Source organism: Aulonocara stuartgranti (assembly GCF_965226115.1).
Source record: "Aulonocara stuartgranti genome assembly, chromosome: 10".
Lineage (NCBI taxonomy): Eukaryota > Metazoa > Chordata > Actinopteri > Cichliformes > Cichlidae > Aulonocara > Aulonocara stuartgranti.
This window is the reverse complement of record NC_138946.1, coordinates 27640531-27712619: the sequence shown is the minus strand read 5'-3', so window position 1 is coordinate 27712619 and position 72089 is coordinate 27640531. Positions and strand designations below refer to the sequence as shown.

The following is a 72089-nucleotide window of genomic DNA, read 5'->3' as shown; positions in this document are numbered from 1 at the left end:
GAGTTTCCCATTCAAATGCATGTAACAGTGAGAAACGCATTGTCTTGGCGAAATAAAGCGTTTTTGAACAACTTCATATAAATCGCTGTAACTTTTGATAGAAGACTCAGACAAACATGTTTATGGCTTTATCTTATAGAACTCAATATCCCCGTGCTGGGCAAACAGGTTTTGCAGCCGTTTGAGCTAAGATTTTAAAATTATTCACATAATGAAAACCTATACTTTGTTTCAGGCGAGTTTCCCATTCAAATGCATGTAACAGTGAGAAACGCATTGTCTTGGCGAAATAAAGCGTTTTTGAACAACTTCATATAAATCGCTGTAACTTTTGATAGAAGACTCAGACAAACATGTTTATGGCTTTATCTTATAGAACTCAATATCCCCGTGCTGGGCAAACAGGTTTTGCAGCCGTTTGAGCTAAGATTTTAAAATTATTCACATAATGAAAACCTATACTTTGTTTCAGGCGAGTTTCCCATTCAAATGCATGTAACAGTGAGAAACGCATTGTCTTGGCGAAATAAAGCGTTTTTGAACAACTTCATATAAATCGCTGTAACTTTTGATAGAAGACTCAGACAAACATGTTTATGGCTTTATCTTATAGAACTCAATATCCCCGTGCTGGGCAAACAGGTTTTGCAGCCGTTTGAGCTAAGATTTTAAAATTATTCACATAATGAAAACCTATACGTTGTTTCAGGCGAGTTTCCCATTCAAATGCATGTAACAGTGAGAAACACACTGTCTTGGCGAAATAAAGCGTTTTTGAACAACTTCATATAAATCGCTGTAACTTTTGATAGAAGACTCAGACAAACATGTTTATGGCTTTATCTTATAGAACTCAATATCCCCGTGCTGGGCAAACAGGTTTTGCAGCCGTTTGAGCTAAGATTTTAAAATTATTCACATAATGAAAACCTATACTTTGTTTCAGGCGAGTTTCCCATTCAAATGCATGTAACAGTGAGAAACGCATTGTCTTGGCGAAATAAAGCGTTTTTGAACAACTTCATATAAATCGCTGTAACTTTTGATAGAAGACTCAGACAAACATGTTTATGGCTTTATCTTATAGAACTCAATATCCCCGTGCTGGGCAAACAGGTTGTGCAGCCGTTTGAGCTAAGATTTTAAAATTATTCACATAATGAAAACCTATACTTTGTCTCAGGCGAGTTTCCCATTCAAATGCATGTAACAGTGAGAAACGCATTGTCTTGGCGAAATAAAGCGTTTTTGAACAACTTCATATAAATCGCTGTAACTTTTGATAGAAGACTCAGACAAACATGTTTATGGCTTTATCTTATAGAACTCAATATCCCCGTGCTGGGCAAACAGGTTTTGCAGCCGTTTGAGCTAAGATTTTAAAATTATTCACATAATGAAAACCTATACGTTGTTTCAGGCGAGTTTCCCATTCAAATGCATGTAACAGTGAGAAACACACTGTCTTGGCGAAATAAAGCGTTTTTGAACAACTTCATATAAATCGCTGTAACTTTTGATAGAAGACTCAGACAAACATGTTTATGGCTTTATCTTATAGAACTCAATATCCCCGTGCTGGGCAAACAGGTTTTGCAGCCGTTTGAGCTAAGATTTTAAAATTATTCACATAATGAAAACCTATACTTTGTTTCAGGCGATTTTCCCATTCAAATGCATGTAACAGTGAGAAACGCATTGTCTTTGCGAAATAAAGCGTTTTTGAACAACTTCATATAAATCGCTGTAACTTTTGATAGAAGACTCAGACAAACATGTTTATGGCTTTATCTTATAGAACTCAATATCCCCGTGCTGGGCAAACAGGTTTTGCAGCCGTTTGAGCTAAGATTTTAAAATTATTCACATAATGAAAACCTATACTTTGTCTCAGGCGAGTTTCCCATTCAAATGCATGTAACATTGAGAAACGCATTGTCTTGGCGAAATAAAGCGTTTTTGAACAACTTCATATAAATCGCTGTAACTTTTGATAGAAGACTCAGACAAACATGTTTATGGCTTTATCTTATAGAACTCAATATCCCCGTGCTGGGCAAACAGAACAGGTTTTGCAGCCGTTTGAGCTAAGATTTTAAAATTATTCACATAATGAAAACCTATACTTTGTTTCAGGCGAGTTTCCCATTCAAATGCATGTAACAGTGAGAAACGCATTGTCTTGGCGAAATAAAGCGTTTTTGAACAACTTCATATAAATCGCTGTAACTTTTGATAGAAGACTCAGACAAACATGTTTATGGCTTTATCTTATAGAACTCAATATCCCCGTGCTGGGCAAACAGGTTTTGCAGCCGTTTGAGCTAAGACTTTAAAATTATTCACATAATGAAAACCTATACTTTGTTTCAGGCGAGTTTCCCATTCAAATGCATGTAACAGTGAGAAACGCATTGTCTTGGCGAAATAAAGCGTTTTTGAACAACTTCATATAAATCGCTGTAACTTTTGATAGAAGACTCAGACAAACATGTTTATGGCTTTATCTTATAGAACTCAATATCCCCGTGCTGGGCAAACAGGTTTTGCAGCCGTTTGAGCTAAGATTTTAAAATTATTCACATAATGAAAACCTATACTTTGTTTCAGGCGAGTTTCCCATTCAAATGCATGTAACAGTGAGAAACGCATTGTCTTGGCGAAATAAAGCGTTTTTGAACAACTTCATATAAATCGCTGTAACTTTTGATAGAAGACTCAGACAAACATGTTTATGGCTTTATCTTATAGAACTCAATATCCCCGTGCTGGGCAAACAGGTTTTGCAGCCGTTTGAGCTAAGATTTTAAAATTATTCACATAATGAAAACCTATACTTTGTTTCAGGCGAGTTTCCCATTCAAATGCATGTAACAGTGAGAAACACACTGTCTTGGCGAAATAAAGCGTTTTTGAACAACTTCATATAAATCGCTGTAACTTTTGATAGAAGACTCAGACAAACATGTTTATGGCTTTATCTTATAGAACTCAATATCCCCGTGCTGGGCAAACAGGTTTTGCAGCCGTTTGAGCTAAGATTTTAAAATTATTCACATAATGAAAACCTATACTTTGTTTCAGGCGAGTTTCCCATTCAAATGCATGTAACAGTGAGAAACGCATTGTCTTGGCGAAATAAAGCGTTTTTGAACAACTTCATATAAATCGCTGTAACTTTTGATAGAAGACTCAGACAAACATGTTTATGGCTTTATCTTATAGAACTCAATATCCCCGTGCTGGGCAAACAGGTTTTGCAGCCGTTTGAGCTAAGATTTTAAAATTATTCACATAATGAAAACCTATACTTTGTTTCAGGCGAGTTTCCCATTCAAATGCATGTAACAGTGAGAAACACACTGTCTTGGCGAAATAAAGCGTTTTTGAACAACTTCATATAAATCGCTGTAACTTTTGATAGAAGACTCAGACAAACATGTTTATGGCTTTATCTTATAGAACTCAATATCCCCGTGCTGGGCAAACAGGTTTTGCAGCCGTTTGAGCTAAGATTTTAAAATTATTCACATAATGAAAACCTATACTTTGTTTCAGGCGAGTTTCCCATTCAAATGCATGTAACAGTGAGAAACGCATTGTCTTGGCGAAATAAAGCGTTTTTGAACAACTTCATATAAATCGCTGTAACTTTTGATAGAAGACTCAGACAAACATGTTTATGGCTTTATCTTATAGAACTCAATATCCCCGTGCTGGGCAAACAGGTTTTGCAGCCGTTTGAGCTAAGATTTTAAAATTATTCACATAATGAAAACCTATACTTTGTTTCAGGCGAGTTTCCCATTCAAATGCATGTAACAGTGAGAAACGCATTGTCTTGGCGAAATAAAGCGTTTTTGAACAACTTCATATAAATCGCTGTAACTTTTGATAGAAGACTCAGACAAACATGTTTATGGCTTTATCTTATAGAACTCAATATCCCCGTGCTGGGCAAACAGGTTTTGCAGCCGTTTGAGCTAAGATTTTAAAATTATTCACATAATGAAAACCTATACGTTGTTTCAGGCGAGTTTCCCATTCAAATGCATGTAACAGTGAGAAACACACTGTCTTGGCGAAATAAAGCGTTTTTGAACAACTTCATATAAATCGCTGTAACTTTTGATAGAAGACTCAGACAAACATGTTTATGGCTTTATCTTATAGAACTCAATATCCCCGTGCTGGGCAAACAGGTTTTGCAGCCGTTTGAGCTAAGATTTTAAAATTATTCACATAATGAAAACCTATACTTTGTTTCAGGCGAGTTTCCCATTCAAATGCATGTAACAGTGAGAAACGCATTGTCTTGGCGAAATAAAGCGTTTTTGAACAACTTCATATAAATCGCTGTAACTTTTGATAGAAGACTCAGACAAACATGTTTATGGCTTTATCTTATAGAACTCAATATCCCCGTGCTGGGCAAACAGGTTTTGCAGCCGTTTGAGCTAAGATTTTAAAATTATTCACATAATGAAAACCTATACTTTGTTTCAGGCGAGTTTCCCATTCAAATGCATGTAACAGTGAGAAACGCATTGTCTTGGCGAAATAAAGCGTTTTTGAACAACTTCATATAAATCGCTGTAACTTTTGATAGAAGACTCAGACAAACATGTTTATGGCTTTATCTTATAGAACTCAATATCCCCGTGCTGGGCAAACAGGTTTTGCAGCCGTTTGAGCTAAGATTTTAAAATTATTCACATAATGAAAACCTATACGTTGTTTCAGGCGAGTTTCCCATTCAAATGCATGTAACAGTGAGAAACACACTGTCTTGGCGAAATAAAGCGTTTTTGAACAACTTCATATAAATCGCTGTAACTTTTGATAGAAGACTCAGACAAACATGTTTATGGCTTTATCTTATAGAACTCAATATCCCCGTGCTGGGCAAACAGGTTTTGCAGCCGTTTGAGCTAAGATTTTAAAATTATTCACATAATGAAAACCTATACTTTGTTTCAGGCGAGTTTCCCATTCAAATGCATGTAACAGTGAGAAACGCATTGTCTTGGCGAAATAAAGCGTTTTTGAACAACTTCATATAAATCGCTGTAACTTTTGATAGAAGACTCAGACAAACATGTTTATGGCTTTATCTTATAGAACTCAATATCCCCGTGCTGGGCAAACAGGTTTTGCAGCCGTTTGAGCTAAGATTTTAAAATTATTCACATAATGAAAACCTATACTTTGTCTCAGGCGAGTTTCCCATTCAAATGCATGTAACATTGAGAAACGCATTGTCTTGGCGAAATAAAGCGTTTTTGAACAACTTCATATAAATCGCTGTAACTTTTGATAGAAGACTCAGACAAACATGTTTATGGCTTTATCTTATAGAACTCAATATCCCCGTGCTGGGCAAACAGAACAGGTTTTGCAGCCGTTTGAGCTAAGATTTTAAAATTATTCACATAATGAAAACCTATACTTTGTTTCAGGCGAGTTTCCCATTCAAATGCATGTAACAGTGAGAAACGCATTGTCTTGGCGAAATAAAGCGTTTTTGAACAACTTCATATAAATCGCTGTAACTTTTGATAGAAGACTCAGACAAACATGTTTATGGCTTTATCTTATAGAACTCAATATCCCCGTGCTGGGCAAACAGGTTTTGCAGCCGTTTGAGCTAAGACTTTAAAATTATTCACATAATGAAAACCTATACTTTGTTTCAGGCGAGTTTCCCATTCAAATGCATGTAACAGTGAGAAACGCATTGTCTTGGCGAAATAAAGCGTTTTTGAACAACTTCATATAAATCGCTGTAACTTTTGATAGAAGACTCAGACAAACATGTTTATGGCTTTATCTTATAGAACTCAATATCCCCGTGCTGGGCAAACAGAACAGGTTTTGCAGCCGTTTGAGCTAAGATTTTAAAATTATTCACATAATGAAAACCTATACTTTGTTTCAGGCGAGTTTCCCATTCAAATGCATGTAACAGTGAGAAACGCATTGTCTTGGCGAAATAAAGCGTTTTTGAACAACTTCATATAAATCGCTGTAACTTTTGATAGAAGACTCAGACAAACATGTTTATGGCTTTATCTTATAGAACTCAATATCCCCGTGCTGGGCAAACAGGTTTTGCAGCCGTTTGAGCTAAGATTTTAAAATTATTCACATAATGAAAACCTATACGTTGTTTCAGGCGAGTTTCCCATTCAAATGCATGTAACAGTGAGAAACACACTGTCTTGGCGAAATAAAGCGTTTTTGAACAACTTCATATAAATCGCTGTAACTTTTGATAGAAGACTCAGACAAACATGTTTATGGCTTTATCTTATAGAACTCAATATCCCCGTGCTGGGCAAACAGGTTTTGCAGCCGTTTGAGCTAAGATTTTAAAATTATTCACATAATGAAAACCTATACTTTGTTTCAGGCGAGTTTCCCATTCAAATGCATGTAACAGTGAGAAACACACTGTCTTGGCGAAATAAAGCGTTTTTGAACAACTTCATATAAATCGCTGTAACTTTTGATAGAAGACTCAGACAAACATGTTTATGGCTTTATCTTATAGAACTCAATATCCCCGTGCTGGGCAAACAGGTTTTGCAGCCGTTTGAGCTAAGATTTTAAAATTATTCACATAATGAAAACCTATACTTTGTTTCAGGCGAGTTTCCCATTCAAATGCATGTAACAGTGAGAAACGCATTGTCTTGGCGAAATAAAGCGTTTTTGAACAACTTCATATAAATCGCTGTAACTTTTGATAGAAGACTCAGACAAACATGTTTATGGCTTTATCTTATAGAACTCAATATCCCCGTGCTGGGCAAACAGGTTTTGCAGCCGTTTGAGCTAAGATTTTAAAATTATTCACATAATGAAAACCTATACTTTGTTTCAGGCGAGTTTCCCATTCAAATGCATGTAACAGTGAGAAACACACTGTCTTGGCGAAATAAAGCGTTTTTGAACAACTTCATATAAATCGCTGTAACTTTTGATAGAAGACTCAGACAAACATGTTTATGGCTTTATCTTATAGAACTCAATATCCCCGTGCTGGGCAAACAGGTTTTGCAGCCGTTTGAGCTAAGATTTTAAAATTATTCACATAATGAAAACCTATACTTTGTTTCAGGCGAGTTTCCCATTCAAATGCATGTAACAGTGAGAAACGCATTGTCTTGGCGAAATAAAGCGTTTTTGAACAACTTCATATAAATCGCTGTAACTTTTGATAGAAGACTCAGACAAACATGTTTATGGCTTTATCTTATAGAACTCAATATCCCCGTGCTGGGCAAACAGGTTTTGCAGCCGTTTGAGCTAAGATTTTAAAATTATTCACATAATGAAAACCTATACTTTGTTTCAGGCGAGTTTCCCATTCAAATGCATGTAACAGTGAGAAACGCATTGTCTTGGCGAAATAAAGCGTTTTTGAACAACTTCATATAAATCGCTGTAACTTTTGATAGAAGACTCAGACAAACATGTTTATGGCTTTATCTTATAGAACTCAATATCCCCGTGCTGGGCAAACAGGTTTTGCAGCCGTTTGAGCTAAGATTTTAAAATTATTCACATAATGAAAACCTATACGTTGTTTCAGGCGAGTTTCCCATTCAAATGCATGTAACAGTGAGAAACACACTGTCTTGGCGAAATAAAGCGTTTTTGAACAACTTCATATAAATCGCTGTAACTTTTGATAGAAGACTCAGACAAACATGTTTATGGCTTTATCTTATAGAACTCAATATCCCCGTGCTGGGCAAACAGGTTTTGCAGCCGTTTGAGCTAAGATTTTAAAATTATTCACATAATGAAAACCTATACTTTGTTTCAGGCGAGTTTCCCATTCAAATGCATGTAACAGTGAGAAACGCATTGTCTTGGCGAAATAAAGCGTTTTTGAACAACTTCATATAAATCGCTGTAACTTTTGATAGAAGACTCAGACAAACATGTTTATGGCTTTATCTTATAGAACTCAATATCCCCGTGCTGGGCAAACAGGTTTTGCAGCCGTTTGAGCTAAGATTTTAAAATTATTCACATAATGAAAACCTATACTTTGTTTCAGGCGAGTTTCCCATTCAAATGCATGTAACAGTGAGAAACGCATTGTCTTGGCGAAATAAAGCGTTTTTGAACAACTTCATATAAATCGCTGTAACTTTTGATAGAAGACTCAGACAAACATGTTTATGGCTTTATCTTATAGAACTCAATATCCCCGTGCTGGGCAAACAGGTTTTGCAGCCGTTTGAGCTAAGATTTTAAAATTATTCACATAATGAAAACCTATACGTTGTTTCAGGCGAGTTTCCCATTCAAATGCATGTAACAGTGAGAAACACACTGTCTTGGCGAAATAAAGCGTTTTTGAACAACTTCATATAAATCGCTGTAACTTTTGATAGAAGACTCAGACAAACATGTTTATGGCTTTATCTTATAGAACTCAATATCCCCGTGCTGGGCAAACAGGTTTTGCAGCCGTTTGAGCTAAGATTTTAAAATTATTCACATAATGAAAACCTATACTTTGTTTCAGGCGAGTTTCCCATTCAAATGCATGTAACAGTGAGAAACGCATTGTCTTGGCGAAATAAAGCGTTTTTGAACAACTTCATATAAATCGCTGTAACTTTTGATAGAAGACTCAGACAAACATGTTTATGGCTTTATCTTATAGAACTCAATATCCCCGTGCTGGGCAAACAGGTTTTGCAGCCGTTTGAGCTAAGATTTTAAAATTATTCACATAATGAAAACCTATACTTTGTCTCAGGCGAGTTTCCCATTCAAATGCATGTAACATTGAGAAACGCATTGTCTTGGCGAAATAAAGCGTTTTTGAACAACTTCATATAAATCGCTGTAACTTTTGATAGAAGACTCAGACAAACATGTTTATGGCTTTATCTTATAGAACTCAATATCCCCGTGCTGGGCAAACAGAACAGGTTTTGCAGCCGTTTGAGCTAAGATTTTAAAATTATTCACATAATGAAAACCTATACTTTGTTTCAGGCGAGTTTCCCATTCAAATGCATGTAACAGTGAGAAACGCATTGTCTTGGCGAAATAAAGCGTTTTTGAACAACTTCATATAAATCGCTGTAACTTTTGATAGAAGACTCAGACAAACATGTTTATGGCTTTATCTTATAGAACTCAATATCCCCGTGCTGGGCAAACAGGTTTTGCAGCCGTTTGAGCTAAGATTTTAAAATTATTCACATAATGAAAACCTATACGTTGTTTCAGGCGAGTTTCCCATTCAAATGCATGTAACAGTGAGAAACACACTGTCTTGGCGAAATAAAGCGTTTTTGAACAACTTCATATAAATCGCTGTAACTTTTGATAGAAGACTCAGACAAACATGTTTATGGCTTTATCTTATAGAACTCAATATCCCCGTGCTGGGCAAACAGGTTTTGCAGCCGTTTGAGCTAAGATTTTAAAATTATTCACATAATGAAAACCTATACTTTGTTTCAGGCGAGTTTCCCATTCAAATGCATGTAACAGTGAGAAACGCATTGTCTTGGCGAAATAAAGCGTTTTTGAACAACTTCATATAAATCGCTGTAACTTTTGATAGAAGACTCAGACAAACATGTTTATGGCTTTATCTTATAGAACTCAATATCCCCGTGCTGGGCAAACAGGTTTTGCAGCCGTTTGAGCTAAGATTTTAAAATTATTCACATAATGAAAACCTATACTTTGTTTCAGGCGAGTTTCCCATTCAAATGCATGTAACAGTGAGAAACGCATTGTCTTGGCGAAATAAAGCGTTTTTGAACAACTTCATATAAATCGCTGTAACTTTTGATAGAAGACTCAGACAAACATGTTTATGGCTTTATCTTATAGAACTCAATATCCCCGTGCTGGGCAAACAGGTTTTGCAGCCGTTTGAGCTAAGATTTTAAAATTATTCACATAATGAAAACCTATACGTTGTTTCAGGCGAGTTTCCCATTCAAATGCATGTAACAGTGAGAAACACACTGTCTTGGCGAAATAAAGCGTTTTTGAACAACTTCATATAAATCGCTGTAACTTTTGATAGAAGACTCAGACAAACATGTTTATGGCTTTATCTTATAGAACTCAATATCCCCGTGCTGGGCAAACAGGTTTTGCAGCCGTTTGAGCTAAGATTTTAAAATTATTCACATAATGAAAACCTATACTTTGTTTCAGGCGAGTTTCCCATTCAAATGCATGTAACAGTGAGAAACGCATTGTCTTGGCGAAATAAAGCGTTTTTGAACAACTTCATATAAATCGCTGTAACTTTTGATAGAAGACTCAGACAAACATGTTTATGGCTTTATCTTATAGAACTCAATATCCCCGTGCTGGGCAAACAGGTTTTGCAGCCGTTTGAGCTAAGATTTTAAAATTATTCACATAATGAAAACCTATACTTTGTTTCAGGCGAGTTTCCCATTCAAATGCATGTAACAGTGAGAAACGCATTGTCTTGGCGAAATAAAGCGTTTTTGAACAACTTCATATAAATCGCTGTAACTTTTGATAGAAGACTCAGACAAACATGTTTATGGCTTTATCTTATAGAACTCAATATCCCCGTGCTGGGCAAACAGGTTTTGCAGCCGTTTGAGCTAAGATTTTAAAATTATTCACATAATGAAAACCTATACGTTGTTTCAGGCGAGTTTCCCATTCAAATGCATGTAACAGTGAGAAACACACTGTCTTGGCGAAATAAAGCGTTTTTGAACAACTTCATATAAATCGCTGTAACTTTTGATAGAAGACTCAGACAAACATGTTTATGGCTTTATCTTATAGAACTCAATATCCCCGTGCTGGGCAAACAGGTTTTGCAGCCGTTTGAGCTAAGATTTTAAAATTATTCACATAATGAAAACCTATACTTTGTTTCAGGCGATTTTCCCATTCAAATGCATGTAACAGTGAGAAACGCATTGTCTTTGCGAAATAAAGCGTTTTTGAACAACTTCATATAAATCGCTGTAACTTTTGATAGAAGACTCAGACAAACATGTTTATGGCTTTATCTTATAGAACTCAATATCCCCGTGCTGGGCAAACAGGTTTTGCAGCCGTTTGAGCTAAGATTTTAAAATTATTCACATAATGAAAACCTATACTTTGTCTCAGGCGAGTTTCCCATTCAAATGCATGTAACATTGAGAAACGCATTGTCTTGGCGAAATAAAGCGTTTTTGAACAACTTCATATAAATCGCTGTAACTTTTGATAGAAGACTCAGACAAACATGTTTATGGCTTTATCTTATAGAACTCAATATCCCCGTGCTGGGCAAACAGAACAGGTTTTGCAGCCGTTTGAGCTAAGATTTTAAAATTATTCACATAATGAAAACCTATACTTTGTTTCAGGCGAGTTTCCCATTCAAATGCATGTAACAGTGAGAAACGCATTGTCTTGGCGAAATAAAGCGTTTTTGAACAACTTCATATAAATCGCTGTAACTTTTGATAGAAGACTCAGACAAACATGTTTATGGCTTTATCTTATAGAACTCAATATCCCCGTGCTGGGCAAACAGGTTTTGCAGCCGTTTGAGCTAAGACTTTAAAATTATTCACATAATGAAAACCTATACTTTGTTTCAGGCGAGTTTCCCATTCAAATGCATGTAACAGTGAGAAACGCATTGTCTTGGCGAAATAAAGCGTTTTTGAACAACTTCATATAAATCGCTGTAACTTTTGATAGAAGACTCAGACAAACATGTTTATGGCTTTATCTTATAGAACTCAATATCCCCGTGCTGGGCAAACAGAACAGGTTTTGCAGCCGTTTGAGCTAAGATTTTAAAATTATTCACATAATGAAAACCTATACTTTGTTTCAGGCGAGTTTCCCATTCAAATGCATGTAACAGTGAGAAACACACTGTCTTGGCAAAATAAAGCGTTTTTCAACCACTTCATATAAATCGCTGTAACTTTTGATAGAAGACTCAGACAAACATGTTTATGGCTTTATCTTATAGAACTCAATATCCCCGTGCTGGGCAAACAGGTTTTGCAGCCGTTTGAGCTAAGATTTTAAAATTATTCACATAATGAAAACCTATACTTTGTTTCAGGCGAGTTTCCCATTCAAATGCATGTAACAGTGAGAAACACACTGTCTTGGCGAAATAAAGCGTTTTTGAACAACTTCATATAAATCGCTGTAACTTTTGATAGAAGACTCAGACAAACATGTTTATGGCTTTATCTTATAGAACTCAATATCCCCGTGCTGGGCAAACAGGTTTTGCAGCCGTTTGAGCTAAGATTTTAAAATTATTCACATAATGAAAACCTATACTTTGTTTCAGGCGAGTTTCCCATTCAAATGCATGTAACAGTGAGAAACGCATTGTCTTGGCGAAATAAAGCGTTTTTGAACAACTTCATATAAATCGCTGTAACTTTTGATAGAAGACTCAGACAAACATGTTTATGGCTTTATCTTATAGAACTCAATATCCCCGTGCTGGGCAAACAGGTTTTGCAGCCGTTTGAGCTAAGATTTTAAAATTATTCACATAATGAAAACCTATACTTTGTTTCAGGCGAGTTTCCCATTCAAATGCATGTAACAGTGAGAAACGCATTGTCTTGGCGAAATAAAGCGTTTTTGAACAACTTCATATAAATCGCTGTAACTTTTGATAGAAGACTCAGACAAACATGTTTATGGCTTTATCTTATAGAACTCAATATCCCCGTGCTGGGCAAACAGGTTTTGCAGCCGTTTGAGCTAAGATTTTAAAATTATTCACATAATGAAAACCTATACGTTGTTTCAGGCGAGTTTCCCATTCAAATGCATGTAACAGTGAGAAACACACTGTCTTGGCGAAATAAAGCGTTTTTGAACAACTTCATATAAATCGCTGTAACTTTTGATAGAAGACTCAGACAAACATGTTTATGGCTTTATCTTATAGAACTCAATATCCCCGTGCTGGGCAAACAGGTTTTGCAGCCGTTTGAGCTAAGATTTTAAAATTATTCACATAATGAAAACCTATACTTTGTTTCAGGCGAGTTTCCCATTCAAATGCATGTAACAGTGAGAAACGCATTGTCTTGGCGAAATAAAGCGTTTTTGAACAACTTCATATAAATCGCTGTAACTTTTGATAGAAGACTCAGACAAACATGTTTATGGCTTTATCTTATAGAACTCAATATCCCCGTGCTGGGCAAACAGGTTTTGCAGCCGTTTGAGCTAAGATTTTAAAATTATTCACATAATGAAAACCTATACTTTGTTTCAGGCGAGTTTCCCATTCAAATGCATGTAACAGTGAGAAACGCATTGTCTTGGCGAAATAAAGCGTTTTTGAACAACTTCATATAAATCGCTGTAACTTTTGATAGAAGACTCAGACAAACATGTTTATGGCTTTATCTTATAGAACTCAATATCCCCGTGCTGGGCAAACAGGTTTTGCAGCCGTTTGAGCTAAGATTTTAAAATTATTCACATAATGAAAACCTATACGTTGTTTCAGGCGAGTTTCCCATTCAAATGCATGTAACAGTGAGAAACACACTGTCTTGGCGAAATAAAGCGTTTTTGAACAACTTCATATAAATCGCTGTAACTTTTGATAGAAGACTCAGACAAACATGTTTATGGCTTTATCTTATAGAACTCAATATCCCCGTGCTGGGCAAACAGGTTTTGCAGCCGTTTGAGCTAAGATTTTAAAATTATTCACATAATGAAAACCTATACTTTGTTTCAGGCGAGTTTCCCATTCAAATGCATGTAACAGTGAGAAACGCATTGTCTTGGCGAAATAAAGCGTTTTTGAACAACTTCATATAAATCGCTGTAACTTTTGATAGAAGACTCAGACAAACATGTTTATGGCTTTATCTTATAGAACTCAATATCCCCGTGCTGGGCAAACAGGTTTTGCAGCCGTTTGAGCTAAGATTTTAAAATTATTCACATAATGAAAACCTATACTTTGTTTCAGGCGAGTTTCCCATTCAAATGCATGTAACAGTGAGAAACGCATTGTCTTGGCGAAATAAAGCGTTTTTGAACAACTTCATATAAATCGCTGTAACTTTTGATAGAAGACTCAGACAAACATGTTTATGGCTTTATCTTATAGAACTCAATATCCCCGTGCTGGGCAAACAGGTTTTGCAGCCGTTTGAGCTAAGATTTTAAAATTATTCACATAATGAAAACCTATACGTTGTTTCAGGCGAGTTTCCCATTCAAATGCATGTAACAGTGAGAAACACACTGTCTTGGCGAAATAAAGCGTTTTTGAACAACTTCATATAAATCGCTGTAACTTTTGATAGAAGACTCAGACAAACATGTTTATGGCTTTATCTTATAGAACTCAATATCCCCGTGCTGGGCAAACAGGTTTTGCAGCCGTTTGAGCTAAGATTTTAAAATTATTCACATAATGAAAACCTATACTTTGTTTCAGGCGATTTTCCCATTCAAATGCATGTAACAGTGAGAAACGCATTGTCTTTGCGAAATAAAGCGTTTTTGAACAACTTCATATAAATCGCTGTAACTTTTGATAGAAGACTCAGACAAACATGTTTATGGCTTTATCTTATAGAACTCAATATCCCCGTGCTGGGCAAACAGGTTTTGCAGCCGTTTGAGCTAAGATTTTAAAATTATTCACATAATGAAAACCTATACTTTGTCTCAGGCGAGTTTCCCATTCAAATGCATGTAACATTGAGAAACGCATTGTCTTGGCGAAATAAAGCGTTTTTGAACAACTTCATATAAATCGCTGTAACTTTTGATAGAAGACTCAGACAAACATGTTTATGGCTTTATCTTATAGAACTCAATATCCCCGTGCTGGGCAAACAGGTTTTGCAGCCGTTTGAGCTAAGATTTTAAAATTATTCACATAATGAAAACCTATACTTTGTTTCAGGCGAGTTTCCCATTCAAATGCATGTAACAGTGAGAAACGCATTGTCTTGGCGAAATAAAGCGTTTTTGAACAACTTCATATAAATCGCTGTAACTTTTGATAGAAGACTCAGACAAACATGTTTATGGCTTTATCTTATAGAACTCAATATCCCCGTGCTGGGCAAACAGGTTTTGCAGCCGTTTGAGCTAAGATTTTAAAATTATTCACATAATGAAAACCTATACGTTGTTTCAGGCGAGTTTCCCATTCAAATGCATGTAACAGTGAGAAACACACTGTCTTGGCGAAATAAAGCGTTTTTGAACAACTTCATATAAATCGCTGTAACTTTTGATAGAAGACTCAGACAAACATGTTTATGGCTTTATCTTATAGAACTCAATATCCCCGTGCTGGGCAAACAGGTTTTGCAGCCGTTTGAGCTAAGATTTTAAAATTATTCACATAATGAAAACCTATACTTTGTTTCAGGCGAGTTTCCCATTCAAATGCATGTAACAGTGAGAAACGCATTGTCTTGGCGAAATAAAGCGTTTTTGAACAACTTCATATAAATCGCTGTAACTTTTGATAGAAGACTCAGACAAACATGTTTATGGCTTTATCTTATAGAACTCAATATCCCCGTGCTGGGCAAACAGGTTTTGCAGCCGTTTGAGCTAAGATTTTAAAATTATTCACATAATGAAAACCTATACTTTGTTTCAGGCGAGTTTCCCATTCAAATGCATGTAACAGTGAGAAACGCATTGTCTTGGCGAAATAAAGCGTTTTTGAACAACTTCATATAAATCGCTGTAACTTTTGATAGAAGACTCAGACAAACATGTTTATGGCTTTATCTTATAGAACTCAATATCCCCGTGCTGGGCAAACAGGTTTTGCAGCCGTTTGAGCTAAGATTTTAAAATTATTCACATAATGAAAACCTATACGTTGTTTCAGGCGAGTTTCCCATTCAAATGCATGTAACAGTGAGAAACACACTGTCTTGGCGAAATAAAGCGTTTTTGAACAACTTCATATAAATCGCTGTAACTTTTGATAGAAGACTCAGACAAACATGTTTATGGCTTTATCTTATAGAACTCAATATCCCCGTGCTGGGCAAACAGGTTTTGCAGCCGTTTGAGCTAAGATTTTAAAATTATTCACATAATGAAAACCTATACTTTGTTTCAGGCGATTTTCCCATTCAAATGCATGTAACAGTGAGAAACGCATTGTCTTTGCGAAATAAAGCGTTTTTGAACAACTTCATATAAATCGCTGTAACTTTTGATAGAAGACTCAGACAAACATGTTTATGGCTTTATCTTATAGAACTCAATATCCCCGTGCTGGGCAAACAGGTTTTGCAGCCGTTTGAGCTAAGATTTTAAAATTATTCACATAATGAAAACCTATACTTTGTCTCAGGCGAGTTTCCCATTCAAATGCATGTAACATTGAGAAACGCATTGTCTTGGCGAAATAAAGCGTTTTTGAACAACTTCATATAAATCGCTGTAACTTTTGATAGAAGACTCAGACAAACATGTTTATGGCTTTATCTTATAGAACTCAATATCCCCGTGCTGGGCAAACAGAACAGGTTTTGCAGCCGTTTGAGCTAAGATTTTAAAATTATTCACATAATGAAAACCTATACTTTGTTTCAGGCGAGTTTCCCATTCAAATGCATGTAACAGTGAGAAACGCATTGTCTTGGCGAAATAAAGCGTTTTTGAACAACTTCATATAAATCGCTGTAACTTTTGATAGAAGACTCAGACAAACATGTTTATGGCTTTATCTTATAGAACTCAATATCCCCGTGCTGGGCAAACAGGTTTTGCAGCCGTTTGAGCTAAGACTTTAAAATTATTCACATAATGAAAACCTATACTTTGTTTCAGGCGAGTTTCCCATTCAAATGCATGTAACAGTGAGAAACGCATTGTCTTGGCGAAATAAAGCGTTTTTGAACAACTTCATATAAATCGCTGTAACTTTTGATAGAAGACTCAGACAAACATGTTTATGGCTTTATCTTATAGAACTCAATATCCCCGTGCTGGGCAAACAGAACAGGTTTTGCAGCCGTTTGAGCTAAGATTTTAAAATTATTCACATAATGAAAACCTATACTTTGTTTCAGGCGAGTTTCCCATTCAAATGCATGTAACAGTGAGAAACGCATTGTCTTGGCGAAATAAAGCGTTTTTGAACAACTTCATATAAATCGCTGTAACTTTTGATAGAAGACTCAGACAAACATGTTTATGGCTTTATCTTATAGAACTCAATATCCCCGTGCTGGGCAAACAGAACAGGTTTTGCAGCCGTTTGAGCTAAGATTTTAAAATTATTCACATAATGAAAACCTATACTTTGTCTCAGGCGAGTTTCCCATTCAAATGCATGTAACAGTGAGAAACACACTGTCTTGGCGAAATAAAGCGTTTTTCAACCACTTCATATAAATCGCTGTAACTTTTGATAGAAGACTCAGACAAACATGTTTATGGCTTTATCTTATAGAACTCAATATCCCCGTGCTGGGCAAACAGGTTTTGCAGCCGTTTGAGCTAAGACTTTAAAATTATTCACATAATGAAAACCTATACTTTGTTTCAGGCGAGTTTCCCATTCAAATGCATGTAACAGTGAGAAACACACTGTCTTGGCAAAATAAAGCGTTTTTCAACCACTTCATATAAATCGCTGTAACTTTTGATAGAAGACTCAGACAAACATGTTTATGGCTTTATCTTATAGAACTCAATATCCCCGTGCTGGGCAAACAGGTTTTGCAGCCGTTTGAGCTAAGATTTTAAAATTATTCACATAATGAAAACCTATACTTTGTTTCAGGCGAGTTTCCCATTCAAATGCATGTAACAGTGAGAAACGCATTGTCTTGGCGAAATAAAGCGTTTTTGAACAACTTCATATAAATCGCTGTAACTTTTGATAGAAGACTCAGACAAACATGTTTATGGCTTTATCTTATAGAACTCAATATCCCCGTGCTGGGCAAACAGGTTTTGCAGCCGTTTGAGCTAAGATTTTAAAATTATTCACATAATGAATACCTATACTTTGTCTCAGGCGAGTTTCCCATTCAAATGCATGTAACAGTGAGAAACACACTGTCTTGGCGAAATAAAGCGTTTTTCAACCACTTCATATAAATCGCTGTAACTTTTGATAGAAGACTCAGACAAACATGTTTATGGCTTTATCTTATAGAACTCAATATCCCCGTGCTGGGCAAACAGGTTTTGCAGCCGTTTGAGCTAAGATTTTAAAATTATTCACATAATGAAAACCTATACTTTGTTTCAGGCGAGTTTCCCATTCAAATGCATGTAACAGTGAGAAACGCATTGTCTTGGCGAAATAAAGCGTTTTTGAACAACTTCATATAAATCGCTGTAACTTTTGATAGAAGACTCAGACAAACATGTTTATGGCTTTATCTTATAGAACTCAATATCCCCGTGCTGGGCAAACAGGTTTTGCAGCCGTTTGAGCTAAGATTTTAAAATTATTCACATAATGAAAACCTATACTTTGTTTCAGGCGAGTTTCCCATTCAAATGCATGTAACAGTGAGAAACGCATTGTCTTGGCGAAATAAAGCGTTTTTGAACAACTTCATATAAATCGCTGTAACTTTTGATAGAAGACTCAGACAAACATGTTTATGGCTTTATCTTATAGAACTCAATATCCCCGTGCTGGGCAAACAGAACAGGTTTTGCAGCCGTTTGAGCTAAGATTTTAAAATTATTCACATAATGAAAACCTATACTTTGTCTCAGGCGAGTTTCCCATTCAAATGCATGTAACAGTGAGAAACACACTGTCTTGGCGAAATAAAGCGTTTTTCAACCACTTCATATAAATCGCTGTAACTTTTGATAGAAGACTCAGACAAACATGTTTATGGCTTTATCTTATAGAACTCAATATCCCCGTGCTGGGCAAACAGGTTTTGCAGCCGTTTGAGCTAAGACTTTAAAATTATTCACATAATGAAAACCTATACTTTGTTTCAGGCGAGTTTCCCATTCAAATGCATGTAACAGTGAGAAACACACTGTCTTGGCAAAATAAAGCGTTTTTCAACCACTTCATATAAATCGCTGTAACTTTTGATAGAAGACTCAGACAAACATGTTTATGGCTTTATCTTATAGAACTCAATATCCCCGTGCTGGGCAAACAGGTTTTGCAGCCGTTTGAGCTAAGATTTTAAAATTATTCACATAATGAAAACCTATACTTTGTTTCAGGCGAGTTTCCCATTCAAATGCATGTAACAGTGAGAAACGCATTGTCTTGGCGAAATAAAGCGTTTTTGAACAACTTCATATAAATCGCTGTAACTTTTGATAGAAGACTCAGACAAACATGTTTATGGCTTTATCTTATAGAACTCAATATCCCCGTGCTGGGCAAACAGGTTTTGCAGCCGTTTGAGCTAAGATTTTAAAATTATTCACATAATGAATACCTATACTTTGTCTCAGGCGAGTTTCCCATTCAAATGCATGTAACAGTGAGAAACACACTGTCTTGGCGAAATAAAGCGTTTTTCAACCACTTCATATAAATCGCTGTAACTTTTGATAGAAGACTCAGACAAACATGTTTATGGCTTTATCTTATAGAACTCAATATCCCCGTGCTGGGCAAACAGGTTTTGCAGCCGTTTGAGCTAAGATTTTAAAATTATTCACATAATGAAAACCTATACTTTGTCTCAGGCGAGTTTCCCATTCAAATGCATGTAACAGTGAGGAAACGCATTGTCTTGGCGAAATAAAGCGTTTTTGAACAACTTCATATAAATCGCTGTAACTTTTGATAGAAGACTCAGACAAACATGTTTATGGCTTTATCTTATAGAACTCAATATCCCCGTGCTGGGCAAACAGGTTTTGCAGCCGTTTGAGCTAAGATTTTAAAATTATTCACATAATGAAAACCTATACTTTGTTTCAGGCGAGTTTCCCATTCAAATGCATGTAACAGTGAGAAACGCATTGTCTTGGCGAAATAAAGCGTTTTTGAACAACTTCATATAAATCGCTGTAACTTTTGATAGAAGACTCAGACAAACATGTTTATGGCTTTATCTTATAGAACTCAATATCCCCGTGCTGGGCAAACAGGTTTTGCAGCCGTTTGAGCTAAGATTTTAAAATTATTCACATAATGAAAACCTATACTTTGTCTCAGGCGAGTTTCCCATTCAAATGCATGTAACATTGAGAAACGCATTGTCTTGGCGAAATAAAGCGTTTTTGAACAACTTCATATAAATCGCTGTAACTTTTGATAGAAGACTCAGACAAACATGTTTATGGCTTTATCTTATAGAACTCAATATCCCCGTGCTGGGCAAACAGGTTTTGCAGCCGTTTGAGCTAAGATTTTAAAATTATTCACATAATGAAAACCTATACTTTGTCTCAGGCGAGTTTCCCATTCAAATGCATGTAACAGTGAGAAACGCATTGTCTTGGCGAAATAAAGCGTTTTTGAACAACTTCATATAAATCGCTGTAACTTTTGATAGAAGACTCAGACAAACATGTTTATGGCTTTATCTTATAGAACTCAATATCCCCGTGCTGGGCAAACAGGTTTTGCAGCCGTTTGAGCTAAGATTTTAAAATTATTCACATAATGAAAACCTATACTTTGTTTCAGGCGAGTTTCCCATTCAAATGCATGTAACAGTGAGAAACGCATTGTCTTGGCGAAATAAAGCGTTTTTGAACAACTTCATATAAATCGCTGTAACTTTTGATAGAAGACTCAGACAAACATGTTTATGGCTTTATCTTATAGAACTCAATATCCCCGTGCTGGGCAAACAGAACAGGTTTTGCAGCCGTTTGAGCTAAGATTTTAAAATTATTCACATAATGAAAACCTATACTTTGTCTCAGGCGAGTTTCCCATTCAAATGCATGTAACAGTGAGAAACGCATTGTCTTGGCGAAATAAAGCGTTTTTGAACAACTTCATATAAATCGCTGTAACTTTTGATAGAAGACTCAGACAAACATGTTTATGGCTTTATCTTATAGAACTCAATATCCCCGTGCTGGGCAAACAGGTTTTGCAGCCGTTTGAGCTAAGATTTTAAAATTATTCACATAATGAAAACCTATACTTTGTTTCAGGCGAGTTTCCCATTCAAATGCATGTAACAGTGAGAAACTCATTGTCTTGGCGAAATAAAGCGTTTTTGAACAACTTCATATAAATCGCTGTAACTTTTGATAGAAGACTCAGACAAACATGTTTATGGCTTTATCTTATAGAACTCAATATCCCCGTGCTGGGCAAACAGAACAGGTTTTGCAGCCGTTTGAGCTAAGATTTTAAAATTATTCACATAATGAAAACCTATACTTTGTCTCAGGCGAGTTTCCCATTCAAATGCATGTAACATTGAGAAATGCATTGTCTTGGCGAAATAAAGCGTTTTTGAACAACTTCATATAAATCGCTGTAACTTTTGATAGAAGACTCAGACAAACATGTTTATGGCTTTATCTTATAGAACTCAATATCCCCGTGCTGGGCAAACAGGTTTTGCAGCCGTTTGAGCTAAGATTTTAAAATTATTCACATAATGAAAACCTATACTTTGTTTCAGGCGAGTTTCCCATTCAAATGCATGTAACAGTGAGAAACACACTGTCTTGGCGAAATAAAGCGTTTTTCAACCACTTCATATAAATCGCTGTAACTTTTGATAGAAGACTCAGACAAACATGTTTATGGCTTTATCTTATAGAACTCAATATCCCCGTGCTGGGCAAACAGGTTTTGCAGCCGTTTGAGCTAAGATTTTAAAATTATTCACATAATGAAAACCTATACTTTGTTTCGGTCGAGTTCCCCATTCAAATGCATGTAACAGTGAGAAACGCACTGTCTTGGCGAAAGAAAGCTATTTTGTACAACTTCATATAAATAGCTGTAACTTTTGATAGAAGACTCAGACAAACATGTTTATGGCTTTATCTTATAGAACTCAAGGTTCCCGTGCTGGGAAAACAGGTTTTGCAGCTGTTTGAGCTAAGATTTTCAAGTTATTCACATAATGAAAACCTATACTTTGTTTCGGTCGAGTTCCCCATTCAAATGCATGTAACAGTGAGAAACGCACTGTCTTGGCGAAAGAAAGCGTTTTTGTACAACTTCATATGAATAGCTGTAACTTTTGATAGAAGACTCGGATACACATGTTTATGGCTTTATCTTATAGAACTCAAGGTCTCCGTGCTGGGCAAACAGGTTTTGCAGCTGTTTGAGCTAAGATTTCCAAGTTATTCACATAATGAAAACCTATACTTTGTTTCGGTCGAGTTACCCATTCAAATGCATGTAACAGTGAGAAACGCACTGTCTTGGCGAAAGAAAGCGTTTTTGTACAACTTCATAGAAATAGCTGTAACTTTTGATAGAAGACTCAGACAAACATGTTTATGGCCTTATATTATAGAACTCAAGGTCTCCGTGCTGGGAAAACAGGTTTTGCAGCTGTTTGAGCTAAGATTTCCAAGTTATTCACATAATGAAAACCTATACTTTGTTTCGGTCGAGTTCCCCATTCAAATGCATGTAACAGTGAGAAACGCACTGTCTTGGCGAAAGAAAGCGTTTTTGTACAACTTCATAGAAATAGCTGTAACTTTTGATAGAAGACTCAGACAAACATGTTTATGGCCTTATATTATAGAACTCAAGGTCCCCGTGCTGGGAAAACAGGTTTTGCAGCTGTTTGAGCTAAGATTTCCAAGTTATTCACATAATGAAAACCTATACTTTGTTTCGGTCGAGTTCCCCATTCAAATGCATGTAACAGTGAGAAACGCACTGTCTTGGCGAAATAAAGCGTTTTTGTACAACTTCAAAGAAATGGCTGTAACTTTTGATAGAAGACTCAGACAAACATGTTTATGGCTTTATCTTATAGAACTCAAGGTCCCCGTGCTGGGAAAACAGGTTTTGCAGCTGTTTGAGCTAAGATTTCCAAGTTATTCACATAATGAAAACCTATACTTTGTTTCGGTCGAGTTCCCCATTCAAATGCATGTAACAGTGAGAAACGCACTGTCTTGGCGAAAGAAAGCGTTTTTCAACCACTTCATATAAATCGCTGTAACTTTTGATAGAAGACTCAGACAAACATGTTTATGGCTTTATCTTATAGAACTCAATATCCCCGTGCTGGGCAAACAGGTTTTGCAGCCGTTTGAGCTAAGATTTTAAAATTATTCACATAATGAAAACCTATACTTTGTTTCAGGCGAGTTTCCCATTCAAATGCATGTAACAGTGAGAAACACACTGTCTTGGCGAAATAAAGCGTTTTTCAACCACTTCATATAAATCGCTGTAACTTTTGATAGAAGACTCAGACAAACATGTTTATGGCTTTATCTTATAGAACTCAATATCCCCGTGCTGGGCAAACAGGTTTTGCAGCCGTTTGAGCTAAGATTTTAAAATTATTCACATAATGAAAACCTATACTTTGTTTCGGTCGAGTTCCCCATTCAAATGCATGTAACAGTGAGAAACGCACTGTCTTGGCGAAAGAAAGCTATTTTGTACAACTTCATATAAATAGCTGTAACTTTTGATAGAAGACTCAGACAAACATGTTTATGGCTTTATCTTATAGAACTCAAGGTTCCCGTGCTGGGAAAACAGGTTTTGCAGCTGTTTGAGCTAAGATTTTCAAGTTATTCACATAATGAAAACCTATACTTTGTTTCGGTCGAGTTCCCCATTCAAATGCATGTAACAGTGAGAAACGCACTGTCTTGGCGAAAGAAAGCGTTTTTGTACAACTTCATATGAATAGCTGTAACTTTTGATAGAAGACTCGGATACACATGTTTATGGCTTTATCTTATAGAACTCAAGGTCTCCGTGCTGGGCAAACAGGTTTTGCAGCTGTTTGAGCTAAGATTTCCAAGTTATTCACATAATGAAAACCTATACTTTGTTTCGGTCGAGTTACCCATTCAAATGCATGTAACAGTGAGAAACGCACTGTCTTGGCGAAAGAAAGCGTTTTTGTACAACTTCATAGAAATAGCTGTAACTTTTGATAGAAGACTCAGACAAACATGTTTATGGCCTTATATTATAGAACTCAAGGTCTCCGTGCTGGGAAAACAGGTTTTGCAGCTGTTTGAGCTAAGATTTCCAAGTTATTCACATAATGAAAACCTATACTTTGTTTCGGTCGAGTTCCCCATTCAAATGCATGTAACAGTGAGAAACGCACTGTCTTGGCGAAAGAAAGCGTTTTTGTACAACTTCATAGAAATAGCTGTAACTTTTGATAGAAGACTCAGACAAACATGTTTATGGCCTTATATTATAGAACTCAAGGTCCCCGTGCTGGGAAAACAGGTTTTGCAGCTGTTTGAGCTAAGATTTCCAAGTTATTCACATAATGAAAACCTATACTTTGTTTCGGTCGAGTTCCCCATTCAAATGCATGTAACAGTGAGAAACGCACTGTCTTGGCGAAATAAAGCGTTTTTGTACAACTTCAAAGAAATGGCTGTAACTTTTGATAGAAGACTCAGACAAACATGTTTATGGCTTTATCTTATAGAACTCAAGGTTCCCGTGCTGGGCAAACAGGTTTTGCAGCTGTTTGAGCTAAGATTTCCAAGTTATTCACATAATGAAAACCTATACTTTGTTTCAGTCGAGTTCCCCATTCAAATGCATGTAACAGTGAGAAACGCACTGTCTTGGCGAAAGAAAGCTATTTTGTACAACTTCATATAAATAGCTGTAACTTTTGATAGAAGACTCAGACAAACATGTTTATGGCTTTATCTTATAGAACTCAAGATCTCCGTGCTGGGAAAACAGGTTTTGCAGCTGTTTGAGCTAAGATTTTCAAGTTATTCACATAATGAAAACCTATACTTTGTTTCGGTCGAGTTCCCCATTCAAATGCATGTAACAGTGAGAAACGCACTGTCTTGGCGAAAGAAAGCGTTTTTGTACAACTTCATATGAATAGCTGTAACTTTTGATAGAAGACTCGGATACACATGTTTATGGCTTTATCTTATAGAACTCAAGGTCTCCGTGCTGGGCAAACAGGTTTTGCAGCTGTTTGAGCTAAGATTTCCAAGTTATTCACATAATGAAAACCTATACTTTGTTTCGGTCGAGTTCCCCATTCAAATGCATGTAACAGTGAGAAACGCACTGTCTTGGCGAAAGAAAGCGTTTTTGTACAACTTCATAGAAATAGCTGTAACTTTTGATAGAAGACTCAGACAAACATGTTTATGGCCTTATATTATAGAACTCAAGGTCCCCGTGCTGGGAAAACAGGTTTTGCAGCTGTTTGAGCTAAGATTTCCAAGTTATTCACATAATGAAAACCTATACTTTGTTTCGGTCGAGTTCCCCATTCAAATGCATGTAACAGTGAGAAACGCACTGTCTTGGCGAAAGAAAGCGTTTTTGTACAACTTCATAGAAATAGCTGTAACTTTTGATAGAAGACTCAGACAAACATGTTTATGGCCTTATATTATAGAACTCTAGGTCCCCGTGCTGGGAAAACAGGTTTTGCAGCTGTTTGAGCTAACATTTAAAAGTTATTCACATAATGAAAACCTATACTTTGTTTCGGTCGAGTTCCCCATTCAAATGCATGTAACAGTGAGAAACGCACTGTCTTGGCGAAAGAAAGCGTTTTTGTACAACTTCATATGAATAGCTGTAACTTTTGATAGAAGACTCGGATACACATGTTTATGGCTTTATCTTATAGAACTCAAGGTTCCCGTGCTGGGAAAACAGGTTTTGCAGCTGTTTGAGCTAAGATTTCCAAGTTATTCACATAATGAAAACCTATACTTTGTTTTGGTCGAGTTCCCCATTCAAATGCATGTAACAGTGAGAAACGCACTGTCTTGGCGAAAGAAAGCGTTTTTGTACAACTTCATAGAAATAGCTGTAACTTTTGATAGAAGACTCAGACAAACATGTTTATGGCCTTGTATTATAGAACTCAAGGTTCCCGTGCTGGGAAAACAGGTTTTGTAGCTGTTTGAGCTAAGATTTCCAAGTTATTCACATAATGAAAACCTATACTTTGTTTCGGTCGAGTTCCCCATTCAAATGCATGTAACAGTGAGAAACGCACTGTCTTGGCGAAAGAAAGCGTTTTTGTACAACTTCATATAAATCGCTGTAACTTTTGATAGAAGACTCAGACAAACATGTTTATGGCCTTATATTATAGATCTCAAGGTCTCCGTGCTGGGAAAACAGGTTTTGCAGCTGTTTGAGCTAACATTTAAAAGTTATTCACATAATGAAAACCTATACTTTGTTTCGGTCGAGTTCCCCATTCAAATGCATGTAACAGTGAGAAACGCACTGTCTTGGCGAAAGAAAGCGTTTTTGTACAACTTCATATGAATAGCTGTAACTTTTGATAGAAGACTCGGATACACATGTTTATGGCTTTATCTTATAGAACTCAAGGTTCCCGTGCTGGGAAAACAGGTTTTGCAGCTGTTTGAGCTAAGATTTCCAAGTTATTCACATAATGAAAACCTATACTTTGTTTCGGTCGAGTTCCCCATTCAAATGCATGTAACAGTGAGAAACGCACTGTCTTGGCGAAAGAAAGCGTTTTTGTACAACTTCATATAAATAGCTGTAACTTTTGATAGAAGACTCGGATACACATGTTTATGGCTTTATCTTATAGAACTCAAGGTTCCCGTGCTGGGAAAACAGGTTTTGCAGCTGTTTGAGCTAAGATTTCCAAGTTATTCACATAATGAAAACCTATACTTTGTTTCGGTCGAGTTCCCCATTCAAATGCATGTAACAGTGAGAAACGCACTGTCTTGGCGAAAGAAAGCGTTTTTGTACAACTTCATATGAATAGCTGTAACTTTTGATAGAAGACTCGGATACACATGTTTATGGCTTTATCTTATAGAACTCAAGGTTCCCGTGCTGGGAAAACAGGTTTTGCAGCTGTTTGAGCTAAGATTTCCAAGTTATTCACATAATGAAAACCTATACTTTGTTTCGGTCGAGTTCCCCATTCAAATGCATGTAACAGTGAGAAACGCACTGTCTTGGCGAAAGAAAGCGTTTTTGTACAACTTCATATAAATAGCTGTAACTTTTGATAGAAGACTCGGATACACATGTTTATGGCTTTATCTTATAGAACTCAAGGTTCCCGTGCTGGGAAAACAGGTTTTGCAGCTGTTTGAGCTAAGATTTCCAAGTTATTCACATAATGAAAACCTATACTTTGTTTCGGTCGAGTTCCCCATTCAAATGCATGTAACAGTGAGAAACGCACTGTCTTGGCAAAAGAAAGCGTTTTTGTACAACTTCATAGAAATAGCTGTAACTTTTGATAGAAGACTCGGATACACATGTTTATGGCTTTATCTTATAGAACTCAAGGTTCCCGTGCTGGGAAAACAGGTTTTGCAGCTGTTTGAGCTAAGATTTCCAAGTTATTCACATAATGAAAACCTATACTTTGTTTCAGTCAAGTTTCCCATTCAAATGCATGTAACAGTGAGAAACGCACTGTCTTGGCGAAAGAAAGCGTTTTTGTACAACTTCATAGAAATAGCTGTAACTTTTGATAGAAGACTCAGACAAACATGTTTATGGCCTTATATTATAGAACTCAAGGTCTCCGTGCTGGGAAAACAGGTTTTGCAGCTGTTTGAGCTAAGATTTCCAAGTTATTCACATAATGAAAACCTATACTTTGTTTCGGTCGAGTTCCCCATTCAAATGCATGTAACAGTGAGAAACGCACTGTCTTGGCGAAAGAAAGCGTTTTTGTACAACTTCATAGAAATAGCTGTAACTTTTGATAGAAGACTCAGACAAACATGTTTATGGCCTTATATTATAGAACTCTAGGTCCCCGTGCTGGGAAAACAGGTTTTGCAGCTGTTTGAGCTAACATTTAAAAGTTATTCACATAATGAAAACCTATACTTTGTTTCGGTCGAGTTCCCCATTCAAATGCATGTAACAGTGAGAAACGCACTGTCTTGGCGAAAGAAAGCGTTTTTGTACAACTTCATATGAATAGCTGTAACTTTTGATAGAAGACTCGGATACACATGTTTATGGCTTTATCTTATAGAACTCAAGGTTCCCGTGCTGGGAAAACAGGTTTTGCAGCTGTTTGAGCTAAGATTTCCAAGTTATTCACATAATGAAAACCTATACTTTGTTTCGGTCGAGTTCCCCATTCAAATGCATGTAACAGTGAGAAACGCACTGTCTTGGCGAAAGAAAGCGTTTTTGTACAACTTCATATAAATAGCTGTAACTTTTGATAGAAGACTCGGATACACATGTTTATGGCTTTATCTTATAGAACTCAAGGTTCCCGTGCTGGGAAAACAGGTTTTGCAGCTGTTTGAGCTAAGATTTCCAAGTTATTCACATAATGAAAACCTATACTTTGTTTCGGTCGAGTTCCCCATTCAAATGCATGTAACAGTGAGAAACGCACTGTCTTGGCGAAAGAAAGCGTTTTTGTACAACTTCATAGAAATAGCTGTAACTTTTGATAGAAGACTCAGACAAACATGTTTATGGCCTTATATTATAGAACTCTAGGTCCCCGTGCTGGGAAAACAGGTTTTGCAGCTGTTTGAGCTAAGATTTCCAAGTTATTCACATAATGAAAACCTATACTTTGTTTCGGTCGAGTTCCCCATTCAAATGCATGTAACAGTGAGAAACGCACTGTCTTGGCGAAAGAAAGCGTTTTTGTACAACTTCATAGAAATAGCTGTAACTTTTGATAGAAGACTCGGATACACATGTTTATGGCTTTATCTTATAGAACTCAAGGTCTCCGTGCTGGGAAAACAGGTTTTGCAGCTGTTTGAGCTAAGATTTCCAAGTTATTCTGATAATGAAAACCTATACTTTGTTTCGGTCGAGTTCCCCATTCAAATGCATGTAACAGTGAGAAACGCACTGTCTTGGCGAAAGAAAGCGTTTTTGTACAACTTCATAGAAATAGCTGTAACTTTTGATAGAAGACTCAGACAAACATGTTTATGGCCTTATATTATAGAACTCAAGGTCCCCGTGCTGGGAAAACAGGTTTTGCAGCTGTTTGAGCTAAGATTTCCAAGTTATTCACATAATGAAAACCTATACTTTGTTTCGGTCGAGTTCCCCATTCAAATGCATGTAACAGTGAGAAACGCACTGTCTTGGCGAAAGAAAGCGTTTTTGTACAACTTCATAGAAATAGCTGTAACTTTTGATAGAAGACTCAGACAAACATGTTTATGGCCTTATATTATAGAACTCAAGGTCTCCGTGCTGGGAAAACAGGTTTTGCAGCTGTTTGAGCTAAGATTTTAAAATTATTCACATAATGAAAACCTATACTTTGTCTCAGGCGAGTTCCCCATTCAAATGCATGTAACAGTGAGAAACGCACTGTCTTGGCGAAAGAACGCGTTTTTGTACAACTTCATATAAATAGCTGTAACTTTTGATAGAAGACTCGGATACACATGTTTATAGCTTTATCTTATAGAACTCAAGGTCCCGGTGCTGGCAAAACAGGTTTTGCAGCTGTTTGAGCTAAGATTTTCAAGTCATTCACATAATGAAAACCTATACTTTGTTTCAGGCGAGTTCCCCATTCAAATGCATGTAACAGTGAGAAACCCACTGTCTTGGCGAAAGAAAGCGTTTTTGTACAACTTCATATAAATAGCTGTAACTTTTGATAGAAGACTCAGACAAACATGTTTATGGCTTTATCTTATAGAACTCAAGGTCCCAGTGCTGGGAAAACAGGTTTTGCAGCTGTTTGAGCTAAGATTTCCAAGTTATTCACATAATGAAAACCTATACTTTGTTTCAGGCGAGTTCCCCATTCAAATGCATGTAACAGTGAGAAACGCACTGTCTTGGCGAAAGAAAGCGTTTTTGTACAACTTCATATAAATAGCTGTAACTTTTGATAGAAGACTCGGATACACATGTTTATGGCTTTAACTTATAGAACTCAAGGTCCCCGTGCTGGCAAAACAGGTTTTGCAGCTGTTTGAGCTAAGATTTCCAAGTTATTCACATAATGAAAACCTATACTTTGTTTCGGTTGAGTTCCCCATTCAAATGCATATAACAGTGAGAAACGCACTGTCTTGGCGAAAGAAAGCGTTTTTGTACAACTTCATATAAATAGCTGTAACTTTTGATAGAAGACTCGGATACACATGTTTATAGCTTTAACTTATAGAACTCAAGGTCCCCGTGCTGGCAAAACAGGTTTTGCAGCTGTTTGAGCTAAGATTTCCAAGTTATTCACATAATGAAAACCTATACTTTGTTTCGGTTGAGTTCCCCATTCAAATGCATATAACAGTGAGAAACGCACTGTCTTGGCGAAAGAAAGCGTTTTTGTACAACTTCATAGAAATAGCTGTAACTTTTGATAGAAGACTCAGACAAACATGTTTATGGCTTTATCTTATAGAACTCAAGGTCCCGGTGCTGGCAAAACAGGTTTTGCAGCTGTTTGAGCTAAGATTTTCAAGTTATTCACATAATGAAAACCTATACTTTGTTTCAGGCGAGTTCCCCATTCAAATGCATGTAACAGTGAGAAACCCACTGTCTTGGCGAAAGAAAGCGTTTTTGTACAACTTCATATAAATAGCTGTAACTTTTGATAGAAGACTCAGACAAACATGTTTATGGCTTTATCTTATAAAACTCAAGGTCCCAGTGCTGGGAAAACAGGTTTTGCAGCTGTTTGAGCTAAGATTTCCAAGTTATTCACATAATGAAAACCTATACTTTGTTTCAGGCGAGTTCCCCATTCAAATGCATGTAACAGTGAGAAACGCACTGTCTTGGCGAAAGAAAGCGTTTTTGTACAACTTCATATAAATAGCTGTAACTTTTGATAGAAGACTCGGATACACATGTTTATGGCTTTAACTTATAGAACTCAAGGTCCCCGTGCTGGCAAAACAGGTTTTGCAGCTGTTTGAGCTAAGATTTCCAAGTTATTCACATAATGAAAACCTATACTTTGTTTCAGGCGAGTTCCCCATTCAAAATGCATGTAACAGTGAGAAACGCACTGTCTTGGCGAAAGAAAGCGTTTTTGTACAACTTCATATAAATAGCTGTAACTTTTGATAGAAGATTCAGATATACGTATTCATGGCTTTATCTTATAGAATTCAATATCCCCGTGCTATGCAAACAGGTCTTGCAGCTATTTGAGCTAAGATTTTCAAGTTATTCACATAATGAAAACCTATACTTTGTGTCGGGCGAGAACTCCATTCAAATGCATGTAATAGCGAGAAACGCACTAACGTGGTGAAATAAAGCCTTTTTCATGGTCTTCATAAAGACAGCTGTAACTTTTGATAGAAGACTCAGAAATACATATTTATGGCTTTATCTTATAGAATTCAATATCCCCGTGCTGGGCAAATAGGTTTTGCAGCTGTTTGAGCTAAGATTTTCAAGTTACATAATGAAAACCTATACTTTGTTTCGTGCGAGTTCCCCATTCAAATGCATGTAATCGTCAGAAACGCACTGTCTTGGCGAAATAAAGCGTTTTTGCACAACTTCATATAAATCGGTGTAACTTTTGAGAGAAGATTCAGATATACGTATTCATGGCTTTATCTTATAGAATTCAATATCCCCGTGCTGGGCAAACAGGTTTTGCAGCTATTTCAGCTAAGATTTTCAAGTTACATAATGAAAACCTATACTTTGTTTCGGGCGAGAACTCCATTGAAATGCATGTAATAGCGAGAAACGCACTAACGTGGTGAAATAAAGCGTTTTTCATGGTGTTCATAAAGACAGCTGTAACTTTTGATAGAAGACTCAGAAATGCATATTTATGGCTTTATCTTATAGAATTCAATATCCCCGTGCTGGGCAAACAGGTTTTGCAGCTGTGTGAGCTAAGATTTTCAAGTTATTCACATAATGAAAACCTATACTTTGTTTTGGGCGAGAACTCCATTCAAATGCATGTAATAGCGAGAAACGCACTAACTGGTGAAATAAAGAGTTTTTAATCGTCTTCATGAAGACAGCTGTAGTTTTTGATAGAAGGCTCATACACACATATTTATGGCTTCATCTTATAGAATTAAATATCCCCGTGCTGGGCAAACAGGTTTTGCAGCTGTTTGAGCTAAGATGTTAAAGTTATTCACATAATGAATACCCATCCTTTTTTTCAGGCGAGTTCACCATTCAAATGCATGTAATCGGCAGAAACGCACTGTCTTGGCGAAATAAAGCCTTTTTGTACAAATTCATATAAATAGCTGTAACTTTTGATAGAAGATTCAGACACACATATTTATGACTTTATCTTATAGAATTCAATATCCCCATGCTGGGCAAACAGGTTTTGCAGGTGTTTGAGCTAAGATTTTAGAGTTATTCACATAATGAATACCTATACTTTGTTTCAGGCGAGTTCCCCATTCAAATGCATGTAATCGTCAGAAACGCACGGTCCTGGCGAAATAAAGCCTTTTTGTACAACTTCATGAAACAGCTGTAGTTTTTGATAGAAGGCTCAGACACACATATTTATGGCTTTATCTTATAAAATTCAATATCCCCATGCTGGGCAAACAGGTTTTGCAGGTGTTTGAGCTAAGATTTTAGAGTTATTCACATAATGAATACCTATACTTTGTTTCAGGCGAGTTCCCCATTCAAATGCATGTAATCGTCAGAAACGCACGGTCCTGGCGAAATAAAGCCTTTTTGTACAACTTCATGAAACAGCTGTAGTTTTTGATAGAAGGCTCAGACACACATATTTATGGCTTCATCTTATACAATTCAATATCCCCATGCTGGGCAAACAAGTTTTGCAGCTGTTTGAGCTAAGATTTTCAAGTTATTAACATAATGAAAACCTATACTTTGTTTCGTGCGAGTTCCCCATTCAAATGCATGTAATAGCGAGAAACGCACTAACGTAACCTATACTTTGTTTCAGGCGAGTTCCCCATTCAAATGCATGTAATCGTCAGAAACGCACTGTCTTGGCGAAAGAAAGCGTTTTTGTACAACTTCATATGAATAGCTGTAACTTTTGATAGAAGACTCGGATACACATGTTTATGGCTTTATCTTATAGAACTCAAGGTTCCCGTGCTGGGCAAACAGGTTCTGCATCTGTTTGAGCTAAGATGTTAAAGTTATTCACATAATGAATACCTATACTTTGTTTCAGGCGAGTTCCCCATTCAAATGCATGTAATCGTCAAAAACGCACGATCTTGGCGAAATAAAGCCTTTTTGTACAACTTTATGAAGACAGCTGTAGTTTTTGATAGAAGGCTCAGACACACATATTTATGGCTTTATCTTATAGAATTCAATATCCCCGTGCTGGGCAAACAGGTTCTGCAGCTGTTTGAGCTAAGATGTTAAAGTTATTCACATAATGAATACCTATACTTTGTTTCAGGCGAGTTCCCCATTCAAATGCACGTATTCGTCAGAAACGCACTGTCTTGGTGAAATAAAGCCTTTTTGTACAACTTCATGAAACAGCTGTAGTTTTTGATAGAATGCTCAGGCACACATATTTATGGCTTTATCTTATACAATTCAATATCCCCGTGCTGGGCAAACAGGTTCTGCAGCTGTTTGAGTTAAGATTTTCAAGTTATTCACATAATGAATACCTATACTTTGTTTCGTGCGAGTTCCCCATTCAAATGCATGTAATCGGCAGAAACGCACTGTCTTGGCGAAATAAAGCGTTTTTGCACAACTTCATATAAATCGGTGTAACTTTTGATAGAAGATTCAGATATACGTATTCATGGCTTTATCTTACAGAATTCAATATCCCCGTGCTGGGCAAAAAGGTTTTGCAGCTGTTTGAGCTAAGATTTTCAAGTTATTCACATAATGAAAACCTATACTTTGTTTTGGGTGAGAACTCCATTCAAATGCATGTAATAGCGAGAAACGCACTGTCTTGGCGAAATAAAGCCTTTTTGTACAACTTCATGAAGACAGCTGTAATTTTTGATGTAATGTGGATGGTTTCAGCGAATAGCACAGTCCCTGGTGTGGTGAACATGGCCTCACAGGAAGCACTGTCCCTGGTGTAATTTGGATGGCCTCAGCAAACAACACTGGCCCTGTTGAAATGTCGGTGGTATTGGCCAGCACCACCGGCCCTGGTGTAATGTAGATGGCATCAGCCAGTAGCACAGGACCTTGTGAAATGTGGATGGTTTCGACCATCAACACAGGCCCTTGGGTAATGTGGAAGGCTAGCAGCACTGGCCATTGTGTAATGTGGACGGTATCAGCCAGCACCACAGGCCCTGGTGTGGTGATAATGGCCTCACAGGGAACACATGCCGTGGTATAATGTGGATGGCCTCAGCCAGTAGCACAGGCCCTGTTGTAATGTGGATGGCCTCATCCAACAACACTGGCCCTGGTGAAATGTGGATGGTAATGGCCAGCACAACAGGCCCTGGTGTAATGTGAATGTCCTAAGCCAACACCACTGGCCCTGGTGTAATGTGGATTGTATTGGCCAGCACCACAGGCCCTGGTGTAATGTGAATGTCCTCAGCCATGACCACAGGCCCTGATGAAATGTAGTTGTCCTAAGCCATAACCACAGGCCCTGGTGAAATGTAAATGTCCTCAGCCAGTAGCACAGGCCCTGTTGTAATGTGGATGGCCTCATCTAACAACTCTGTCCCTGGTGAAATATGGATGGTATTGGTCAGCACCAGACACCCTGGTGTAATGTGAATGGCCTTAGCCAACACCACTGGCCCTGGTGAAATGTGCATGATATCGGTCAGCACCAGAGGCCCAGGTGTAATGTGGATGGCATCAACGAGAAGCAGAGGCCCTGGTTGGGTGAAGATGGCCACACAGCAATCACTGTCCCTGGTGAAATGTGGATGGTAGAAGCTGGCATCACAAGCCGTGATGTAATGTGGATCGCCACAGCCAAAAGCACAGGCCCTCGTGTGGTGAAGATGGCCTCACAGGAAGCACTTTCCCTTGTGTAATGTGTATGGCCTCAGCCAACAACAGTGGCCCAAGTGAAATGTGGATTATATTGGCCAGCACCACAGGCCCTGGTGTAATGTGAATATCCTCAGCCAGTAGTAAAGGCCCTTGTGTTTTCTGGAACGCATCAGCCGGCAACACAATCCCTGGTGAAATGTGGATGGTATCATCGAGTAGCACAGGCCCTGGTGTAATGTGGATGGCGTCATCCAACAGTACAGTCCCTGGTGTGGTGAAGATCGCCTCACAGGAAGCACTTTCCCTTGTGTAAAGTGTATGGCCTAAGCCAACAACAGTGGCCCTGGTGAAATATGGATGGTATTGGCCAGCACCATAGGCCCTGGTGTAATGTGACTGTCCTCAGCAAGAAGCACAGGCCCTTGTGTATTGTGGATGGCATCAGCCAGCAACACAAGCCCTGGTGAAATGTGGTTGGTATCAACGAGTAGCGCACACACCCTGGTAAAATGTGCATGATATCGGTCAGCACCACAGGCCCTGGTGTAATGTCAATGCCCTCATCCAACAACACTGGCCCTGGTGAAATGTGCATGGTATTGGCCAACACCACAGGCCCTGGCGTATTGTGAGTGTCCTCAGCCAACACCACTGGCCCTGGTGTAATGGTGATGGCATCAGCCAGTAGCACAGGCCCTTGTGTAATGTGGATCACATCAGCCAGCAACACAGGCTCTGGTGAAATATAGATGACCAGCAGCACAGGCCCTGTTGTCGTGAAGTTGGCCTCAGAGGGAGCACTAGCCCTGGTGCAATGTGGATGGCCTAAACCAGCAATACAGGCCCTGGTATGGTGACGATAGCCTCACAGGGAGAACATGCCGTGGTATAATGTGGATGGCCTCAGCCAGTAGCACAGGCCCTGTTGTAATGTGGATGGCCTCATCTACCAACACTGGCCCAGGTGAAATGTGGATGGTATTGGCCAGCACCACAGGCCCTGGTGTAATGTGAATGTCCTCAGCCATGACCACAGCACCTGATGAAATGTAGTTGGCCTCAGCCATGACCACAGGCCCTGGTGAAATGTAGTTGGCCTCAGCCATGACCACAGGCCCTGGTGAAATGAAAATATCCTCAGCCAGAAGCATAGGCCCTTGTGTATTGTGGATCGCATCAGCCAGCAACACATGCCCTGATGAAATGTGGTTGGTATCAACGAGTAGCACACACCCTGGTGAAATGTGCATGATATCGGTCAGCACCACAGGCCCAGGTGTAATGTGGATGGCATCAACGAGCAGCAGAGGCCCTGGTGTGGTGAAGTTGGCCTCACAGGAAGCACTGTCCCTTGTGTAATGTGTATGGCCTCAGCCAACAACAGTGGCCCTGGTGAAATGTGGATTATATTGGCCACCACCAAAGGCCCTGGTTTAATGTGAATATCCTCAGCCATGACCACAGGCCCTGATGAAATGTAAATGTCCTCAGCCAGTAGCACAGGCCCTGTTGTAATGTGGATGGCCTCATCTAAAAACTCTGTCCCTGGTGAAATATGGATGGTATTGGTCAGCACCACACACCCTGGTGCAATGTGAATGGCCTCAGCCAACAACAGTGGCCCAGGTGAAATGTGGATTATATTGGCCAGCACCACAGGCCCTGGTGTAATGTGAATATCCTCAGCCAGTAGTAAAGGCCCTTGTGTTTTGTGAAACTCATCAGCCAGCAACACAATCCCTGGTGAAATGTGGATGGCCTCATCCAACACCACAGGCCCTGGTTTGGAGATGATTTCCACACAGGAAGAACTGTACCTGGTGTAATGTGGATGGCCTCATCAAACAGTACAGGCCCTGGTGTGGTGAAGATGGCCTCACAGGAAGCACTGTCCCTGGTGTAATGTGGATGGCCTCAGACAGCAGCCAGGCCCTGGTGAAATGTAGATGGCCTCAGCCAGCAACATGCGCTCTGGTGAAATGTAGTCTGCCTCAGCCAGTAGCACAGGCCCTGTTGTGGTGAAGATGGCCTCACAGGAAGCACTGTCCCTGGTGTAATTTGGATGGCCTCATCCAACAACACTGGCCCTGGTGTAATGTGAATGGTATTGGCTAGCACCACAGGCCCTGGTGTAATGTGGATGGCCTCTGCCAGCAACACAGACAGTGGTGTGGTGAAGATGGCCTCACAGGAAGCACTGTCCCTGGTGTAATGTGTATGGCCTCAGCCAGTATCATAGGCCCCTGTGTTTCGTGGATGTCGTCAGTCAAAAACACAAGCCCTGGTGAAATGTGGATGGTTTCGGACAACACCACTGGCCCAGGTGTAAGGTGGATGGCATCAGCCAGTAGCACAGGTCTTTGTATATTGTGGATGGGATCAGCCACCAACACAGGCCCTGGTGAAATGTAGTTGGCCTCAGCCATGACCACAGACCCTGTTGTAATGTGGATGGCCTCATCTAACAACACTGGCCCTGGTGAAATATGGATGGTATTGGTCAGCACCACACTCCCTGGTGTAATGTGAATGGCCATAGCCAACACCGCTTGATCTGGTGAAATGTGCATGAAATGGTTCAGCACCACTGACCCTGGTGTAATGTGGATGGCATCAGCCAAAAGCACAGGCCCTTGTGTATTGTGGATGGCATCAGCCAGTAGCACAGGCCCTGGTGTAATGTGGATGGTATCAACGAGTAGCACAGGCCCTGGTAAGATGTGGATGGTATCAGCCAGCAGCACAGGCCTTTTTATATTGTGGATAGTATCAGCCACCAACACAGGCCCTGGTGAAATGTAATTGGCCTCAGCTATGACCACAGGCCCTGGTGAACTGTAAATATCCTAGGCCAGTAGCACAGGCCCTGTTCTAATGTGTATGGCCTCAGCCAACAACAGTGGCCTTGGTGAAATGTGCATGATATCGGTCAGCAACACAGGCACAGGTGTAATGTGGATGGCATCAACGAGCAGCAGAGGCCCTGGTGTGGTGAATATGGCCTCACAGGGAGCATTGGCCCTGGTGATATGTGGATGGCCTCTGCCAGCAACACAGGCCCTGGTGTGGTAAAGATGGCTTCACAGGGAGCACTGGCCCTGGTGTAATGTGGATGGCCTCAGCCAACAACACTGGCCCTGGTGTAATGTGGATGGTATTGGCCAGCACCACAGGCCCTGGTGTAATGTGATTGTCCTCAGCCAGAAGCACAGGCCCCTTGTATTGTGGATCGCATCAGCCAGCAACACAAGCCCTGGTGAAATGTGGTTGTTATCAACGAGTAGCATAGGCCCTGGTGTAATGTGCATGATATCGGTCAGCACCAGAAGCCCAGGTGTAATGTGGATGGCATCAACGAGCAGCAGAGGCCCTGGTGGGGTGAAGATGGCCACACAGCAATTACTGTCCCTGGTGTAATGTGGATGGTAAAAGCCGGCATTTACAGGCCGTGATGTTTTGTGGATGGCCTCAGCCAAAAGCACACTCACTGGTGTGGTGAAGATGGCCTCACAGGAAGCACTGTCCCTGGTGTAATGTGTATGGCATCAGCTAAGAACAGTGGCCCTGGTGAAATATGAATGGTATTGTCCGGAACCACCGGCCATGGTGTAATGTGGATGGTCTCATCCAACAGTGCAGGCCCTGGTGTGGTGAAGAAGGCCTCACAGGAAGCACTGTCCCTGGTGTAAAGTGTATGGCCTCAGCCAACAACACTGGCCCTGGTGAAATGTGGATGGTATTGGCCAGCACCACAGGCCCTGGTGTGGTGAAGATGGCCTCACAGGAAGCACTGTCCCTGGTGTAAAGTGGATGGTAGAAGCCGGCATTTACAGGCTGTGATGTTTTGTGGATGGCCTCAGCCAAAAGCACACTCACTGGTGTGGTGAAGATGGCCTCACAGGAAGCACTGTCCCTGGTGTAATGTGTATGGCATCAGCTAAGAACAGTGGCCCTGGGGAAATATGGATGGTATTGGCCGGAACCACCGGCCATGGTGTAATGTGGATGGCCTCATCCAACAGTACAGGCCCTGGTGTGGTGAAGATGGCCTCACAGGAAGCACTGTCCCTGCTGTAAGGTGTATGGCCTCAGCCAACAACACTGGCCCTGGTGAAATGTGGATGGTATTGGCCAGCACCACAGGCCCTGGTGTGGTGAAGATGGCCTCACAGGAAGCACTGTCCCTGGTGTAAAGTGTATGGCCTCAGCGAACAACACTTGCACTGGTGAAATGTGGATGGTATTGGTCAGCACCACACACCCTGGTGTAATGTGAATAGTCTTAGCCAACACCACTGGCCCTAGTGAATTGTGCATGATATTGGTCAGCACCACAGGCCCAGGTGTAATGTGGATGGCATCAGCAAGTAGCACAGGCCCTGGTGTGGTGAAGATGGCCTCACAGGAAGAACTGTCCCTGGTGTAATTTGGATGTCCTCATCCAACAGTACAGGCCCTGGTGTGGTGAAGATGGCCTCACAGGAAGCACTGTCCCTGGTGTAAAGTGTATGGCCTCAGCCAACAACAGTGGCCCTGGTGAAATGTGGATGGTATTGGCCAGCACCAAAGGCCCTGGTGTAATGTGATGATGGAATCACAGGAAGCAATGGCAGTGGTGTACTGTGGATGGCCTCAGTCAACAACACCTGCCCTGGTGAAATGTGGATGGTATTGGCCAGCACCACAGGCCCTGGTGTAATGTGAATGTCCTCAGCCAGTAGCACAGGTCCTTGTGTATTGTGGAACGCATCAGCCACCAACACAAGCCCTGGTGTAATGTGGATGGCCTCATCCAAAGACACGGGCCCTGGTGAAATGTGGATGGTATTGGCCTGCACGACAGTCCCTGGTGTGGTGATGATGGAATCACAGGGAGCGCTGTCCCTGGTGTAATGTTGATGGCATCAGCCAGTAGCACAGGCCTTTTTATATTGTGGATAGTATCAGCCACCAACACAGGCCCTGGTGAAATGTAATTGGCCTCAGCTATGACCACAGGCCCTGGTGAACTGTAAATATCCTAGGCCAGTAGCACAGGCCCTGTTCTAATGTGTACGGCCTCAGCCAACAACAGTGGCCTTGGTGAAATGTGCATGATATCGGTCAGCACCACAGGCACAGGTGTAATGTGGATGGCATCAACGAGCAGCAGAGGCCCTGGTGGGGTGAAGATGGCCTCACAGGAAGCACTGTCCCTGGTGTAATGTGGATGGCCTCATCCAACAACACTGGCCCTGGTGAAATGTGGATGGTATTGGCCTACATCACAGGCCCTGGCGTAATGTGAAAGTCTTCAGCCAGTAGCACATGCCCTTGCGTATTGTGGAACGCATCAGCCAGCAACACAAGCCCTGGTGAAATGTGGTTGGTATCATCGAGTAGCACAGGCCCTGGTGTAATGTGGATGGCCTCATCCACCACCACATGCCCTGGTGTGGTGATGATGGCCTCACAGGAAGCACTGTCCCTGGTGTAATGTGGATGGCCTCATCCAACAACACTGGCCCTGTTAAAAATGTGGATGGTAACCGCCAAAACCACAGGCCCTGGTGTAATGTGCATGGCATCAACGAGTAGCACAGGCTCTGGTGAAATTTAATTGATCTAAGCCAACAACACAGGTCCTTGTGTAATGTAGATGGCCTCAGAAAGCAGTACAGGCCCTGGTGTGGTGAAGATGGCCTCACAGGAAGCACAGAACCTGATATAATGTTGATGGCATCAGGCAGTAGCACAGACCCTGGTCTGGTGAAGATGGTCTCAGACAGAATGCACAGGCCCTGGTGTGGTGAAGACAGCCTCACAGGGAGCACTGGCCCTGGTGAAATCAGGATGGTATCAGCCAGAAGCACGGGCCCTGGTGTGATGAATATGGCCTCACAGGGAGCAGTGTCCCTGGTGCAATGTGGATGGCCTCAGCCAGCAACGCAGGCCTTTGTATATTGTGGATGGGATCAGCCACCAACACAGGCCCTGGTGAAATGTAATAAGCCTCAGCTATGACCACAGGCCCTGGTGAACTGTAAATATCCTAGGCCAGTAGCACAGGCATTGTTGTAATGTGTATGGCCTCAGCCAACAACAGTGGCCTTGGTGAAATGTGCATGATATCGGTCAGAAACACAGGCCCAGGTGTAATGTGGCTGGCATCAACGAGCAGCAGAGGCCCTGGTGGGGTGAATATGGCCTCACAGGAAGCACTGTCCCTGGTGTAATGTGGATGGTAGAAGGCGGCATCACAAGCCTTTGTGTAATGTTGATGGCCTCAGCCAGTAGCACAGGTCTTTGTATATTCTGGATGGGATATGCCACCAACACAGGCCCTGGTGAAATGTGGATGGCCTCATCTAACAACACTGGCCCTGGTGAAATATGGATGGTATTGGTCAGCACCACACACCCTGGTGTAATGTGAATGGTCTTAGCCAACACCACTGGCCCTGGTGAAATGTGCATGATATTGGTCAGCACCACAGGCCCTCGTGTAATGTGGATGGAATCAACGAGCAGCAGAGGCCCTGGTTGGGTGAAGATGGCCTCAAGGGAAGCACTGTCCCTGGTGTAATGTGGAAGGTAGAAGCAGGCTTTACAGGCCGTGATGTTTTGTGGATGGCCTCAGCCAAAAGCACACTCCCTGGTGTGGTGAAGATGGCCTCACAGGAATCACTGTCCCTGGTGTTATGTGTATCGCCTCAGTCAGCAACAGTGGCCCTGGTGAAATATGGATCGTATTGGCCTGCACCACAGGCCCTGGTGTAATGTGGATGGCATCAGCCAGTAGCACAGACCTTTGTATATTGTGAATGGGATCAGCTACCAACACAGGCCCTGGTGAAATGTAGTTGGCCTCAGCCATGACCACAGGCCCTGGTGAAATGTAAATGTCCTCAGCCAGTATCACAGGCCCTGTTGTAATGTGGATGGCCTCATCTAACAACACTATCCCTCGTGAAATATAGATGGTATCGGTCAGCACCACACACCCTGGTGTAATGTGAATGGCCATAGCCAACACCACTTGATCTGGTGAAATGTGGATGATATCGTTCAGCACCACAGGCCCAGGTGTAATGTGAATGTCCTCATCCAACACCACTGGCCCTGGTGTAATGTGGATGGCATCAGCCAGTAGCACAGGCCCTTGTGTATTGTGGATGGCATCAGCTAGTAGCACAGGACCTGGTGTAATATGGATGGTATTGGCCAGCAACACAGTCCCTGGTGTGGTGATGATGGCCTCAGCCAACAAGAGTGGCCCTGGTGAAATATGGATCGTATTGGTCAGCACCACACACCCTGGTGTAATGTGAATGGCCATAGCCAACACCACTTGATCCGGTGAAATATGGATCGTATTGGTCAGCACCACACACCCTGGTGTAATGTGAATGGCCATAGCCAACACCACTTGATCTGGTGAAATGTACATGATATCGTTCAGCACCACAGGCCCAGGTGTAATGTGAATGGCCTCAGCCAACAACAGTGGCCCTGGTGAAATATGGATGGTATTGGTAAGCACCACACACCCTGGTGTAATGTGAATGGCCTTAGACAGTAGCACAGGCCCTTGTGCATTGTGTATGGCATCAACGAGTAACACACGCCCTGGTGTGGTGATGATGGCCTCAGCCAAAAGCACTGTCCCTGGTGTTATGTGTATGGCCTCAGCCAACAACAGTGGCCCTGGTGAAATATGGATCGTATTGGTCAGCACCACACACCCTGGTGTAATGTGAATGGCCTTAGCCAGTAGCACAGGCCCTTGTGAATTTTGGATCACATCAGCCAGCAACGCAGGCCATGGTATGGTTAAGATGGCCTCACAGGGAGCACTGGCCCTGGTGCAATGTGGATGGCATCAACGAGTAACACAGGCCCTGGTGTAATGTGGATGGCCTCATCCAGCACCACACGCCCTGGAGTGGTGATGATGGCCTCAGCCAAAAGCACTGTCCCTGGTGTTATGTGTATGGCCTCAGCCAACAACAGTGGCCCTGGTGAAATATGGATCGTATTGGTCAGCACCACACACCCTGGTGTAATGTGAATGGCCTTATCCAGTAGCACAGGCATTTGTGAATTGTGGATCACATCAGCCAGCATCGCAGGCCATGGTGTGGTGAAGATGGCTTGACAGGGAGCACTGGCACTGGTGTAATGTGGATGGCATCAGCCAGTAGCACAGGTCTTAGTATATTGTGGATGGGATCAGCCACCAACACAGGCCGTGGTGAAATGTATTTGGCCTCAGCCATGACCACAGGCCCTGGTGAAATGTAAATGTCCTCAGCCAGTATCACAGGCCCTGTTGTAATGTGGATGGCCTCATCTAACAACACTGTCCCTGGTAAAATATGGATGGTATTGGTCAGCACCACACACAGGCCCTGGTGTAATGTGAATGGCCATAGCCAACACCACTTGATCTGGTGAAATGTGCATGAAATGGTTCAGCACCACAGGACCAGGTGTAATGTGAATTTCCTCAATCAACACCACTGGCCCTGGTGTAATGTGGATGGCATCAGCCAAAAGCACAGGCCCTTGTGTATTGTGGATGGTATCAGCCAGTAGCACAGGCCCTGGTGTAATGTGGATGGCATCAACGAGTAGCAAAGGCCCTGGTAAGATGTGGATGGTATCAGCCAGCAGCACAGGCCCTGGTGTGGTGAATATATCCTCACAGTGAACATTGGCCCTGGTGTAATGTTGGTGGCCTCAGCCAACAACACTGGCCCTGGTATAATGTGGATCGCATCAGCCATCAACACAAACCCTGGTGAAACGTGGATGGTATCAACGAGTAGCACACACAGTGGTGTAATGTGAATGGCCATAGCCAACACCACTTGATCTGGTGAAATGCGGATGATATCGTTCAGCACCACAGGCCCAGGTGTAATGTGAATGTCCTCAGCCAACACCACTGGCCCTGGTGTGTGTGGATGGCATCAGCCAGTAGCACAGGCCCTTGTGTATTGTGGATGGCATCAGCCAGTAGCACTGTCCCTGGTGTAAAGTGAATGGCCTCAGCCAACAACAGTGGCCCTGGTGAAATGTGGATGGTATTGGCCAGCACCACAGGCCCTGGTTTAATGTGGATGGCATCAACGAGTAACACAGGCCCTGGTGTAATGTGGATGGCCTCATCCAGCACTACACGCCCTGGTGTGGTGAATATGGCCTCACAGGGAGCAATGTCCCTGGTGTAATGTCCATGGCCTCATCCAACAGTACAGTTCCTGGTGTGGTGAACATGGCCTCACAGGAAGCCCTGTCCCTGGTATAATGTGTATGGCTTCAGCCAACAACAGTGGCCCTGGTGAAATATGGATAGTATTGGTCAGCACCACACAACCTGGTGTAATCTGAATGGCCTTAGCCAGTAGCACAGGCCCTAGTGTTTTGTGGATGTCATCAGCCAGCAACACAAGCCCTGGGGAAATGTGGATGGTTTCGGACATCACCACAGGCCCTGGTGAAATGAGGATGGCCTCAGCCAGTAGCACATGATCTGATGTAATGTGAATGGCATGAGCCAGCAACGCAGTCCCTGGTGAAATGAGGATGGGATCAGCAAGCAGCAGAGGCCCTGGTGTTGTGAATATGGCCTCACAGGGAGCACTGGATCTGGTGCAATGTGGATGGCATCATCCAGTAGCACAGGCCTTTTTATATTGTGGATGGGATCTGCCACTTTCTTGATGAAAGAAAGCGTTTTTGTACAACTTCATATAAATAGCTGTAACTTTTGATAGAAGACTCAGACACACATATTTATGGCTTTATCTTATACAATTCAATATCCCCGTGCTGGGCAAACAGGTTTTGCAGCTGTTTGAGCTAAGATTTTCAAGTTATTCACATAATGAAAACCTGTACTTTCTTTCGGGCGAGTTCCCCATTCAAATGCATGTAATTGTCAGAAACGCACTGTCTTGGCGAAATAAAGCGTCTTTGTAACACTTCATATAAATAGCTGTAACTTTTGATAGACGACTCAGACACACATATTTATGGCTTCATCTTATAGAATTCAATATCCCCGTGCTGGGCAAACAGGTTTTGCAGCTGTTTGAACTAAGATTTTCAAGTTATTCACATAATGAAAACCTATACTTTGTGTCGGGCGAGAACTCCATTCAAATGCATGTAATAGCGAGAAACGCACTAACGTGGTGAAATAAAGCCTTTTTCATGGTCTTCATAAAGACAGCTGTAACTTTTGATAGAAGACTCAGAAATACATATTTATGGCTTTATCTTATAGAATTCAATTTCCCCGTGCTGGGCAAACAGGTTTTGTAGCTTTTTGAGCTAAGATTTTCAAGTTATTCACATAATGAATACCTATACTTTGTGTCGGGCGAGAACGCCATTTAAATGCATGTAATAGCGAGAAACGCACTGTCTTGACGAAATAAAGCGTTTTTGTACAACTTCATATAAATAGCTGTAACTTTTGATATAAGACTCAGATATACGTATTCATGGCTTCATCTTATAGAATTCAATTTCCCCGTGCTGGGCAAACAGGTTTTGCAGCTGTTTGAGTTAAGATTTTCAAGTTATTCACATAAGGAAAACCTATACTTTGTCTCGGTCGAGTTCCCCATTCAAATGCATGTAATAGTCAGAAACGCACTGACTTGACGAAATAAAGCGTCTTTGTAACACTTCATATGAACAGCTGTAACTTTTGATAGAAGGCTCAGACACACATATTTATGGCTTTATCTTATACAATTCAATATCCCCGTGCTGGGCAAACAGGTTTTGCAGCTGTTTGAGCTAAGATTTTCAAGTTATTCACATAATGAAAACCTATACTTTTGTTTCGGGCGAGTTCCCCATTCAAATGCATGTAATAGTCACAAACGCACTAACGTGGTGAAATAAAGCATGTTTGTACAACTTCATGAAGTACTTCACATAATGAAAACCTATACTTTGTTTCAGGCGAGAACTCCATTCAAATACATGTAACAGTGAGAAACGCACTAACGTGGTGAAATAAAGCCTTTCTCATCAACTTCATAAAGACAGCTGTAACTTTCGATAGAAGACTCAGACACACATAAATATGGTTTTGCCTTATAGATTTCAGCATCTCCGTGCTGGGTAAATAGGTTTTTAGAAAAGATTTTCAAGTTATTCACAAAATGAAAACCTATTCTTTGTGTTGGGCGAGAACTCCATTCAAATACATGTATGTAGGAAATAAAGCCTTTTTGAACAACTTCATGAAGTTAGATTTAACTTTTGATAGAAGACTGTGTCAAATGTGTGACCATGCGTCACACACTTGACAAGTTGGGAGTTAGAACGTGTTAAATGAGCACAATATTAGGCACAGCACCACCATCAGGGGTGATTCTAGGATCAGAGCTTTGGGGGTGCTGAGCACCCAGAGACCTGCCCAGCCTGGAAAGATAAACGTGTCTCTGTCAGTCCCTGCATCCTTAAATGTTGTCCCGAGTTCTCTCTGACTGTAACTTTGTTTCTCCCTGTCCTCATCGTTTGTTGTCTTCGTCTCCATTATCAGTCATCATAATTTTACCATCTCTGTGCAAGTCTGCAAATTTCTTTATTCAATCAAAAGATTCTTAAATTCATCAAGTCTCTCTGTGCCTGGGTCCTCGTCACAAAACATGACATCACTGTTTTGTACATTTTAACACTTTAATCCCCACATTTGTGAAAGAAAAGCAAAATACTCTTTTGAAGAGCAGACTTCAAAACCATCAAATCTGATCAAGGTTATTTAAATGCTGCTAAAGAAGAATGTATTGGAATAAAAAAAATACATATCCTAACCTTAATAACTGGTGGGGAATAATGAATGATGCTCATAGTGAGTAAGAAATAAACTGAGTGCATTTTTTGGACAGAGATTCCTTTTAATGTGTATGTATGATATAATACACATACATAAAAAAACACTCCCAGAACAGAATACATTATTACAAATAAATTATTAAAAAATATTAATAAAAACTATAAAAATTCAAGTATTTAGCAATGCATGTGAGGCGTGTTGGCTCGGAAATTGGCAGTTAAATGTACCTCTTGGAATTGTAGAGGCCTAAAAAGTAATAAAAAGATTAAGCAAGTAATGAACAAAATGAAAGATCTGGAAGCAAAAATAATTTTTCTTCAGGAGACGCACTCGCTGGAGGAGGAACATATTAAGGTTGGCAGGAGGTGGCAGGGTTCGTTGTATGCAGCACCATTTAGATCCAATGCTCGGGGAGTAATCACATTAATACATAAATCAGTACCTTTTCAGGTCAAAAATGTAATTAAAGACAAATTTGGTAGATATTTGATCATCCAGGGATTACTTGTACAGGAAACCATTAACTTAATTAATGTATATGGACCAAATACAGATGATGATACATTTTTTACTAATCTTTTTCTCACAATTTCATCACTCCACGGAAAATGCATCATAGGAGGAGATTGGAACTGTGTTCTGGATCCCAGTAAGGATAGACAGACTGGGACTGATCAGGCCCATAACAAAAGCCGAAAGACAATTCTTAACTTCATGAAGGAACTGCATTTGATAGACATCTGGAGACAGTTAAAACCTGATGATATACTTTTTTCTTGCCATTCAAAAACGTTTAATACGTATTCCAGAATAGACTATTTCTTAGTATCAGCGAGCCTCCTATCAAACATAAAGACATGTTCATATGACAGTATATTAATATCGGATCATGCTCCCTGCAATATCATATATACACATAATAACTTAACAATTGAACATAGATGGTGCTTACACCAGAAATGGCTGAATGATGAAGGATTCCTCACTTTTGTAGGAAAAGAAATAGATGAGTATTTTACTATAAATAGCTCACAGACATCAGCTAGCATTAGGTGGGAGGCATTTAAGGCATGTTTAAGGGGAGTTATGATAGCATATACTTCATCGAAATCTAAAGAAAAATGCAAAACAAGACAGCACATGGAAAAGGAAATTAAAAAACTGGAGGAACTAGTGTTCAAAAGTAGAGACCCATTAATAGAGAAAGACTTGCTAATTCTAAAAGCACAATATAATAAAGAATCGGCAGATAGAGCAGCTTCGAACATTTTGAGATTAAATCAGTCTTTTTATGAACAAGGAGAGAAACCTGGAAAAATATTGGCATGGCAAATTAAACAATTGGAAGTGCAGAAAAATATAACGTTGATTATAAACAGCAAAGGGGAAATGATAATGGATCCGATTGAAATAAACAAGGAATTTAGAAACTATTATGAAAAACTTTATGAATCCCAGGATAGATCAGATCAAAACTCCAGAAATGCGTTTCTGGATAAAATAAATATTCCTACTATCGCTGACGACGTAAAACAACAATTAGATGCAGAAATCACCGAAGAGGAAATAAGCAGGGCAATTAACAATATGAGATCAGGTAAAAAAGCTGGACCAGATGGATTCCCAATTGATTTTTATAAAAAATTTAAAAGTAAATTAATGAAACCACTATTGGAAATGTATCAGGAATCATTAAGCAAAGGAAGTCTTCCTAAATCAGTAACAGGATCACTAATCATTTTGTTACATAAACCAGGAAAACCGAGTAATAAATGTGAAAATTTGAGGCCGATAAGCTTACTTAATTCTGATTTTAAGGTGTTGGGTAAAATATTAGCAACACGTCTTCAAGATACTCTCCCCTCAGTAATTCACAGAGATCAAAACGGTTTTATATTGGGGCGCCAAGGTCTACACAATGTGAGAAGAGTCTTTAATATTATAGTCGGACTAAACAATTCTTCAGAGAGGGCCTTTCTCTCACTGGATGCTGAAAAAGCATTCGATAGGGTCGAGTGGCCTTATCTTTTTGATGTTCTGACTAGATTTGGTTATGGAGATGTGTTTCGAAGATGGATACAATTATTACACTCAAATCCAACTGCTGAAATCTTGACAAACAAAAATATCTCTAAACCAATAAGGGTGAAACGGGGATGTCCACAAGGCTCACCGATAAGCCCACTGCTGTTTATATTAGCTATGGAACCCTTTGCCATAGCTGTACGTTCGAGTTTATTATTGACAGGAATTATGGTAAATGAAGTAGAACATAGGATTTCGTTGTACGCAGACGATGTAATAGTATATCTCTCTAAAATAACAGAAGCTATACCTGCTCTGCTTAGATTGATAGGGGAGTTTGGTCAAATATCAGGGTATGTCATTAACAAATCTAAATCATCAATTTTATTACTAAATGAAGAAGAAAGGAAAAACCCACCCATAGTAACATCTCATTTTAAGACAGTAAAGGACTTTATGTACTTAGGAATAATGATTTCGCCCAAATTAAGTGAGATCGTGGAAAATAACTATGAAAGACTTTCTAAAGAAATAACAGAGATAGTGGACAGATGCATGTCTCTACCAATTTCTTTAATTGGTCGGATTAATATATACAAAATGAGTATACTGCCAAAGGTGCTTTATGCGTATCAGAACATTCCCCTGCCGCCTCCAGTTGATTGGTTTAGCAGGATCAAAAAGCTTGTTCTCGGTTTTCTATGGAAAAATGGGAGACCAAGGATAAGATTATCATTGTTGCATCTACCATATAACGAGGGTGGTGTCATGTGTCCAAATATTGAGTGGTATTACTGGGCATGTCAAATCAGGTCTATAAGATACTATTTTGACTTAAATAATGCCCCGCAATGGTCAGAGATGGAAAGTATTAATTTGCATCCACCTTTACCTTTATATTTTTTCTCAGACACAGCAATAAACTTGATTAAAAAGGCGAAAAATCCAATGGTAAAGAACATGGTCAAAGTGTTGTATGATGTAAAAAGATATATGAAGGAACCTGTTGTATTGTCACAGTTTACACCAATGTGGGGAAACCAGGATTTCAGACCAGGAAGAGAGGATGAAGTTTTTAGACAATGGTCAATTAAAGGACTCCAAAAAATCCAAGATTTGTATGCAACAGATTCTCAAGATATGATGTCCTTTGATATGCTTAGACATAAATATAATATAGATAGAAAGCAATTTTTCAAATATCTCCAAATTAGAAGTTACATTAGAGCGAATCAAAATAATACCTCCACCAAACCACCAAAATCAGAATTGGAAGACATAATTAGCAAAAGCAGTTCAAAAAAAGGGGCAATATCAGAAATATATAAATTGATTAGGTCCAAAACATCTGACAATTCTTTGGGAAGGTTGAATGCCTGGAAAAATGATTTAAAGAAGGACATATCCGTGGAACAATGGGCATTGGTTTGTGCAAAAGCTCATAAACAAACTATTAATTCTAGACTAAGGTTGTTGCAATACAAATGGTTAATGCGAATATATGTTACTCCGGAAAAATTGAATAAGTACAACTCTAATATTCCAGACACTTGTAATAAATGTAATGAAGATAAAGGTAACTTTTGGCATTGTATTTGGGATTGCAGGAAGATAGGCTCTTTTTGGGTTGCAGTAACACAAACTATGAAACAAATATTATCCAAAGAGGTTGTTTTGGATCCTGGCTTCCTTATTCTGGGATTGTACCCAGAAAACATGAGGTACACAAAAAGTGACAGAATGTTTATTGATATGGGTTTGTTACAAGCAAAAAGATTAATCGCACTAAAATGGAAAAGAACAAGGGAACCGAGTATCACACAGTGGATAAAACAAATGATGGTGGCTTTGCCATTGGAGCGGATAACATGTATACTGAAAAGGAAATTGGATGTTTTTGAGAAGGTGTGGAGACCATTTGTGAATTTTGTAGAAGGATTTGTATTATCTGAGGAGGACGAGGACTGAGGGCAATGACATTTGTTTTGGGATAATGATAAATTTAGGCCTTTAACGGAGTGATAAATCTGATGACTTTTTTGTTTTCTTTTTGCTGTCTGAGAGGAGTGTATGTTCATGTAGTATTTAGAATGTTGGACTGTTTGTAAGTCATTAAAATGTAAAAAATAATAAAGATATTGTTGGAAAAAAAACTATAAAAATGGAGGCAGCTTTGCTTGTGGTAGAATGTATACAATGTATGAAAAAATCTTTACTGCAGATACTAATTTTGTGTATGCAAGTGAAGAGAGAGACTACATCAAAGGACACCATGGTTTCATCTGTATCCAGGGTAAGTTTCTGGACCTTGTCAGTGACGTCGGTGGAGTTCTTGATGTGGCGTGGGGTGTTCCACACGAGAGGAGCAAGGATGGTAGCAAGGTGTTTTGCAATGTTATAAGTGGCTGAGTTTATGCTACTGACTATGGGTCTGAGTGGGACAGCTTCCTTGTGGATTTTAGGAAGCCCATAAATGCAGGGTATGGCATCCCCTGGGTAAAGGCAGTGATATGTAAGACGGTCAATGATTTTGTCCTTTTCAAAGTCTTGAAGGCAGTGGCGTGTCCAGTGGGGTGGCCCCCCCAATCAGACTGGCCACCCCAGGTGCCACCCCAAAGGTAAAACAATAAAATTCAATCAAATATGAAATGTACGATTATGTTGTCACGGTGAAGCTCAGATATCCGAGTGTAAGTGAATGCAGCATCGGCTTCTGCACTATGTGCATCATGTTAGCAAAGGTAGGAGAGCCAAGTACGAAAGACAGCACCTCAGGAAACAATTTTTCGGTGAAAGAAAATAAGGACAGAATAAATGTCCCGGTAAGTAATATTAAGTTTGTTGAGTTTAGTAAACTTCGGTGAAATTAGAATACCAAGGAAAAAATAACACTTAAAGAATTATTGCAGCCGTGGAATATATCAGACAGTATGCTACTGAGGGGAGCTAACATAAGAGTTATGAGTTATAAGATATAATCTAAGTCGTAACATTGCTGTATGGAGCTGCAGATTTGGTTGCAGGTTAACATAGCTGGACTGGCCATCGGGCATACCGGGCATATGCCCGGTGACTTATTTTTTATTTTTTTTTGTAATGGCATGAACAATGAGAGGTGGTGGATTGGCCAGATGCAGGTGTTCCAGATCTACTGGCGTTTAGATCAACTGGCGTTGGTCGAACAGATGTGTGGCAGTCTTGCGTTTCAGGAGCTACTACCGACAAACCAGCAAAAAAACGCCAAATGTGTCATCTGTGACACTTGTGAGGTTATCTCAAACACACTCCGTCAGTCTTGATGCTGTTGAACAACAAAATGTTTAAAAATGTGGCGAGTTTACCTGGTGATATCCTCATGCGCGACGCGATCGCGAAAACAGCAAACAAGTAACACCACGCCGGTGTTGTTCACGGGACAGCAAGAGTAAACGATCGGGAGACTGTTGTTGTCGTTATCGTTCCCCTCGCACGGTTTATTTCTCCGAATTCAGCGTTTTTGCTTCACAACTACAGCGTGCAGTTTACTTTGTGCACTAACATGGAGTCGAGTCAACCAGCGCCACCTCTGGCCAAGTGCCACAGCCTACAGCCAGATCAACTTGTGACACACATCTGCACCACGTTTGATTTCGTTTCATGCACATTTGTACCTTTCAATTGTGTCTGTTTGTGCGTCATGCAAATAAACCTTTGGAAAGAATGAAATGATATCATATATTCCTTATTGGCCTACATTTGTACAAAATTCCAAATTATATACACAAAGTCATAGAAATCACCACTCCAATTGGTCATCATGATTTTAATATTCTCTTTTTCCATAACAATGAAATACGCCTTGGACAAATATGACACATCAATATTTCATTAGTGTTGTCACATCACATCCTGTAAGCATCGTCTGTCTGTGTCTTTTCGCTGAAAATGAATATTTCCAGCCAATGTAGGCAATCCATCAACATGGCTGGAGTTATATACAGTCTGTATAAGTGTGGTTAATCTAATGAAGATTTGTAAGGAGACGGCAGTTACTGTGAATTCACAGCAGTTACACAGTGATTAGTAATAAACAGTCAGTGAGAGTGAGTGGATATGACTGTTCCCACCACTAACACATGACCCTACGCTGTGTTCACTGCATCATTCCATGTTTGGCACTGATCACCACCTGCACTCATGTATATATCATGTATATATCTATCTATCTACTTAGCACTTTTAATTCTTATTCTCATTTTTATTTTCATGTCTATTTAAGATTAATTTATAACAGTATTTATAACAGTATGTTTGCACTGAAGCACCGCAGCAATTTCCTAATGTTGTAAACCCGCTCAACATTTGGCAATAAAACCCATTCTGATTCTGATTCTGATATAAGAAAGTCAGTGACTCAGGTGTGTCGCTTGGTTTGTCATCTGTTTGTGAGACTGTAGGAGACGTAGAAATCTTTTGTTTTAAATCTTAGTTAGGAAGGTTCCTGTTTGAAAACAAGCACTTTTTGTGAGAAATGCAAGAAGTACATCTGCAGAAAGCACACAGTTACATTCTGTCCATCATGTGGACAAAATCGAAAATGTTGAGCATTGAAAAACTGAGAACGTTGGGCAAGTTCAAAATACGTGTTTGTAAGAACGAAAAACCAAATTGTTCCTAAAATAGTTATGTTGTATGTCTGTGTTCTACATGTTTATCTGTTGGGAAATAAAGTTGCTATTGTTTTATTGCAGTTTTTGGATACTTCTGAATGGATTTACACAGTACGGATCTAAATGACCCGCAACAAAATCAATGTCAATTGTTTGTTCTTCAACATAATACAAGGGTTAATTTCCAAAACTTGCTTATGATCTTCAATTTGTAGCAGATCCACTATCACGCAGCAGCTGGAGCAGTTTCAAATGGAGCTCAGTCCATTACTACCATAGCCTACTACTAGATTAACTTGTGACACATCTGCACCTGCTGCTATGATCACATTGAGTAGAGGCTGAGTGGCTGCACTTACCCTGGGTACATCCAAATCTACCCACAAACATGTTGAAAGATGCAATGCCAGCAATGTGGATTGTCAACACTGAAAACAATCAGTAAGCAAAGACAACAGGGATCAATTTTTTCTGTTTATTTAGCACCCACAACATTTGTAGTCGCCTTCTGCACAGGGGAAGTCCACACACACCGTGTGGTACCACTTTCCACAGAAGGTGCATTCAGTCTGCAAGATTGAATGAGATTGTCAGGGTCATTGTCTGACTGTTTATTACTAATCACCTGCTGTACATTCACAATAACTGCCATCTCCTTACAAATGTTTATTAGATTGACCACACTTATGCAGACTGTATATCACAACCAACTCTAACATGTTCGTTTGCAGAGGGAAGACACAGGCAGACTATGCTAACGACATGTGATGTTACAACACTGGTGAAATATTACTGTGTCATATATTTGTTCACGACATTTTTCGTATGGGCAAAAGTATTGATATCAGGATGGTGATTCTTATGACTACGTGTATGTCATTTGGCATTTTGTACAAATGTAGGCTGATAATAAATACATGATATCATTTCATTCATTTCAATGGTTTATTTGCATGACGCACAAACAGACACAATTGAAAGGTACAAATGTGCATGAAACGAAATCAAACGTGGTGCAGATGTGTGTCACCAGTTGATCTGGCTGTAGGCTGTGGCACTTGGCCAGAGGTGGCGCTGGTTGACTCAACTCCATGTTAGTGCACAAAGTAAACTGCACGCTGTAGTTGTGAAGCAAAAACGCTGAATTCGGAGACATAAACCGTGCGAGGGGAACGATAACGACGACAACAGTCTCCCGATCGTTTACTCTTGCTGTCCCGTGAACAACAACGGCGTGGTGTTACTTGTTTGCTGTTTTCGCGATCGCGTCGCGCATGAGGATATCACCAGGTAAACTCGCCACATTTTTAAACATTTTGTTGTTCAACAGCATCAAGACTGACGGAGTGTGTTTGAGATAACCTTACAAGTGTCACAGATGACACATTTGGCGTTTTTTTGCTGGTTTGTCGGTAGGAGCTACTGAAACGCAAGACTGCCACACATCTGTTCGACCAACGCCAGTTGATCTAAACGCCAGTAGATCTGGAACACCGGTCGATGTGTAAAAATAACTCAGTTGTTTGGTGGTGGCTATGGCGGGGCTTCCACAGAGGCCAGCAGGTGGATGAGGGAAGGGGAGGCAGGAGGAGAGCCCCGAGGCAGCCGCCAGTCCGAGTGTCAGGTGAACTGAACTTCAGGTAAGGTGTTATGACCTGTGTTCCAGATCTACTGGCGTTTAGATCAACTGGCGTTGGTCGAACAGATGTGTGGCAGTCTTGCGTTTCAGTAGCTCCTACCGACAAACCAGCAAAAAAACGCCAAATGTGTCATCTGTGACACTTGTGAGGTTATCTCAAACACACTCCGTCAGTCTTGATGCTGTTGAACAATAAAATGTTTAAAAATGTGGCGAGTTTACCTGGTGATATCCTCATGCGCGACGCGATCGCGAAAACAGCAAACAAGTAACACCACGCCGGTGTTGTGCACAGGACAGCAAGAGTAAACGATCGGGAGACTCTTGTCGTCGTTATCGTTCCCCTCGCACGGTTTATTTCTCCGAATTCAGCGTTTTTGCTTCACAACTAAAGCGAGCAGTTTGCTTGTGCACTAACATGGAGTCGAGTCAACCAGCGCCACCTCTGGCCAAGTGCCACAGCCTACAGCCAGATCAACTGGTGACACACATCTGCAGCACGTTTGAATTCGTGTCATGCACATTTGTACCTTTCAATTGTGTCTGTTTGTGCGTCATGCAAATAAACCTTTGGAAAGAATGAAATGATATCATATATTCCTTATTGGCCTACATTTGTACAAAATTCCAAATTATATACACAAAGTCATAGAAATCACCACTCCAATTGGTCATCATGATTTTAATATTCTCTTTTCCCATAACAATGACATACACCTTGGACAAATATGACACATCAATATTTCATTAGTGTTGTCACATCACATCCTGTAAGCATCGTCTGTCTGTGTCTTTTCCCTGAAAATGAATATTTCCAGCCAATATAGGCAATCCATCAACATGGCTGGAGAGTTGGTAGTTATATACAGTCTGTATAAGTGTGGTTAATCCAATGAACATTTGTAAGGAGAAATAACACCAGGATCCTTTTCTAAGCAGCTGACAGCTGGTAACTGTGCAGGGGCGGGTCTAGGAAAGTTTTGCCAGGGGGCCTTGTAGGCGTTAACAGGGAAAGGGGGGGCACAAAGAAATACTTTTCTTTCTTATTCTCATTTAAAATATCTCGCTTTTTTAAAATAATTATCTAAATTGTACAACCAAAGTTTTTATCTGACGTAAAATGTATAGAAATCATACATATACCAACAAGACAGTGTACATCACTGTCACAACAGCGTTTGTTTTCATTCAAAGTCTTTATGGCTTTAATACCTGGTGGGCTGGTCTCTAGTCAAAATGCCCGATTTTCTGTCCCAGTCCAGCCCTGCAGGTTAATACTGCCAGTGTTACCATGCCAGCTGACTGTATTTCATCATCAGCCAGTGTTGTTCTTTATCAATATTACCAAATTTTACCATAAGGCACCATAGAAAGTATTTACTTGCTTTCAGGTTTTATTCAAATGTTAGTCTTTTCAGTTGTTTCCCCACTTTTTTCCTGTTTCAAAATCAAACACCAGTTTGTGAGAAGATTATCTTCTTTTTCTTTTAGGCAGATAAAGTTTTACATTGGAATTGGCTAATTTGTCAATTGTTTGTTACAGATGTTCGTATTTTAATATTCAAAAATGTTTTTGCCCAAAACATATGTGCACTATATGTCAGTAAAAATACTATGCAAATATTGATGTCCTTGAATGCTGAGTAAACACTGACAAAGCACTGATTGTATCTCTTGTACTTTATCAACGCAGTATCTAAAAACTTTGCACCGTAGTGGTTAAAATCTCATTCTAATAAGAGTTAAAAGCGCATTCGGTTATTAGGTTTATAGGATTATTGAATTATGGTTAACGGTTGGTAGAATTTTTTTAAAAACATTATCTATATATTATCTATTATCTATTATCTATATATATATTCAGAATCAGAATCAGAATCAGAATACTTTATTGATCCCTGGGGGAAATTATTTTTTGTTACAGTGCTCCATTTTAAACCAACATTAAGACAAGACAGACAATACGCTAACTAAGAATAGTACAATATATACATATATATACATACATACATACATAAGTCACTTATAAATAAATATTTGGAAAAGAAACATGTGTAGTTGTAGCAGCAAACAGTGTGTTAAGTGGATGCGTTGTACAGGGAGATGGCCACAGGCAGGAATGATTTCCTGTGTCGTTCAGTGGTGCTTTTCGGTAATCTCAGTCTCTCACTGAACGAGCTCCTGTGACTGACCAACATGTCATGGAGTGGGTGGGAGGTGTTATCCAACATTGTCTTTATCTTGGACAGCATCCGCCTCTCCGACACCACCTTGAGGGAGTCCAGCTCCATCCCCACAACATTGCTGGCCTTACGGATCAGTTTATTAAGTCTGTTGGCATCTGCGACCCTCAGCCTGCTCCCCCAGCATGCAACAGCATAGAGGATCGCACTGGCCACCACAGACTCATAGAAAATCCTCAGCATTTTCTGGCAGATGTTGAAGGACCTCAGTCGCCTCAAAAAATAGAGACGACTCTGGCCCTTCCTGTAAAGTGCTGTGGTGTTTTTAGCCCAGTCCAGTTTATTGTCAATGTGTACTCCAAGGTATTTATAGTCCTCCACAATGTCAACACTGACCCCCTGGATTGAAACAGGGGTCAAGTGTTTCCTGGTCTTCCTGAAGTCCACGATCAGTTCCTTGGTCTTTGCCACGTTGAGCTGCAGATGATTCTGCTCACACCACGTGACAAAGGAGTCGACCACAGCCCGGTACTCTGTCTCATCATCCCTGCTGATGCATCCAACCACCGCAGAGTCATCAGAAAACTTCTGAAGATGGCAGGTCTCTGTGCAGTGGCTGAAGTCTGTGGTGTAGAGGGTGAAGAGGAAGGGGGAGAGGACAGTCCCCTGTGGTGCCCCTGTGTTGCTAATCACCTTGTCAGACACACACTGTGGGAGACGTACATATTGTGGTCTTCCTGTCAGGTAATCAACAATCCAGGACACCAGAGAAGCATCCACCTGCATCGCTGCTAACTTATCACCCAGGAGGGTCGGCCTGATGGTGTTGAAAGCACTGGAAAAGTCAAAAAACATGACCCTCACAGTGCTCGCCGGCTGGTCCAGATGGGTGTAGACACGATTGAGCAGGTAGATGATGGCGTCCTCTGTTCCGAGACGAGGCTGATAAGCGAACTGAAGGGGATCCAGATGTGGTCTTACTATGGGTCGCAGCTGGTCCAGGATGAGCCTTTCCAGGGTCTTCATGATGTGGGAGGTCAGTGCCACGGGCCTGTAATCCTGGGGGCCACTGGGACGAGGCGTCTTTGGTACAGGGACGAGGCATGATGTCTTCCACATCACCGGGACCCTCTGCAGACTCAGACTCAGCATAAACAGTTTATGAAAGACTCCACACAGCTGGGGGGCACAGGCCTTGAGGACAAGGGGACTCACTCCGTCTGGTCCAGCAGACTTGCCTGAGTGAAGTCTCCTCATTTGCATCTCAACCTGGTATTGAGTGAAGGTGATGGGTGGGGGAGGGGTGTCAGGAATCTCACAGGAGGCAACATGTGAAGAGAGAGGCTGGCACAGTGGTGTGGCTCTGGATTCCAGGCTGACTGCAGGTGAGGTTGTGGGGGTGGGAGCAGACACTGTGGTGTCGAATCTATTGAAAAACAGATTCAACTCGTCGGCTCTATTCTCACCTCCCTCAGCTCCCCTGCTGTTGGTTGGCCTGAATCCAGTGATGGTCTTCGTGCCCCTCCACACCTCTCTCATGCTGTTCTGCTGGAGTTTCCACTCCAGCTTCCTCCTGTAATTGTCCTTAGCCTCTCTGATCTTGTCCTTTAGTAACACCTGGACCTTCCTCACCTCCTCTTTGTTGCCCCCTCTGAAAGCCCTCTTCTTGTTGTTGAGGAGGGCTTTGATGTCCTTAGTCACCCACGGCTTGTTATTTGGGTAACAATGAACAGTCTGAGCTGGAACAATGGAGTCGGTGCAGAAAGTTATGTAGTCTGTGATACACTCAGTAAGCCTATTGATGTCCTCGGCGTGAGGCTCACAGAGTGTTTCCCAGTCGGTCACCTCGAAACAGCCCTGTAGTTCCGCTATTGCCTCCTCTGACCACCTCCTAACAGTCCTGGTGGTCACAGGTTCCCTCCTCACAATTGGCACATAGCGGGGGGTGAGGTGAATCAGGTTATGATCTGACCTACCAAGTGGGGGGAGGGAGGAGGAGCTGTATGCATCCTTGACGTTAGCATACAGTAAGTCTAAGGTTTTCTGTCCCCTGGTGGGACAGTCCACATATTGTTTGAATGTTGGTAGTGTATTGTCCAGTGATACATGGTTGAAGTCACCCGAGATCACAATAAAGGCACTCGGGTGCTGAGTCTGTAGCCGAGCTATGGCAGAGTGGATAGTGTCACATGCAGCTGTGGGGTTAGCAGAGGGGGGAACATAAACAGCCACCAAGATGACGTGAGAGAATTCCCTGGGTAAATAATACGGCCTGAGTCCAACAGCACACAGTTCAGTGTCCGGGCAACAAATCCTTTCTTTGATTGTTATGTTGGCAGGGTTACACCACCGGTTGTTAACTAAAACAGCAAGCCCACCTCCTTTACGCTTACCGCTAGCGATGCTGTCCCTGTCCGCCCGAACAGTGTGGAAGCCTTCCACGGAAGCATTCTCATCGGGAATGACCTGGTGCAGCCATGATTCGGTGAAACACATCAGGCTACACTCTCGGTATTCCCTCTGACTCCGTACCAGTGCTGAGAGCTCGTCGATTTTACTTGCCAACGATCGCACATTTCCCATCACGATAGACGGCAGACACGGTTTAAACCTCCTCCTCGCTTCGAGCCTCCGCTGTCTCACCGTCACCTTTTTTCTTCTCTTCTGTCCTTGACCTCTGCATCCCCGATGTGTTTTCCTCCAAATTTCAGCTGGTACTTCTGCGGGCACTTCTGCGGGCCTGGCCAGCGAGCCGGCCGGCATCAGGGCGATCAGCTGATCTCTGGAGTAAACAGTCCGTGCGTGTAGGAGATGTGCCGCGGTCCCGTTCCATGATAAAAGTAACAGTTCCACGGCCACCAGAAGAACAAAAACTCTCTCAATCCACATGATTGAGTAAGAGATAGAAAACGGAGGAAAATACAAGTCAGAAAAAAAAAAGAATACGTAAGAAAAAAGAGCTAAACTAAGAGAAAAGCAGGAGCGACTATAACAGGCAGCACACTGGCACAGCACATGCGAGTGAAATTCTTGGGCTCGCACACAAGAATTTCACTCGCATGTGCTGTGCCAGTGTGCCTGCACATGTGATGTGACAATAAAAAGTGATTTGATTTGATTTGATTATCTACCAATTACATCTGCCACCCTTCTCCAAATCTGTGCCCCTACCTGGCCCCCCCAACAAAAAATTTCTAGACACACCACTGCTTGAAGGCAAGCTATAACTTTCTTTTTGTAGCTGCTTGTGGGGTCTCGCTTTAAGGCTTCGTAGGTATTGTTGTCACTGAGGAGAGTAGTGATCTTTCTATGGTAATCTGTAGTGTTTAGGACCACGGTGCATTTTCCCTTATCAGCTGGTAAAACAGTGATGTTGTGGTCTTTGTTCAGGGAAGCGACGGCCTTCTTTTCTTGTATTGTGAGGTGGACGGAGGGACTTTGGCACTGGAGAGGGTGGCTGAGACTTTCATCCTGATTTGCTCTGCTTCTGTCTGTGATAATTTATTAATCCGTATGGCGGATTCTGTGGCTGTGATGAGGTCCACTATGGACAACTGTTGTGGAGAAATGGCAAAATTGAGTCCTTTGGCTAATACTCTCTTTTCAGGTTCAGTGAGATTCCGGTCTGAAAAGTTCTTTACCCATTTCTCCTGACTGTCTTCAGAAAGAGGAGTGAAAGAAGCCATCTATGTCCACTGTGAGCGACCATCTTTGAACAGAGGCAGTGGTTTACGACACCAACTGTCTGTCATCTATAATCCCGTTTTGAGTTCCCTCCCCAGACGCCTTAATGCCCACTCACATTCTGGGCCATCTGACCTCAGGAATTCACATGATAAGGTGGGGCCAGGTTTTACAATGAGCTCACCTGAAACCCTGGCTGATTGGGACCCACACCCAGTTTCACAGCTTGGCTCAGGCAATTAGAGGATCATCAGGGGGTCCTTTTGTCCCTCTGTGGGGGGATACTCCCACTAGATTTAAATCTGGGGCACCCCACCATTTGACCTTAGAACTGAAGAAGCTTCTCGGATGAGAGGTGAAACGTCTTCAAGCAACTTAAACTTAGTCCAGACGCTTTTCTTTGCAAGCTCCTTTGACTAACATTTACGATATTACCCTATTTAGTCATCTTAGAATCTCTTTTTCAGTTTGCTGAAAAGATCTTGCGAAAAGAGTCAATAGACTTTCCGTCTACAAAAAAGGAAATTGTGACTGTACGGGAAATTGTGACTGTACGGACAGAAGTGACGGACAAGGTAAGCGACTCATGTTGTAACTGACGTTAGACTCCGGAGATTTTGGCGGAAAATTAAAGCGAATGGTAGTTTAGAATTGACCAAATTCCTTTAAGCTTCAGCATTACCAAATACACTTATCAATTGTCTTATAACTAACAACATTTGTCTAAATCATCTCCAACACCCTGGAGAACAACGGGGAGAGCTTAGAGGCTCTCCAAGATTACATCGATCAGTGCTTCCAGGATCTCGTAATGAAGAAGGCTCAGAGTGCATCTTCCCCAGCCAAATCTGAGACGCCGTTGTCGAAAAGATGTCGCCCGGCAGATTTCCCCGGCACAACATCGCCAGCCGACAAAGATATTGCCGACATACTGGAGTCAATCGACAAACGATTGTCCAGTTTCGATGCAAGGCTGTCCTTGGTGGAGATTCTTCACTGGGAATTTAAATCCTTGCGAGTAGTGATGGCCCGCTTGAAGCTGAAGCTCCGGTGCATGTGTCAAAAAAATCAACACACTGCTTCAGAAGCACTGTGTCGAAGCTTGATTCGTTTGGCCAGAGTCACGTGATCAGTGACGTCCGAAGCTTCATTTAGAACCTAACTGCTTCGGTATCTGATTCAATGGTTTTTAAGGAAGCGAATCATTCGCGGGATTTGTGGAGTGTTTTGATGGTGACAGATAGCGAACCACTGATCATTCCACTGAGAGATTTGGAGCCAGCCAGGAATAGAGGAGGTTCTGTTGTGTGGGAGAATTTTGAGTTGATTTTTGTCAATCAGGTGGGTTTTCCAGCTTTGTGTTCTGGTCGTTTGCTTTTGTTTTGTGCGTGTTTATTATATCTGAAAACGGGAAAAAGGTAAAATGTCAAAAATCTGCTTCCATAATATAAATATCATTAAATAACTTTAGAAAAACTTCCACTTGATTCTTTACATGTAATGTTGTAAAAATATATATTTTATTGTTTAATTAATCTGAAAATGTTTGTCTGCCAAATGTGCAGCAATTGAATTTATTTATTCTCTTTAGCTGATAGTTTGTGGGGCCCAGGTAGACTGTATAACTGCATCTCTACCAGTTTCTCTGCACTCCAGCCTCCTCTGTGCCATGTGAAGGGATTTTCGTTAAGGCAGGAGAAATTATGTGTCACGGTCCTGGGTCTCCTGACCCAGCGTTTTTAGTTCTTTGTGATTTTCGTATTATTGTACTTGTGTGATTTATTCCATGGCTTCTAGTTTTGATCCCTTGCCCTTCATGTCTCCCTGTGTGCCCCTCTGTGTATCTGTGAGCCCTCGTCTCTCCTTATGTTTTATTCCATGCTTCCCCTGCCCATCATGTCTAAGTTCTCCCCGTGCTCTCTCTTCCCCCTGTGTGCCCTCTATGTATTTATGAGCCCTCGTCCCCTTTCGTGTTTATTCCGTGTCTCCCCTGCCTGTTACGTTGGTGTTCTACTCGTGCTCTCTCTCCTCCTGTCTGAACCTCTGTGCTCCTTGTTTCACCTCTCCCGTCAGTGTTCAGTTCACCCCGCCCTGTCTCGTTATGGTTATCAGTGTCACCTGTGTTCCCCGTGTGTTCCCACTCCCCTCGTTAACCCTCTGTGTATTTCTGTCTGCGTCTCCCTCTGTTCAGCGTGACGTCGTCCCTCATGCTGTGTGTGATTCCCCCGTGTTTCCTGGTGAGCCTTATGTTAGTTTTTCCCCAGTCTAGTTTTGTATCGCCTATCATCTTCTGTTACGCAATAAAGCTGCCTTTTGAGTTTATTCCCTCGTGCCTGTGAGTCCTGCATTTTGGGTCCTACTCCTGCCTGCCGCACAGCGTTCCATGACAGTACGACGTCACCAGTAATGGATCCAGCGGACTCACCGTGGAAGCGCAGCTCCCGTTTTGACGGGACTCGGCTAGTGCTTGGAGGGCCTCCGTGCTGCCGCTCCTCACTAGCTGCTTACCCTTCGGTCCACTCACCTGCTTCCTCTCCGCGGACGCCCAGGTCTCGCAGAAAACGCTCCAGCCGGTCCCGGGAGGATTACTACGAGCCTGCAAGCAATCAGCTCACGCCTGCACAAGCCTTTTACAAGATGTTAGGGATTATTATCGTGCCGCCTGACTCACCCAGCATTTCCACATCACAGCAGGAGCAGCCACAGCAGAGTCCTCCCTCGTCACATTCCGCCAGCGCCGCTCCCTCTTCAACAGGGAGGCAGCGAACACGCAGCCAGCACTCACAGCTCCAGCAGGAGCCTGGGATTCAGCTCAAACAACCGCCTAGGGTGAGTGACAGAGTCTCCCTTCATTCGCCTTTTTTGTCAAGGGATAGACAGACTGTTTCCCCCAAAGCTGCGAACGCCAGCTACATGAACACTACAGCTCGTGTTTCTCCGGTTCGGGAAAATAAGAGTTTTCGTTTTAAGAATGACTATTTTCCCATTGGTTCAGAAGACTGTGCGCCTGATGTTTTTTCAGATCCAGGAGTTAAGACTGTTCCGTCTGGATCTGTTTATTCTGGAGCTATGTTTATTCAGTCAGCTGCCCGTCCGCTTTCAGCTCAGTCCCCTGCTCAGCAGCCGTCTGTAGCTCAGTCTCCAGTGTCACCTGCTCAGCAGCCGTCTGTAGCTCAGTCTCCAGTGTCACCTGCTCAGCAGCCGTCTGTATCTCAGTCTCCAGTGTCACCTGCTCAGCAGCCACCTGTAGCTCAGTGTCCTGTGTTTCCTGCTCAGAAGCCGCCTGTAGCCCAGACACCAACTCCACCACCATTTTCGCCTCAAGCTCAGTTAGCCGCCCGGCCTCAAGCTCAGTTAGCCGCCCGGCCTCAAGCTCTGTTAGCCGCCCGGCCCGAAGCTCTGTTAGCCGCCCGGCCCGAAGCTCTGTTAGCCGCCCGGCCCGAAGCTCTGTTAGCCGCCCGGCCCGAAGCTCAGTCGCCACCTCCACCACATTCAGCCTCGCTTCCCATAGCACAGTCACATCCACAGCCTGACTTACTACAAACCTTATTTCAATCCTTAGCCCAGTCAATAGCTCAGTTGGTAGAGGAATCATCGGCCTTATCGACAGCTCAGTTAGCTCTCTCGCAGCCCTTCATAGCTCAGTTAGCTCCCTCGCAGCCACCCTCAGTGCAGTCTCCAGTGCAGTCTCCAGTGCAGTCTCCAGTGCAGTCTCCAGTGCAGTCTCCCACTCAACCACCAGCACCACAACCATCACTACCTCTAGTTCATTCCCCTGTGAAGTCATTAACTCCACCACCTACTCCACTCTCACCACCACCGTTACTACAGACATCAGTTCAGTCCCCTGTGCAGTCATTTACTTCTCCACCGTTAGCAGCTCAGGTCCCCGTGTGTCCAGCAGCTCAGGTCCCCGTGTGTCCAGCAGCTCAGGTCCCCGTGTGTCCAGCAGCTCAGTCCCCGATAGCAATACGGTCTTCTGTTCGGCTTAACATTCAGCCAGGGGTCCCAAACCTCTCTGGCTCTACATCAGCTCCTGCTGGAAGCTCGGATGAGCTCATCCAGGACTCCGTGGCTCCCACGCCGCCATCTACCTCGTCCGCTGGGGGTTCCAGTGAGCCCGGCCAGCACCTCCTCGTCTCCGCTGGAGGGTCCGAGGGGCCCGTTCAGCCTCCTGTCTCCGCTGGAGGGTCCGAGGGGCCCGTTCAGCCTCCTGTCTCCGCTGGAGGGTCCGAGGGGCCCGTTCAGCCTCCTGTCTCCGCTGGAGGGTCCGAGGGGCCCGTTCAGCCTCACGCCGCATCAGCTGGAGGGCCCGAGGAGCCTGTCCAGCCGCCATCTGCGACCGCCTCGTCAACGCCTGGGCCAGCCTCTGCAACCTCGCCCGGCCCGGCCTCAGCCTCTGCAACCTCGCCCGGCCCGGCCTCAGCCTCTGCAACCTCGCCTGGCCCGGCCTCCTCAGAGTCTTCGTCTGCTGCAGCCTCCTCAGAGTCTTCGTCTGCTGCAGCCTCGACTGGTCCTGTGCCCACCGGGCCTCGGCCGGTACGCCTGACACTGGAGAGCCGCCGCCGCTGCCTTCCGCGCGGCCGGCCCCCTGAACTGCACCGTCGTCGCCTGAGTGGCCGCCGTCGCCTTCCGCACGGCCGGCCCCCGGACCGCCTTCGCCTGGGTGGCCGCCGTCGCCTTCCGCACGGTCGGCCCCCGGACCAGCGCTGTCATCGTCGCCGCCGCCTCCCGCGCGGTCGGCCTCCTGAACTGCTCCGTCGTCTCCTTCGTCGCCGCCGTTGCCTTGCGCACGGCCGGCCTCCTGAACTGTTTTCGCGTCGCCGCCGTTGCCTTGCGCACGGCCGGCCTCCTGAACTGTTTCCGCGTCGCCGCCGTTGCCTTGCGCACGGCCGGCCTCCTGAACTGTTTCCGCGTCGCCGCCGTTGCCTTGCGCACGGCCGGCCTCCTGAACTGCTCTGTGTTTGAGTTATTTTCTTGGGCTCCGGTGTTTGCTGTGCTCTTTGTTTTCTGTTCCGAGCCCTCCGTCCTGGGCCCCCGCCGCCCGCCCTGGGTTGTTTTCTGTTTGGTTTTGTTTTTCTGTGTTTGGGCTGTCTGGAGCCAGCCCTTGAGGGGGGGGTACTGTCACGGTCCTGGGTCTCCTGACCCAGCGTTTTTAGTTCTTTGTGATTTTCGTATTATTGTACTTGTGTGATTTATTCCATGGCTTCTAGTTTTGATCCCTTGCCCTTCATGTCTCCCTGTGTGCCCCTCTGTGTATCTGTGAGCCCTCGTCTCTCCTTATGTTTTATTCCATGCTTCCCCTGCCCATCATGTCTAAGTTCTCCCCGTGCTCTCTCTTCCCCCTGTGTGCCCTCTATGTATTTATGAGCCCTCGTCCCCTTTCGTGTTTATTCCGTGTCTCCCCTGCCTGTTACGTTGGTGTTCTACTCGTGCTCTCTCTCCTCCTGTCTGAACCTCTGTGCTCCTTGTTTCACCTCTCCCGTCAGTGTTCAGTTCACCCCGCCCTGTCTCGTTATGGTTATCAGTGTCACCTGTGTTCCCCGTGTGTTCCCACTCCCCTCGTTAACCCTCTGTGTATTTCTGTCTGCGTCTCCCTCTGTTCAGCGTGACGTCGTCCCTCATGCTGTGTGTGATTCCCCCGTGTTTCCTGGTGAGCCTTATGTTAGTTTTTCCCCAGTCTAGTTTTGTATCGCCTATCATCTTCTGTTACGCAGTAAAGCTGCCTTTTGAGTTTATTCCCTCGTGCCTGTGAGTCCTGCATTTTGGGTCCTACTCCTGCCTGCCGCACAGCGTTCCATGACATTATGTCCACGAAAAGGAACAGGTTCAGCCATCGCACACTAGAACAAATTCTCTTTTTAAATAAAAATGGAAAAGGGTTACCTTAAATGCATCACGTTTTTAATTTGCAAGTTCATAAGCATTTTCCTTTTCCATTTCACAATCAATTCTACCCCGAGGTCAAAAATATGTCTGGGAAAATTTCCCTAATATAATATTATTCATAAATACACCCGTCTAGCAATTAATTGCATACGTGCATGGAGGCAAGACCTCACAGCAGAAGCATACTCCATAATGTGTTGTACATTATTATATGTATATATTATATGTAACGTGGTATTTTTCAATTATTGTATTTACCAACATCAAGAAGTCACAAGCAAAGAAAGACCACACCATGGCGCATATTTAAACAAGGAGAGTTTACTGGTCAAAACTATTTATTAAACAAATAAAACACATTTTTTAATCACCAAAAAATACACGTTCAAAGCAACACAACAGCGGCCCAATATCAGACAGAATTCCACTCTGTAGAGTGGGCAATCATAATGAAGCAGTTGGTTTTATTTTGTGGATTCAAGCTGCTCTTCATATTTTTGGCCAGCAGATGTCATCAGAGAGGACTGTGTTGAAAAGCTTCGAGTAATGAACCGTTTTTCAATACAAGCTTCAGTGCTTCAGAAAGCTTCATTTGGCCATCACTACTTGCGAGAATCCCTGGTGTTCAGCCAGCAGCAGGTGGAAACGCTCGCTGCTGAAAATGCCATGCTAAGGGAGTCTGTGAAATGTCTCACAGACAATGTTACCCAGCTAAATGGAGAAAATGAAAAAATAAAAGAGACAGTTATTGATCTACAAGCTCGTAGCATGCGTGATAATCTTGTATTTTCTGGTATTCCGGAAGCCGCTGGAGAAGATGCGGAGACTACGGTGAAAAGCTTCATCAAAACCCACCTGAAGCTGCTGGAAGACACGGTGGAGAACATCGCCTTTGAGTGCATTGCATCGGCCCCAGGCGGGCTGCGACCGGGAGACCACGTCCTATCGTGGCCAAATTCGGCCACTTCAAACAAAAGGAACAGGTGAAAAGTCGCGGCAGGGAATTAAAAGGAACGGACTTCAGCGTAAACAACCAGTTCCCAAAAGAGAGCCTGGAACGACGCAGGGTCCTCTTCCAGTGGATGTCTAGAAAATTTTTGTTGGGGGGCCACGTAGGGGCATAGATTTGGAGAAGGGTGGCAGATGTAATTGGCAGATAATGTTAAAAAAAATTCTACCAACCGTTAACCATAATTCAATAATTATTGAATTGTGGGAGATGAACACTGTACGCAGACAGCATCAATCTCTAACTGGTGGAGGATTACTCAAGCTCTTATAGCCTCTAGTGGCCCCCACCTAGTCGTAAAAACCTAAAAACCTAAAAACCTAAACTCTTTCTAACGCCTAGCGAGCCTGACTTATGGCCTTGGCTGCTCCCTATTTTGTCTGCCTTCCACAACGGTGGGAGTGAGGCTCCTGTGGAATGTGCTCTCTGTCTCCTCTACTATCAGAAAAGCAAGGTTCTGAACTCAGCAGTATAATGTATGATAAAACAATATCATTCATTCACACTAAATCAGCAGTCTAATGTAATACAAATCAGTTTAATACCTGTAATAATTATCACCTTCTTCTAATTCAGGAGAATAATACAAACTAAAACTACATAATAGTTTCACAATCATTAATCAGGGGTATAACATGGCATAAGATAATATTATAATCCCACACTGCCTGTTAGGTTTTGTATTGTTGATTGTCATTTATGCTTAGAAATATTTAACCATATATGCTTAGAGGTGTATAATCATTTGTAGACTGAAAGAATGTCTCATCCTAGGAGGTCTGTAACAACTCTGTGTAGCATGAAGAGGGGAGTGTGTTCACTCCTCTACAGAGTGTTCTGGCATAGATCACACACCTCCTAGGAGAGGTCGTATCTTCTCTTGCTGATATATGGTTTAGCAAACACACGTATATTTCTTTAAGTATAAGAGCCTTTTGTTTAGATGGAGCCCTAGACTCCTGGCACCAGCTTTGGGGAGTCTTCACAGGGTCACATCTTGACCACACACACACACACACACACACACACACACACACACACACACAGGCAAAGTACTCTTTGTGTGTATGTAGACGTCATATGTTAATGAACCTATGCATATTCATGTAACCTCAATAAAAGAGCAGTGTTACGGGAGAACGGACGAGAGCAACTGGGGTCAAGCGAAGGAACGGCGTTTGTCCGGTTCTCTCCCGTGCACGAGAAACATGAAGAACTTTGCCTACTCGTGTCTTGCTTTGCTGTGTAATTATATTGTCCTCAACGTTCCAGCGGATAGGTTCAAGCTACAAACCTATCACTGCCTATTAAAAAAAAGAAGATAATCTTCTCACAAACTGGTGTTTGATTTTGAAACAGGAAAAAAGGGGGGAAACAAATGAAAAGACTAACATTTGAATGAAACCTGAAAGCAAGTAAATACTTTATATGCTGCCTTATGGTAACCTTTGGTAATATTGATGTATAAAGAACAACACTGGCTGATGATGAATTACAGTCAGCTGGCATGGTAACACTGCCAGTATTAACCTGCAGGGCTGGACTGGGACAAAGAAAATCGGGCATTTTGACTAGAGACCGGCCCACCAGTGTAAATGACCTTTAAATTTGGAGAATATTTATTACGTTTGTTTGAAAGGCACTTCGGTTTTATTTTGAAATCCATGCTTTTATTTTGAAACAGGAAACTGGCACAAAACCGTTTTAAAGGGCTGTTAGTAACGTTTCTTTTAGGATATAGTAAATAGTGTGCCTTAAAGTGAAAAATATGTACATTTACTTTGCCAATTAGTACCTGGCTGACAGTGGCACAAGGTTTGTTAATGTTTCCTTTAACGGAATAAGTTACATGCGATCAAAATGTCATTTAATAGAGTTTATGTTGTTAACCTTGACCTTGACCTTTATGTGTAGTTGTAAGTTAGTGAGGTGATATAATGAATTGAGTGATGTAAATTTGATGTATATGCATATGTGAGCAGGAGAAATTTGTTTCCTTTGATGTTATGGTATTAATATTGCTGGTTTTGTTTTGCTCCTAGCTCTTACGGTGTCTTCACTGAATGTTTCAATAAAAACATTTCCAATAAAACCTCTGTGAAGCATCAGTATAAGAGACCATCATTCAGCCAGGGATGCTACAACCAGGTATTAAAGCCATAAAGCCTTTGAATGAAAACAAACGCTGTTGTGACAGTGGTCAAAGGAGCTTGCAAAGAAAAGCGTCTGGACTTCTTTAAGTTGCTTGAAGACATTTCACCTCTCATCCGAGAAGCTTCTTCAGTTCGGATGAGAGGTGAAACGTCTTCAAGCAACTTAAAGAAGTCCAGACGCTTTTCTTTGCAAGCTCCTTTGACTACGATGACCTGGATGACTGAGAACCTTCACAGACATGTTGTGACAGTGATGTACACTTGATGTCTTTTTGGTATATGTATGATTTCTATACATTTTACGTCAGATAAAAACTTTGTTCACAAGATTTAGATAATTATTTAATAAAAGCGAGACATTTTATATGAGAATAAGAAAGAAAAGTATTTCTTTGTGCCCCCCTTTCCCTGTTAATGCCCTGCGTGCCCCCCTGGCTAAACTTTGCTAGACCCGCCCCTGCACAGTTACCAGCTGTCAGCTACATAGAAAAGGATCCTGGTGTTATTTGTCTCTCAGAAACAGTTCATAACTTCCCTTCAACTCATTCATGTTACCTAAAAGGTAAACCTGTTTCTTCATCACCTGTTCAGCTCTGATGACTCAGTAAGGACATCTGCTGGTTTCATCTTCATGTTTCCCTCTCACCACATATCCAAACCGACATCATGACCAGCAGCTTTACAGCTGTGGCTCCAGCAAACATCAGCTGATACTAGAAATTAATATTAAATAAACTCTAACAACAGCTGATCAAGCTTAAACATGCTTCTGTTTTTTAGCGCAACATCCGCTGGTTTCCTCTTTCTGGCGCAAAGTGGGCGACAAACAAACAAGAGAGACGATCAGCTGATCATTGATCAATGTCATGATTGAAGAAGAAACAGGAGAGGGAGGGGGGAGAGAATGACAGAAGAAGAGGCAGCTCAGAGATCACGTGACCTGTCGGCAGGAATGCCAGCGTAGTTTTTAGCTCTGCACACATTGTCACTGTTTATCACTATCCTGTCATATAAATTAGTTATCTCGACGCCGATCCCACTATGGACACCTCTTCAACCAGAGACTCACGGAAAAGGGAGATTGCTCAGTCTCCCTTAAAGAAAAAGTTTAAAGATTCCTCCGTCACTAAGGAAGACCTCGACGAGGCTATTGCTAACGGTGTGAAGCTAGCACTTCAGGAACAACAAAAGTCCCTCGATTCAGTGGTTGCCTCGGCAGTCAGGGAAGCTATGGACTCTATCTTGATTCCTGCTCTGCGCGACTTACGCACAGACCTTCAAAAGACCAATGAAGTGGTAAATAATGTTAGCGGGGAAATCGAGAGGGTAGCTGCGATGGCTAAACGCACTCAAGACCGAGTGGACTCAGTGCAAGCCGCCGCGCGTGAGGACAGACGATCGGTTATAGATCTGAAGAAACAACTCGACCTTCTCACGACAAAGCTTACAGATCTGGAGGACAGGGGTCGCAGGAATAACATCAGGCTTGTTGGCTTACCTGAAATGCTGGAGGGCTTGGATACAGTTGGCTACATTAAGGCTAATCTCCCCAAGTGGATTCCGTCGTTGGAGGGGCGTGACATCGACATCGAACGAGCGCATCGGGTGTACGACGGCCGCGATACTAATACCAAGAAGCCTCGCACCCTAATCTTCAGATTATTACGGTGGCAGGACAGATCGGCAATTCTCAAAGGGGCACGCAAAGCATATCCAGTGAAGCATGCCACCAACACCACTCTTCTTTTCTTCCCTGACTTCAGTCCGACTACAACAGCAAAGAGGAAGAGTTTCTCTCTTGTCATGAAGAAGGCTACGGCTATGGGCCTGGAACCATTCCTCATTTACCCCGCCGTGATGAAGATAGAGCACGGTGGTAAGAAGATGGCATTCGAATCCCCTCAACTGGCAGAAGATTTCATTAACTCCCTGCCGCGAAAGC

The 72089-nt window shown here is 41.6% G+C and overlaps 1 protein-coding gene and 1 long non-coding RNA gene across 2 annotated transcripts; both read left to right on the top strand.

The window, feature by feature from the left end:
* Positions 1-51093: 51093 nt before the first annotated feature.
* On the top strand, positions 51094-68345 carry LOC309715467 (uncharacterized protein; the record flags this gene model as incomplete). The annotated part of the gene is made up of 3 exons (XM_082548619.1): positions 51094-51763; positions 61077-65635; positions 68337-68345. The coding sequence occupies exons 2-3, from the start codon at positions 63503-63505 to the stop codon at positions 68343-68345; spliced, it is 2142 nt and encodes a 713-aa protein (XP_082404745.1). The 5' UTR covers positions 51094-51763; positions 61077-63502.
* LOC309715452 lies at positions 54697-71546 on the top strand. Its single transcript, XR_014279210.1, has 3 exons — positions 54697-54880; positions 55007-55230; positions 70928-71546. It is a non-coding gene; the product is annotated as an uncharacterized lncRNA (long non-coding RNA).
* Positions 71547-72089: the final 543 nt, after the last annotated feature.